Source organism: Paramisgurnus dabryanus, chromosome 1 (genome assembly GCF_030506205.2).
Source record: "Paramisgurnus dabryanus chromosome 1, PD_genome_1.1, whole genome shotgun sequence".
Lineage (NCBI taxonomy): Eukaryota > Metazoa > Chordata > Actinopteri > Cypriniformes > Cobitidae > Paramisgurnus > Paramisgurnus dabryanus.
In genome coordinates, this window is record NC_133337.1 from 11,709,761 (window position 1) to 11,781,849 (window position 72,089).

At 39.2% G+C, this 72,089-nt stretch overlaps 2 long non-coding RNA genes across 26 annotated transcripts; one reads left to right on the top strand and one right to left on the bottom strand.

The window, feature by feature from the left end:
- Positions 1-31,124: 31,124 nt before the first annotated feature.
- Positions 31,125-35,646, bottom strand: LOC135745087 (uncharacterized). Of its 2 annotated transcripts, none has more exons than XR_010530976.2 (3): positions 34,407-34,712; positions 33,004-34,032; positions 31,125-31,259 (listed from the first exon to the last, which is right to left on the bottom strand). It is a non-coding gene; the product is annotated as an uncharacterized lncRNA (long non-coding RNA). The 2 variants fall into 2 exon arrangements; XR_010530975.2 differs by lacking the exon at positions 31,125-31,259 and adding an exon at positions 35,567-35,646 and having other exon boundaries at positions 31,288-34,032; positions 34,407-34,545.
- Positions 31,154-41,620, top strand: LOC135747194 (uncharacterized). Of its 24 annotated transcripts, none has more exons than XR_012335104.1 (11): positions 34,950-35,097; positions 35,575-35,709; positions 36,306-36,337; positions 36,425-36,463; positions 36,543-36,626; positions 36,722-36,810; positions 39,307-39,368; positions 39,558-39,591; positions 39,726-39,839; positions 39,921-40,042; positions 41,426-41,620. It is a non-coding gene; the product is annotated as an uncharacterized lncRNA (long non-coding RNA). The 24 variants fall into 24 exon arrangements; XR_012335107.1 differs by having other exon boundaries at positions 36,574-36,626; positions 41,426-41,619; XR_010531747.2 differs by having other exon boundaries at positions 35,575-35,682; positions 41,426-41,619.
- Positions 41,621-72,089: the final 30,469 nt, after the last annotated feature.

Consider the following 72,089-nt stretch of genomic DNA (forward strand, 5'->3'; position numbering starts at 1 on the left):
CAAACTGGCTGCCTCTATTTTGTGGCATAGACTGGTGGTATTGGAGCCACCTGATGAGTTGATCTGCAGGATACAAAGGACTTTTGTGAACTTCTTCTGGAGTTGAGAACACTGGATTCGTGCAGCAGCAATTTATCTTACAGTTGAAGAAGGAGGCCAAGGTCTGGTGGACGTGAGGAGCAGAATCTGTGCTTTCAGAATCCAAGCAGCACAGAGATTTCTCTACCATAAGGACTTGGTTTGGTCTCAGACTGCAATGGCTTTTCTACAAAAAACTGGGGGTCTTGGATTGGATAAACATTTATTTTTAATGAACCTGGACAAGATAAACATGTCTGAGCTTTCACATTTTTACCGGACAATGTTGCATTCATGGAGAACGGAGGGGTTACTTGACTGTAACCTTGTTCCCTGAAAAAGCGGAACGAGATGCTGCGCTGCTAAGCGCTATGGGGAACGTCTTTATCGTTGACCAGCTGAATATAGTGTGCAAACACGTCAATGAAATTGACCCGGAGGTATATAGCCTCGGTTGATGACGACATCACAGCGCACCCGATGCGAAGCTATAAAATAGATGAGCAACAGCTGTGTCATCAGATCTTTTGTTTGAAGACCAGTCCTGGGACATCTACTGTACGGCAAGACAGCGCAGCATCTCGTTCCGCTTTTTCAGGGAACAAGGTTACAGTCAAGTAACCCCTCCGTTCCCTATCAAAAGCTTTACTCGATGCTGCGCTGCTAAGCGCTATGGGGAACGACAATACCCACGCTGCCGTGCTTGGAGATGTCTGGACCCCTTACGGATGTGTAAGTGTGTGCACAAGGACCGCAAAGAAATCTCAGACATAAACAACCAAGCTAAAAATAGTGGATGTGTGCGGAAAGGATGCTCATGTCGCCTCACAAACATCTATAAGAAGGCACCCCTTCCTAATAAATAGCAGTGGGGAATACCCCTTTATGGAAAAATGGTTTAGACAGCAGCTTGAGATGTTGACTCGAGGACATGAGACCCTGGAGTGACATGAGCATCCAAGCTATAAAATCTTATGAATGTATGCAGAGAGGACCAGCCCGCCGCATCACAAACGCTCTGTAAGGAGGCACCCCTTACTAAAAGTAGCAGTGGGGGATACCCCTTTTATGGACAAATGGCATAGACATCAGCTTGAGATGTTGACTCGAGGACAGGAGATCCTAGAGTGACATGAGCATCCAAGCTATAAAATCTTATGAATGTATGTGGAGAGGACCAGCATGCCGCATCACAAACGCTCTGCAAGGAAGCCTCTTTTACTAAAGCAGTAGAAGAGGCTACTCCCTTGGTGGAGTGAGCTCTCAGACCTGCTGGCGAGACTTGACAGCGCGCCTCAAAGGCAAGAGCAATGGCATCCCTAACCCAATGTGATTGCGGCCCCCAAAAACAGACAAACAACCGCTCTGACTTACGCCACTGGCTAGTGCGGTGGACATAAGTCTGAAGAGCACAGACTGGACACAATCTGTGGTATAACTCCTGCTCCGGCGTGGTGAACGGCGGAGGGCAGAAAGTCTCAAGAATGACCGGATGTGCAGTCGAAAAGGGAACCTTACGCAGGTAATCAAGATAAGGATGTAAAATCAACTTCACCATTCCTGGGGCAAAATCTAGACAGGATGGCGAGATCGCCAGAGCCTGCATATCCCCAATTCTTTTTAAAGAAGTTATCGCCATTAGAACAACCATCTTTAGCATCAGAAGTCTATCAGACGCTGACTCTAGAGGTTCAAAATGAGGTCTGAACCAGACCCTCAAGGACTATAGCTAGGTCCCACGAAGGAATCTTAGTTCTTGCTGTAGGCCTCAATCGTTGGATGCCTCCCGAGCGGCGCCCCGTCCACCAAAGCGTGGCAAGCCGAAAAAGCGGCCACATAAAACCTGAGAGTGGATGGGCATAAGCTGCTGACAGCTTTTCCTGCAGAAAACTCAGAACTGTAGCAAACTGGCAGTTAACAGGATCTGCATTATGTGTCATGCACCATGCTTCAAAGACACCCTATTTAAAGGCATAATTCTTTCTAGTGGAAGGAGCCCTAGCACTCAAAATAGTGTCAGTAACATCAGGCGACAAACCTGTGTCCCTCAGTTGGTACCCTTAGGAGCCAAACATGGAGATTCCACAGGTCGGGCCTGAGATGCATTATCATGAGACAGAACGCCCCTCCTCTCCGGATTTGCCCATGACGAGCCGTTGAGGAGAGATATTATCTCTAAAAAACCATACTCTGTTCAGCCAACGCGGTGCTATCAGAAAGAGGCAAGAGCCTTGCTGGCGAACTCTGGCTAGAACCTGCGGGAGCAGCGCCACTGGAGGAAACGCATAAAGGCGTTTGTCCGGCCATGTGTGCGCCATTGCGTCCAGACCCAGGGGGGCTGGGGAACTCAGAGAGAAGTAAAGGAGACATTGCGCTATCTGAAAAGAGGCCAAGAGTTCCACTTTCTCTCTGTAAAATCAGGTCCATATCTGAGACACTATGTCTGGGTGGGGTTTCCAATCCCCAGTCGATAATGTCTGCCTGGACAGTAAATCTGCTCCTACATATAGGTTTTCTGGGATGTACACTGTTCTGAGTGACAGGAACTTGTCCTGAGCCCAGAGAAAAATCTGCCTCGCTATCTTGTTCAGATTGCGCGAGCGCCGACCTCCCTGGTGACTTAAGTATGAGACTGTCGCTGTGTTGTCCACCCGCACTAGGACATGACAGCTTCTCATTTGGCGGAGAAAATATTTCAGGGCCAGAAATACAGCCGTCAGCTCTAGGCAATTGATGTGCCAACCGAGCTGATGACCCTCCCATTCCCCTTGAGCTGGACGACCATCTAAGGTCGCACCCCAGCCCGTCAGGGAGGCGTCTGTCATTAGCAGTTTGCGATGACAAGTCGCTCATAGCGTGGGACCCAAGGCAACAAACCGGGGTCTTATCCACATAGTTAGTGTATGAAGCCCGTGGCGCATCACTTTAATCAGCCTTTGAGGGTTGGCCCTTGGATGAAACCCTCCGGCTCTGAAACGGCGTCATATGCAACAGCCCCAAAGGAATCACCGTGGATGCTGATGCCATAAACCCTAATATCCTCTGATATTATTTCACAGTGAGATCCTGGCCTAGCCTGACTCTGCTCAGGGTATGCTGAATGGCCTCGATTTGTGCGGGAGACAAATGTGCCTGCATCGTAATCGAATCCCAGACTATCCCTAAATAAGTCATTCTCTGGGCATGAGAAAGAACGCTTTTCTTGGCGTTGAGTCTCAACCCTAGAAAAAGTAGATGTGCTAACACAATGTTTTTGTGTTGGAGCGCCACCTATCGCGATTTTGCTAGTATTAGCCAATCATCCATGTAATTTAAAATGCGGATGCCCCGGAGTCTCAATGGAGCCAGTGCTGCATCCATACATTTTGTGTGTGTGCGGGGTGATAAAGCTAGGCAGACTGTAAGAACCAGGAAGTATCTGCTGTAAAAGCCTGACCTTCTCTCTGGAAGGGGAACATGTTCTATGGCCCCTTTCATCAGTAGAGTTTGTATTTCTTGCAACAGTACGTGCGTTCGTTCCGGTCTCACGGAAGTGAATATCACGCCATTGAAGTGCGGAGGACGACGAATAAATTGGATTATGTATCCTAAGTGTACTGTGCTTATTACCCAAGCAGAAACGGCTGGCAGGAGTTTCCACGCTGCCAGACTCTCTGATAATGGTATTAATTTTATTATTTCCTCTTAGGGGAATGCTAAAAACCCTGCACGGGGGGCCTTTAACATTGAAGAAAGAGGGCCTTTAACATTATGCTGGAAACCGCCCCCCCCCCCCGCAAGCCCAGAGGCGGCGGAGGTGGAGAGGCTTCGTAAAGGCAACGGGACGGAGCGATCTGATGTAACATGATATGCCCCGCCCGCCGGCGAGCCCTACTGTAAAGAGTGGAATATTCCCTCATGCTTTTAACTTCAGTGAATTTCGTGACAACGGAGTCAACCGTGTCACCAAATAAACCCAATGGGGAAACAGGGGCATTTAAAAGAAAAGTTTTATTCTTCTGATTTATGCCTGACAGATTTAGCCATAAATGCCTCTCTGTGTTTACCAGAGCAGACATAGTACGGCCAATAGCGCGAGCCGTTTATTTAATGACACGAAGAGACAGATCTGTAGTCATACGCAACTCATCAAATGTCTCTTTGTCCATCGTCTCGCCTGCACTCAAATCCTTTAACAGATCAGCCTGGTATGCCTGTAATATTGCCATAGTATGCAGCGCAGCACCAGCCTGACCTGCGGCTTGATAAGCTTTGCCCACGAGAGTTGAAGTGATTTTACACGGTTTCGTGGGCAGGGTAGGCTTCTTTAATGAGGATGCCGAGCCAGGCGAGAGATAACTCGCGTGCGTCTCTTCCACCTGAGGCATTTCGGTATATCCGCACGTCTTCGTACCCACGATAGTCGTAAATTGACGCCGTGGGCATGAAGCACACAATGAGTATGGTCTTTCCCATGATTTATTTAATTCACCATGGAGATCCTCAAAGAAAGAGAGAGGCTCATGTTTCGTCCTCTCCCTTTGTCACTATAGAAACCTATCCGCTAGTTTGCTTTGTTTGGGGTTCTCTGGCTCGCGAGGCCAATCAATTTGCAGCCTGGCGCGTATTACCACCTCGAGAAGCTCCTCGACCGACTTTCATCGCGCGAGAAACGCTCGGAGGCTGGTTTATGAAACTCCGCAGAACCGAGAGAGATATCATCAACGTCATTATTATAATTACCCCCACATAACCCGAAGAAACACCGGAGCGCGCTTCGGAATCACGCGAAGAAATATAACTTAATTTAAGGTTGCGGTCAGAAATAATCACGGCGAGCACGAATCATTTATATTGTGAATGATTCACAATGCTCGCACTCATCAGACTGTACAAAGCCATGACCACATGCTCCTCCCCCAAACACACAAAACAGTTAAGTGTGTGTGTCGTCCTTCGCCATAAAGCGAAAACAAACACGACTTAGACTGCTCGTGACTCTTCTTACTCATATTTTCCTTTTAACTTAAACTCCTTTAAAATCGGAAAGAGAGAAAGTCTGCACTCTATCTTGTTGGAATCTAACTCCTAACAAAGATCTCAAGTGAAGTTCAAAAGGTAAGAGAGAGATTTGCATTTCAGTGTAGCACACACTCATTCAGTAGTTGGTCTGAAAATAAAAAGACCTGATGACACAGCTGTTGCTCATCTATTTTATAGCCTCGCATCGGGTGCGCTGTGATGTCGTCATCAACCGAGGCTATATACCTCCGGGTCAATTTCATTGACGTGTTTGCACACTATATTCAGCTGGTCAACGATAAAGACGTTCCCCATAGCGCTTAGCAGCGCAGCATCGAGTAAAGCTTTTGATAGGGAACTGTTTTTAAAGTTGAAAGAGAGGTTGATGAACCTGGGAACTGGGTTCTAGAGGAACCATTGTTTTTTAACCCAATGACTCAAACAAGACTTTTGTCCTCTGTAGCTGTAAGTGCATGCTTACAGAGGAATGGAATTGTAAAGCTGGGGCACCTCTTGAATAGAGATGGATGGAAATCGCTAGAGGAACTTAAAGAAATGACTGGCTTAAGATCTTCACGCCTGACAGAAAAGTTCATGGAGAAGATTGTAAATGCATTACCAAGTAGCTACAGAGAGTATGTTGGGAGAGGAACTGTGATGGGCATGACGAACGAGCAAGATTTTCCAGAAATTAAAATCTGTCATCTTATAAAGACGGAGTATGAAGATGAAAATGCGGGGTCAATTCTATCTTTTAGAACTCCGGAGCTGGAATACTTTGAGTTTGCATCAAAAAAAGCAATATATTACTCTACAGTCAAAGTTTTACACCAGAACTCTCTTAAAGGACAAAAAGTCTCAAGGTGGCCAGGTTTGTTGAAGCCAGACTTCCTTGTGAGGGACAGGTGGAGAGCCCTGTATAAGCCTCCTATAGAGAAGCGTACGGCTGATCTGCAGTGGAGGCTTATTCACGGGGCGATAGCTACGGACAGACATGTGGCGCACCTGAATCCAGCAGTGGGTGAACAGTGTAGGTTTTGTGGAATGGTAGAAAATTTGGAACATTTGTTTTTAAGATGTAATAGGTTGAGAGGTCTTTTTAATCTACTTGATGGATGGTTTCAAGCTTTTGATGAGGAATTCTTAGAGGAAGTGTTTATTGGGGGTGTGATGTACAAATTCTTAATCAGAAGGAAAGCGTGTCTGTTAAATTACTTGATTGGAACGTCAAAGTTAGCGATTTGGAAGACGAGAAAGAATAAAGGGCTGAATCTTCTTAGTACTGATGCTGAATTAATGTTCAAAAGCCTGGTTGCTGGAAGATTAAATATAGAGTTTGTATGTTATAAACTTACAAACAATGAGGAGTGTTTTGAGGATATTTGGTGTCTTGATGTTTTGTGTGCAATTGATGAAGGCCTTTTGGTTCTTAATTTTTAAACTTATTTATTTGATTGAGTTTTGATGAGGATGTGATTTTTGTCTTTATTCTGTAATTAACAAAGTCTTGTTAAACCTCTCTCTCTCTCTCTCTCTCTCTCTCTCTATCACTCATGTTGCTTGCAGCGCCTCGACCGCGCGCGCCTCTCTCTTGCGTGACAGTGAAAAGGTGGCAGTGTTTTTAATGTACTTTCTTTTTTGCGTAAACGTCAACATTCACAGATGTCTCTGACAAAGACGACTGATCGAGTTAACATGACTTGAAGAAAGATTAGCAGTAGTGTGAGTCTGTGTGCGAGCTTTCTCCCTCCCTATGATGCTGTATGCCGTGTTCTGTAGTCTATGTAACAACAACAGTGTATTCTCTTATATTTCTGAATTTGCACCGAATTGTCTGCGCTATATCACTCGCATTTAAAATCAAGAAATGGCTCAAAACACAACAACAATTATGAGAAGAGCAACAGCAGTAAAGCTACAATGTAAATGTATGGTGATTTTTGCATATCTATATCAGAATTTTAGCAGCAGTTAAAGAAACAGCTGGTTGGATAAAAACGAGGTGATGGGTCATGTTTAGTCACTATTTTATAGGCTACAACAGAACAGATAATATGTAAAATAGCATTCAGTTGTGTTAAAATGCAATATAAGATAAAAGAGTAGAAGTGAAACATTTCATATTTCTGTTAAGCATCTACTTTGCACTGGAAGTTTTTATTATTATTTATATTGTTTACATTGTAATTTTTTATTTGGTAACATTTAAGTTATTCATATTGTTTATGACACCGGTGGGTTCAAAATAAAATGGACACAATGAAATAACAAACACTTGAGTTTTTTTTAACTCTTTCCCCGCCATTGACGAGATATTTCGTCAATTAAGAGAAAACGCTTCCCCGCCAATGACAAGATTTTCCGTCTTTCCGCAATACCGCTATTACCTTCCGCAACTTTTTAAAACCGGAAGTAATGCCCTATGGCAAGCTGCTGCATGTCCGTGTCAGTTTTAAAGATCGCTCTGAATTGGATCTCTATGAAAGTCCGTCATAAAAATGGAATTATCTCTGCTTTTTGCTCAAAATATGGTGTTTTTGCAAAAACCTACCCATATTCAAAAGCTGATTACAAAAGAACCACTAAAGGTAGGATGAAACGTTTTTTTTTGTTTGAAAGCAGAGGGTCTGTTCTTTCATTTGGTATATTGTATGTTTATATATTTAAAGAAGAACATTTTCTGTAAGGCATTAAACTTTGGTGAAAATCATGAAAAACGCTGGCGCTGGCTGGCAACTTTTTTAAAAAATGCTGGCGGTGAAAGAGTTAATTAGTCGTTTAGAATAGTCGACTATTCGAAAAATTTGTCGAAAGATTAGTCGTTAGAAAATTAGTCGTTAGTGGCAGCACTAGTCTGCATCACTGATCTATATAAATGACTGGATTGCGCATAGAACGCTTGACGTAACTGCGTGAGGTGAAGCCAGCGCAGAGTTCGAGTCGCCATCTTGGCATACCCAACCGGCAGAGAGCGTCATTGACTCCAGTTCAAATTCATGATCAAAATGTACCCCCTTTACAGCGTATCAGTTACACAAGGTAAATTTTTAGGATATGTGTACGTTAATTATTTGTTAATTCTGGTGTTATTTGTAATGTTTATGTTTTAATCGGGCAGGATAATGGATTTATAAAAAAACGTTAAGGTGAGTGTGTCTGTTGCATTTGTTAATGACACGGGTATAAATAAAGTTTTTTTGAGATTCAGCTACACTGTGACGGTCAGCGTTATTTCTCTAAATACGTTTAGGTAACTTTTAAGTTTAGATAACATCAGTGTTTCCCATACATTGATTTACTCGTGGCGCACCGCCACGGAATCAACTCTGGCCGCCACAAATAGATTTTTCATGATCCCCATTTACATTTTACTGTTTAAAAACGTCTTAATTAATTGTTGCATGCACCCAGCGCGCCCCTCCCTTTCTCGTGTGCAGCGCGCACCTCTCTCTCTCTCTCTCTCTCTCATAACAGTGAAAAGGTGGCAGTGTTTTCAATGTCCGTTGACGCTGTTCCTCCGTATACTTTCTTTTTCGCGTAAACATCAACAGTCACAGATTTTACTGACAGAGAAGACGGCTCATGACTTGACGTAAGGTTAGCATTAGTGTTTCCCACACACACACACCCGTTCTCTCACTCTCTATATGATGCGGTATGCCAGCGCACATGTTTTGTAGTAACTTTGTGTAACAGTTACTGTGTATTCTCTCATATTTCTGAATTTGCACCCAATTGTCTGCGCTATACGCGACAATAAAACTCACATTTAAATAAAAAAGGGCTCATAACAAGACATTGATGAGAAGAGCAACAGCAGTAAGACTTCAATGTAAATGTATGGTGATTTATACCCCAGCTGTAAACATACATGTACATTTCGTAATTTCCTGTTATTTTTCGGGTTTCTTTCAAATATAAAAGCACTTAAGCATTAACTTGTGTTCTAGGCGAAAAAAAAACAAGTCAGTGGCAAGTCAGTTCCTGAATACCACGGCACAAACTTTAAAAAGTCAAATTCACTTCTCAGAGGCACAGAACTGTTCCTGAAACTGACGTTCTCCCCAAACTGAAATTAAACAGTGTTCCGAGTTTTTCTCGTCTGTAGCCGTTTCTCAATATCAAGTACCCCAAACTCGGACCTGTGTCCTTCGTAGTTCGAACTTGCAAGTTCAGACTTGGAAGAACGAACTCCTGACGCAAATGCATTCTGGGAAACTTCGCTGTCATAAGTCCACACAAGACTCCTCTGATGCATCCTCGATAAAATGGGCGGATCAAGAACACATCTGGGGATTTTATGTGAACTTGGGCTCGATGCGAACTTTGAATTGGAACAGTACTTGGTCCGCGACTGATGACGTTTCACAAGTCCACAAGAACGCAAGTACAGACAAGAACGCATATTGAGAAACGGCTTGTGTAATGTTGATATCAGAAAGCAAGGTAACGTGCACATGACGACGAGAGAGGTGCTGCGCAATCGAGTTACCCCTCCCACTTCAGAATGTTTTACTGAGATTTCTAATCCCGTCCGAATTGACCATCAATATTACAGACGTCCTGTGGTAAAATTACATTACACCATCTACAACCATAAAACTTTCCAAATAGGGCTATAGTCTACTCATTTTATGTCTGACAACGGAACTGATAATATGTAAATAGCAATCAGTTGTGTTAAAATGCAGTATAACGTGACAGATCAAAGAGAAGAAGTGAAACATATTTCAGGTGCCAACACTCGATCAAACGCAAACACGTGATGACGTCACATATATGCTAATTAGCGTGTGACGTCATCACCGCCACAAGTCTCTCAAAATCCTGTGGGAAACACTGTAACATAATTACAAAACTAGAAAATTATTGCATGCAAATACGGTACAAAGCACAATTATTTATTTAGATTTCAAAATGAGCACGTTTATTGACATTAATACTAAATATGCTGTGGTCTGTCTGCTGATCTGATACTGTAATAAAGATGAATGTTTAAACGCAAAATGTACAACTTTCAGTAAATAACTATTTACATGCTTTGGACGTTTGTGTTGTAATAATGTACAGGGTAACTTCCCATACAGTATAAAAACGAAGACGAGTAAAGTGATGTTTTATCATTAAAATCTGATAACGTTCATTGATTTAATAGAACGTTTGGGTATACCAACATGGCGGTGCGGTGGCTTCACAAGTGTGACGTCATGCGCAATCCAGTCATTTATATAGATCAGTGGTCTGCATCCCTCTCATCAGTACAAAACTATGATGTGGAAAAACACTTTTTGGACATAAAGTTATTTGGTAACATGAGCCACATGAAGTTTACAGTTCTGTTGTTTATCAGTTTCTTGTACAAGTTAAGTTTTTGAATAGAGTCTGTTTCCAAATAAACTCGAAATGTCCTAGTGACCTTAATTTTTAACTTAATAACTTAATAAACCTCAAACAAACATGCATACATTTATTTGTCCTCACATTCTTTACTGTAGTTTCCTCTCACATTCCTGCCTCATTATGCAGCTCTTTGTTTGCTAGCTGTCAATCAATCCTTCTCGCATACGGCCCCTCTAAACAAAAAGTGTCTTACAATTTCTAAATCAATATATTGTTTTATGTGAATGAGTAGGCAGGATGATTTTCACATCATTTTAAAGAAAAAACTCTAGACTATTAGATTCTGTTTAGAAAAGTTTTGTTAAAACATGTTTAGTATGGGTTTTGTGGCAGTGTTTTAAACATTTTGCTTTTTTAAAAACCACGCATAAACATTCTTCTCTCAAAAATACAAACATGTACATACATGTAGCTCATATAATATTTAAGCCCAGTTTGTGCTGAACACAGTGTTATGAGACACTTGCCATTATTATGTTTTAAAGCAACTGAAAAAAGACCAAATGTAAGAGCAAGTCAGAACCTCTGACAGTGTCCCAAAATGGTCGGACCCCAGAGGGTTAAAACCCGCACGGAGCGAAGTCTGAGTCAAATAGTTTCAAGTCGGTCGTTAGTACGAATTCAGTACTGTTTGATCTTACAGAAATTATTTTATACCAAATATAATACCCAAACCCAAGTGAAGTTTAAAGTTTGAGGACTTGACAAAGTACGCTATCATGTAAACAGACTCAAAGCACCAAGGAAGAACCCGGAGCGAATGAAAAAACATAGACTAACAGACTGCTTGGTCGCATTATGAATATCTTCTCTGTTTAGTTTGACATGTTTTTGTGAAGAAAGCCACCCTAATTTAGTGGCTTTTTAAATATCACTAAAATAAATGATTAAAGTAATAAAAAAATCTCTAAATGCCAGGTAATTATTTGAGTTGGACAAACCAAAATAAATGACAAAAAATTATAAAGATACAGGGACGTACATCACATAAAATAAGTATATAACTAATAGATTATTTCTAATAGATATCCTTAATAATTCTTGTAAATTTTGACACTTATACATTTAAGTTTTTTAAACTGTAATATTGCTTGTTTCAAATTAATATTTTAAGTATTTAACATGTATTTATTATAACATTAAGATTTATTAATATTTTTGGTGAAACATTTTTACATTGTATTATTTGAGTAAATGTAGGCAAAAAAGTAGATCACGTGTTAATTAAAAAATCACAAAGTAACGGTTTTTAATCAGCAGCAGAGGAAAGTGCGCTTCTTGTAGGAAGACAAAAACTTCAGAAACTCAAAAAAAAATTAAAGTAAGTGTTGAGTTTGTGACTACATACACTTGTTTTTTAATTAAAAAAAATTGGCTGTGTCCTTGTGTAAACAACTGAAGGTGTATTTATCTAAATACATATATAAATAAATCGAAATACTTCCGGAGCTATACTGTAATGTTAACTGGATACAGTAATAGCTTTCTGGGCACATACTGCTAGAATTATTGTCATTTTTATTTTCGGTATTTATTCAGGTGATCAAAGTGTTACTTGAAATGTGTGTAAAATAAACAATTTCTGATCGTCTTATTACTGTACAATGTGGCTGTATGGGTAGACAAACACATGTAAATCTGTAGTGGGGTGACAGGCGGTCCGAAGTCCAAACCTCCCCTTCGCTTTATCTGGACGTAATTGACATTTTAAATGAAAGCGTGTTTGTTTAGCTTAGATTTTTGATTACATATACTCAATTTTATGTGTGATAGAAAATAAATTTAATTATTAAAATATTCTAGTTCCCTTTCAGTCGGTCACTACGACGTCACGTCGTGACCGACGAATTGGGAACTCGCTTAGAGAGACCAATCTGCTTCGAATACTACTAAAACGCCAATGAACTTGGCATTGAGATATTTGCATAATGCTGGAGCGGCCCCGCCAGGTGCGTATATAAGCAGCAGGTGCAAATAGGGAAATTAGCTTTTTATCGCTTCGAAAGCCGGCAGTATCTGCTACTGAGAAGCTACTTTACTCTGTTGGGATTCGATTGCTGAAGTTGGTTGGACTGGCAGTACCACAGCGGACGCTTCACTTATTCCACGGCTCTACATCTGTTTGTTTGTTTTGAGTTTAGTGTGTGCGTTGTCTTTCCCTGTGCGCATCATCAACTGAGCATCTGAGTGAATTTCCCTAAAAGAGTGATACGAGAGAGCTTTTTGCCTTGTTAAAGGCAGCCACTCTCTCGTATATCCGGAGATCACCATTGTTTTCAGGATGGCTTTTCGTCCGTGCGATCTTGGGTGCGGCAAGTACATGGGTCCGAAGGACGGTCACGAGCGTTGTCTTTCGTGCTTGGGCATCGAGCACGCTGAGGCAGCGTTTGCTGGGGGTTAGTGTTCTCACTGCGAGAACATGTCCCTTGTGGATTTGCGGAGACGGTTGTCTTTCCTTCGGGAAAAACGCAACCCTCGTCATGCGAGTGCTGAGCGCCGCCACGGGGCGGCTGTGAAGCTCTCAAAAGACGACCTCCGCATCACTGTGCTGAGCCGGTCAGGGGATTCGTCCTCCTGCTCTCAGCCTCCTCATCCACAGCCGGTTGATGTGCCAATGGAGACTTCAGCGTCGTGTTCTACGATGTCTCTAGAATCTGTTGTGCCGCCCTCCGAATCCACAGAAGCCGCAGCATCCGAGGGTGGGCCTCCTCCCCCTGATGTGGACCCCAACGCCCTTCCTCCCTCTGGTCGGGTTGGGACGCCGGAGTTCGATCCAGAGATGGTGGCCGTGCTCGCTCGAGCGGCGGAGACTGTAGGGTTAGAGTGGGTTAACGCCCCTCAGCCCGAGCCGTCCCGCCTGGATGATTGGTTCTTTGGAGCTGCCCGGGTTTCACAACCCTCTCCGCCGGTACCATTCTTCCCAGAGGTGCACGAGGAGCTGACTAGAACCTGGAAGTCGCCGTTTTCTACCAGATTACGGCCGTTTTAGCCCTCCCCCCTCACCTCCCTCACCAGCGGAGCCGCTAAGGGTTATACGGGGATCCCCCCCGTGGAGCGTGCGGTCGCGATGCAACTGTGTCCGGCCACCGCTCCCTCCTGGAAGGACCGCCCAACCCTCCCCTCTCGTGCTTGCAGACAGTCGTCCGGTTTAACGGGCGCTGCCCACCAGGCATGTGGAGAGGCGGCTTCAGCCCTGCACGCAATTCTGACTTGCCTCAGTTCATTTCGAGGGAAGAATGTGGTCCCGCTGAAACAATTTCAGAAGCTCCTGGGGCATATGGCAGCAGCAGCGGCCGTGACACCGCTCGGACTGCTCCATATGAGACCGCTTCAGCGTTGGCTTCACGATCGAGTCCCGAGGAGAGCGTGGCGCGCCGGCATCCATCGTGTAGCTATTACACCTGCGTGTCGCCTAACATTCCCCCCATGGTCGGACCCCGCGTTTCTCAGGGCCGGTGTGTCCATGAGACAGGTCTCTCGGCATGCTGTTGTACACACAGATGTGTCCGACACGGGCCAGTTGCACTGGCATATCAATTGCCGAGAGTTGTGGGCAGTATATCTGGGACTTGTATGCTTCGCTACGGAGCTGCGAGGGAAGGATGTACTAGTACGCACCGACAACACTGCGACCGGTGCGTATATGCTCTCCCGTCACCTGTCGCATCTCGCTCGTCATCTCCTCCTTTGGAGTCAGAAGCATCTGAGGTCCCTTCGTGCCATTCACATTCCGGGCTCGCTCAATACAGCGGCAGACGCGCTTTCTCGAGCTGCGCGCCCCGGCGAATGGCGACTCCACCCCCAGACGGTCCAGCTAATTTAGAAGAAGTTTGGTCGTGCGCAGATAGATCTGTTTGCGTCGCCGGACGATACCCACTGTCGCCTATTTTATTCACTAACCGAGGGCAGCCTCGGCGTGGACGCATTGGCACACAGCTGGCCTCGGGGGATGTGCAAATACGCATTCCCCCCAGTGAGCTTAATCGCACAGACTCTGTGCAAAGTCAGGCAGGACGAGGAGAGCCTTTTACTGATCGCCCCATACTGGACGAGCAGGAATTGGTTTCCAGAACTAATGCTCCTTGCGACAGCCCCTCCCTGGCGGATTCCCCTGAGGAAGGACCTTCTTTCTCAAGGAGGGGGCACATTATGGCACCCGCGCCCCGACCTATGGGATCTCCATGTGTGGTCGTTGAGCGCGCGCAAGGTTTAGGTGATTTACCACAAGCGGTATCTAACACAATCGACGCGGCACGAGCTCCGTCCACGAGACGGGCTTACGCATTTAAATGGAACCTTTTCGTCACCTGGTGCTCTTCGCAACGCGAGGACCCCAGAGAATGCCCTATTAACATCGTGCTTTTATATCTTCAACATAGGTTAGACGGTAGGCTGTCACCCTCCACCATTAAAGTTGATATCGCTGCTATTTCTGCTCATCACTCACTTATCAACGGCAAATCAGTTGGCCAGCATGATTTGGTTATTAGATTTTTAAGAGGCGCTCGTAGGCTAAACCCCTCGCGCCCTCCTTCTATTCCTCCCTGGGACCTGTCCATGGTGCTGAAAGCCCTTCAGGCCCCCCCATTCGAGCCTTTGCAGTCTGCGAGTCTGAAGCTTTTGTCAATGAAAGCTCTGACCCTGCTAGCATTGGCCTCAGTGAAGAGAGTAGGGGATTTACATGCATTCTCTGTTGACGATTCGTGCCTTCAGTTTGGTCCTGCTGCCTCGAGTGTAACATTGAGGCCCAGATCAGGCTACGTGCCCAAAGTTCCCACCACTCCTTTAAGAGATCAGGTGGTGAGCTTGCAAGCGCTGCCCCCGGAGTAGGCAGACGCAACCATGGCTTACGCGCACTGCGATTCTACGTGGACCGCACGCAAAGCCTCAGGACCTCAGACCAGCTCTTTGTTTGTTATGGTGGCCAGCAGAAAGGGAAGGCTGTCACCAAGCAGAGGATGTCTCATTGGATAGTTGATACTATCGCCCTGGCTTATAATCTTCAGGGTATTCCTTGCCTTCCACACGGAGTGTTGCCTCATATTGGGCTCTCGCTCGTGGTTCCTCGCTAACAGACATCTGCAGAGCTGATGGTTGGGCGACGGCTAATACGTTCATTAGATTCTGCAGTGTTCGTATCGAGCCTGTATCCTCTCGTGTTCTTTCCTCACCAGGGGGAGCACGGAGAGCAGTCTCGCAGGTCGGCTTGCAGCCTCCAACTGATGCTTCATAACTGTGTCAGTATAGAAGGCCTTCAGAGCAAAAATGCGTAATGGTTTGAATTGTTCTTCCTCCGCTGCCTTGGCAGCCTTTGTTGCGGAGCATTGGCTGTCAGCGTTTCACTAGCTGTATCCTCGCGAACCTACGTGTCTGGCTCGGGCTCCACATTGTGTCCCACCGGGTTCCTTTGTGAGTATTTTTCCGTGGGGTTAATCCTACTAGCCCACGTTTCCCTTAGCAGAGCACTGCTTTGCTTACACAGCCACGGCTGTCTTTACTTTTATCGTCCACCATTAGCCCTTAAGTGGGGCTGTGGCTTCCGCAGCGTTTCTATCCCGCTCAGGTAGGGCGCTTCCCAGTCGCTGGCACTTCTGTGGGGTTAAAGGAACATCTAGTGCCTGGCCTTTCTGCCCTATCCTATTTCTCCATTCCCTAAGGGGAGTTGGAGGGTTTTTCTGCAGACACTGCAAGAGGTCAGCCCCTAGTGGCGTTTTGGTAGGGATTCCCAATTCGTCGGTCACGACGTGACGTCGTAGTGACCGACTGAAAGGGAACATCTCAGTTACGGATGTAACCCTCGTTCCCTGAAGGAGGGAACGGAGACGTCACGTCCCGTCGCCACAGGTGCTCCCACCTGCTGTTACGGCCGGTCACACTTTCCGGCTTTCTCAGCGAAAAAGAAGCTAATTTCCCTATTTGCACCTGCTGCTTATATACGCACCTGGCAGGGCGGCGCCAGCATTATGCAAATATCTCAATGCCAAGTTCATTGGGGTTTTAGTAGTATTCGAAGCAGATTGGTCTCTCTAAGCGAGTTCCCAATTCGTCGGTCACGACGTGACGTCTCCGTTCCCTCCTCCAGGGAATGAGGGTTACATCCGTAACCGAGACGATTTCCAGTTTTCAAATGTTTCAGTATTTTTGAGTGTAAAAAAATGTTTTACCAAAAAATTAAGTAGATCATAGTAAAAGTTTTTACAGTGTATATACGTCATTAAAAAAGCAACATTTTTCAAATAATATAATTCTTACAAAGAAAACATTTACAAAGTAAAGAAAACATTTACAACGTTTTTAGCCTACACAAGTGTAAAGATGGAAAGAGTAACCGTTTTGAAGACTTAAAATACTATGCATCTGATTTCTGAATTTTTTAATAATTTTTTTATAAGAAAGCTGTAAAACCTATAGAGGTGGAGCGATCATGACGAAGATTGAGCATGCAGAATTTTTTATCGCACAAACCTGCACGAATGACAATACCTATATTAAGGGAGAAATTGGAGCATATGGAGCCTATAGTGACGTTATCGCCTATAATTCAATTTCTAACATTTTAATATTTTAAGACCAGTACAAACAAAAACTTAACATCACCTTAATTCAATGTCAAAATATTACATGAAACCGAAGCAGCACAAACAAGATTTTTACCTGCATAAACGTAGCACAAACGTTTAAGACTATTTTGGGTGAATTTGGAGCATGTTGGGGGGCTGAGTGACATCTGTATGACCTATAAATGTTCTTTTAATATCTAAAAAACAAAAAATGCGCAAATAATTTTTTTACCTGCATAAACCAGCACAAACGAAGCACAATCAAACAAGAATAGTTTGGTGAACTTGAAGCGTGTGGGAGGCTGAGTGACGTCATCGACCTATTTCAGTGTCAAATTTTATAAAAACTGAAGCAGCACAAAAGAAAATTTTACCTGCACAAACCAGCACAAACGTTTAAGACTATTATGGGTGAATTTTGAGCATGTGGGGGGCTGAGTGACCTCTGTATGACCTATAAATGTTTTTTTTAATATCTAAAAAAGGAAAACTGCACAAACGAAATTTTTACCTGCACAAACCAGCAGAAACGAAGCACAATCAAACAGGAATAGTTTGGGTGAACTTGAAGCATGTGGGGGGGCTGAGTGACTTCATCGACTTATTTCAGTGTCAAATTTTATAAAAACCGAAGCAGCACAAACGAAAATTTTACCTGCACAAACCAGCACAAACGAAGCACAAACGTTTAAGACTATTTTGGGTGAATTTGGAGCATGTTGGGGGGCTACGTGACCTCAGTATGACCTATAAATGTTCGGTAACACTTTATTTTACAACCCGCAAAGTACCGCGTAATTAAACCGAATTTACAGCGTACCTATTTGTAACACAGAGTACCTCTACAGTACGTACTTGTAGTTATAAGGGAACAATATTTTAAGTTTGGGGTAATAAGGGGGTAAGAATATATGGAAAATTATTCTCTAAGTATTTCATAACTACAGGGTACCTATTGTAATATTACGTGGTATGTATGACTTACGTCTATGGGTAATATGGTCTATGTGTAATATGTTATATAGCCTACAGTTGATGTCTACAAGCCATGTCGGCAAATAAAATATAACACACAATAAAAATAATAGCAACTTGTACCTCTTTGATCTGTATATGTATACATAAGTTACCAGGTAACTCTTATATTTCCGGGCTGTAAATTAAAGTGGGGCTTATTCCCCGCTTGTTCTGTGTATGTACCAAGAAACTCTTATATTTGCGGGCTGTAAATTAAAGTGGGGCTTATTCCCCGATTGTTCTGTGTATGTACCAGGTAACTCTCATAATTGCGGGCTGTAAACTAAAGTGGTGCTTTGTTCACCTCTTGTTATAAATGTTATAGGGTAAATACCATAAACATATAGAATATTGTTATTTTTATTTTAAAACAACTTATTTCAAAACATCTTTACAACACTATAATTAAGCCAACACTTAATGTTTATTATCACATAACTTTTATTTAAAATAAAAAGTCATGACAACCTTAACATCTTTACAACACTATAATTAAGCCAACACTTAATGTTTATTATCACATAACTTTTATTTAAAATAAAAAGTCGACAATTTTTCATTGTTTTTGCGGCTTGGCTTCCTCTGTTGGTGTTCTTGTCCACTCGGATGATGAGTTGATGTCGTCACACAAATGCTGTTCTGCATTACATATAAAAAACATAAATGAAAGCCTTCAGTAAATGTTTATTCACTGTCCCTTGACAGAAACAGAGTTTTCTGAGCCAGTTACGTTAATAACTTAGGCTAACTTATGTGCTAGCTAACCTGCTACCATTAGCTGGCAACTTTCTTGAAAAAACATTGCTTGAATTGCGTGAGTCATGTATTAACAAAACCAGTCACCTTATCCAGCATGCGGATCCTGCTAACATCACTCGCAGCCGTACTCCACAGTGTAGAAAGTTTTTAAAACCTCTTAAATAAATTTCACCTCAGGATCACGTTCCAGCAAACCTCCTGCAGACGGCTGCGCGCTCTACACCTGCGCAGTAGCCTACGCATGTAGTCGTCTTTTGCTTTAGCAGGAGGTGATATCTGCTGTTGTTTCATTCTGGTTTGCAATTGCATAAATTATATTTGGCTAAAATACTTGTGTTTACAGTAAATAAATTGCAAAGCACCACTTCAAATATGTCCGCAAATGTAGGAGTTTTCTGGTAAATAGGGAATAAGTTGCTATTTTTATTGTACTTACCTTAAAAAAAAGATAAGCAAATTAAATGGACTTTTGTTATTAAAAGCAAGTAATATAGGCTACTAAAATAAAAGTGATGTGCTGTTATATTTATTTGCCGATGTGGCTCGTAGACATTGACTGTATACAACATTCAGTAGTCAATATGAAAAATTCACAATAAAAAAAAAAAACATAATTTCCCCATAGACTTGACTAAGTCATACATACCACGTAATATTACAATAGGTACCCTGTTGTTATAAAAAACTTAGAGTATAAATAATTTATAATTCTTCATATTCTTATCCCCTTATTACCCCAAGCTTAAAATATTATTCCCTTATACCTACAAGTACGTACTGTGGAGGTACTGTTGTGATGCAAGGCAGAGGCGAGGATCCAAATGCAGTTACACATAAGTTTATTTAATAAAATAACAAACAAGCAGGCAGACAACAGGTTTGACATGGAGTAAAAATACAAAACTATACAAGACGACCAGCGATGGGTAAGTGAACAAACAGTGAATATGTGGAAAACAATGACCAATCACAATACAGAGACAATAAGTAACTAACGACACACAAGAGGAAATTAATGAGTATAATCAGTGTCCATGGTAACAAATAAGTGGGCGGAACAATCAATAGACAGGAGGGCAAACAAACTCAAGGAAAGACAGACAGAGTCATTACAGAGCCCCCCCCCCTAAGAGCGGGTTCCAAACGCTCCCATGGTGTTATCACAGTTCCGGTGGGTGGTGGAGCAGAGGCGGAACAGGGGGAGGGACGGTGGGCCAGGACCGTGAGGAGGTTTGGACCAGGAGCCGGCAGAGCAGGAGGCCATGGCGGAGCCGGCAGAGCAGGGGGCCAGGGTAACACAGTCTCACCCCATGTCGTCAATATTTGACGACACTTGACCATTCGTCAATATGTGACGCGGAGGGTATACCTTTCGCGTCATTTTTTGACGAACTGGGGACTTCAATACTATTACGTCCGTTGCATTCTCTTCTCCTATTTTCTTACCATTTTCGCGTCGGTTTAGGGTTAGATTACGCAAAATTAAACAGTGTACGCGAAATTAAACAGTGTACGCGAAATTAAACAGTTGTCACCTGGCGTTGGGGTTAGAGTTAGGTTTGGGTAGGGATGTCATTATGTAAATCTAACCCTAAACCGACGCGAAATTGGTAAGAAAATAGGAGAAGAGAATGCAACGGACGTAATAGTATTGAAGTCCCCAGTTCGTCAAAAAATGACGCGAAAGGTATACCCTCCGCGTCACATATTGACGAATGGTCAAGTGTCGTCAAATATTGACGACATGGGGTGAGACTGGGTTGGCCAGGGCGGTGCAGGCAGAGCCGGTGGCCAAAGCTGGGTTTGCTGCCAGAGTGATGAGGCGAGCATGACCAGGAACCGGTGCAAGGCTTCAGCTCTAGATTGGGCCCAGGACGCCTTCGTAGGTGAAGTATGAGATTTGACCCGCATCGTAACCCATGGTGGTGCTGGAGGTCCTCGAAGTCTGCAAACAGGAAATGAAATGAGAGAGGCTGGCAAAGCTGGTGAAATTAATGACAGGACAGATAAAACAGAGAAACTAGTTAAATTCAATACTGCCCTCTTAATCCAGACAAGGAGTTTGTAGGGCTCCAACACGGCCATCTCGGACAGGACAGAGATCTCATCGTTAGCTGACTTCAGCAGAATAGAGTGTTCTGTGTCAGCCATTTATGATAGGGAGAACAATTCAAGGTTGACCCCTTTAAACCAGACAGAAAGTTCAATGTTGACGACTCTAGTTTGGGCAGAAAGTTCTTGAGAGGCATCCAAGAGCATTGTGGCAGGATCAGAGAGTCCTGGTAGCTTGGGAGAAACCATATTAACTGTATTATGGGTTACAGCAACCTCAAGAAAGTCAAAAACAGGTTTGAGGGTAGGCACAACAGTCATTTTACATTTTGTTTCAGCCAACTTGGGCAGAACAGAGCGCTCGGGAACCTCAAATAGGAGTTCTTTAATCATAACAAAAAGAGCTGAGGACTCACATGACCATGACTGTTCAGGTGATTCGGGCTCAAGCGTCTGAGAGATCTCCTGGAAAACAGAGGAGCACAAAACAGACCCACCACAACACAATGCCAGTTCAGACACAGATTCAAAGTATTCAAGTGACTTAAATGGCTCAGTAAACTCAAATGGCTTAGATGATTCAGCCGGCACAGTGGGCTCAGGAGATTCACTCGGCTCAGGAGATTCACTCGGCTCAGGAGATTCACTCGGCTCAGGAGATTCAGAAGACTCAAGGGACTCACTTGGAGATTCGGTTGAGGATTCGATCGGCAGAGATTCAGTCAACGAAACGAGCGGTCCAGAGACTCCGGCCGCTCGAACGTTCATCAATGGGTTATCCACCAAACTGGAGATCATACGGTCGACCCGGATCTTCACCGGACAAAATGGTTGCTCTATTAACTCAGGCTTATGCTCTGGCACGGCGGCTGTCATCACATGAACAGACGTAACCACAGAGAGAACGGGATGAGACAGAGTAGCTTCTGTAGTGACAGCGGGTTGCTCAGGCATAGAAACATCCTCGGGAAGGATTTCGTAATTGGACACAGAAAGAACAGGGTGAAACAAAGTGAAACTCTTATCAACCGCGGCTTGCTTGGAGATGTCCTCCGAGTCTCGAGGAGCGACAGACACTGACTTTTTCCTCCTCTTTCGGTGACGTGGGCAGCGCGGTGGTTTCACAATCACCGGTTCGAGGGGAGCTACAGGAATAGATGACTCCTCATTCGGGATTTCCCATAAGTTCCACCACGTACGGCTTTGCAGATGACTGATAAATCCCCAAAAATCCAAAACTTGTAAGCCCTGCATTTCCGCCCGAGACAGAGGTTCAACCAGGCAGTCATTTAAAAGATACTTTAATTCTGAATCACTGAGGTTCAAACCACTCGCACATGTCCAAAACAATTGGGCGAAACAACTCACAGATCGCTCTTCTTGGCGCAGAGAAGTCAAATCCGAAAGCCTGTCCCACCATTCCTCTTCTGTGGAGGGAGACAAAACTTGAACTTGTAAGCCACTGTAACGGAGCATGTCGGCGTTCAGGAACACACACCGTAATGGAAAAAAAAACGCTGCTGGATCCTACAATGGCTGGTCGTTCTGTTGTGATGCAAGGCAGAGGCGAGGATCCAAATGCAGTTACACATAAGTTTATTTAATAAAATAACAAACAGACAAGCAGGCAGACAACAGGTATGACATGGAGTAAACATACACAACTATACACGACGACCAGCGATGGGTAAGTGAACAAACAGTGAAAATATGGAAAACAATGACCAATCACAATACAGAGACAATAAGTAACTAACGACACACAAGAGGAAATGAATGAGTATAATCAGTGTTCATGGTAACAAATAAGTGGGCGGAACAATCAATAGACAGGAGGGCAAACAAACTCAAAGAAAGACAGACAGAGTCATTACAGGTACCCTGTTGTTACAAATAGGTACGCTGTAAATTCGGTTTAATTATGCTGTACTTTGCGGGTCGTAAAATAAAGTGTTACCAAATGTTCTTTTAATATCTAAAAAACCAAAGCAGCACAAACGAAAATTTTTGCAGCACAAACGAAGCACAAACGATTGAGCATATTTTGCCGACGTTTTGTGTTGGGTGGGGGGCCAACTTCACGCACGTCAGACGGGTCTAACAAGAATATCTGAATTTAACATTATTTTACAAATAACGTAAGCTGGCTCGATACCTTATTGCTGACTGTGCAAAGTTACAAGCTTAATTTAACAACACAAAGACGGGATATTATTATCTGCTTTTAAACAGCCATGTGCAGTTATCCGTTTCATATTCGAAAGAGCACCACATATAATAAATATTCCCCGTTTCATTTCGTTCTCTGAGTCTGTCTCGTTATTAACAAAATAAAGTAGACTATATAGCAGGAAGCTTACAAATCTCTCATGATGCGCTGATGCGGGTGGCGAAGAAGCACGTCTACATAACACGTGAGCGGGTGGCCAAAAACTGACAACCCGGAGTTAAAACTAAATACTTAAATTCGTCTGCAATCTGAATTGCCAAACAATCAGAAATACATACAAATAAATGTACAATTATATTTTACATTAAAGTCTGTAAAAGACAGTACAGATGAAGGGAAAAAGTATTAAATAAGTCGTAACCCTTCGGTGGCACATTAAAAACAAAGATTCGAATAGCATTTTTTAAATTCGAATTATTATTGCAGATTGAATATTCGTGCCCATCCCTATTTTGTATCACCCTAATTTGAGTTTAAACTGAAAAATGTGTATTTTAAATTAAATTATTAACTTTACTTTCATGTAATAAGTGAAACAGGTGTTATGTTAAACTTAGTCTTGTCAACATTTCTGACAATTATTTTGAGATATTGATTAAAATGTTAGTTTTTAAAGGGGATTACTCATTTACGCTGAGAAATGTATATAGGGGCAAGAGACCAAAGGGTCCAGAACTGAGCTTCCGTTGTTATTGTCTTGGAATAAGTTATATAGTGGTATATGGGTTAGGAATCGTTCTGTCTAACGATTCCGGTTCCGATTCCGGTTCCATATAATAAAAAATTATGCACAATACTTATTCGATTTGTGTTTATTAATCACTGATAAAATATTTTAAATGTAAAGTGATTAATATTTTCACTTCTTCAGGCACTAGGCCTACATCATTTATTCCTGTTGTAGTCCTCGTAAGATCCTACATGGTGAAGTAAACATGTTAGCAGCAGTAGTTCTCAAACATATGATTTGAGATTTATATGCTGGAGCAAGTGTTTTGTCATATATCCTGAAAAGGCTGCTGTACCAGTAATAATTTTTGTATGTGCATGCGTGCATTGATGCATATAAGCTTATATATAATGCATACATATATTTTGAAATATAAAAATGTAAATGAGGATCAGATATATGTTTCTTAACAAACATGCATGTTCATATGTGGCAACTTCTTTTCCGCCGGAGGCTGCTCGTCACAACGTCAATCAATGCTTATGGTACTTAGCAACGACAAACGATTTGGAGCGTCCACGCGCTTTGGAGGAAAGCGGCGCATTCACGTTTTCTGCGTGGTTTTAGATGCTCAATGTGAAGCATTTGGCCATTTGTGAGCCGTCACGGAAACCAGGGGCACAAGTCGGCAGCACAAGTTTCGAGAAAATGAGAAACAAAGTTTTTTTTTCAAAATTTGTGATTTTCGTTTTATTGCAGAATCTGTTAGTTGAGATCACGAAGAAGCCTCTCCATGTTTGAGATAGCAGTTTTTGTATATTTAAAAGCGTACATTTTGCGGTTAAAATAGGCTTGTTTTTCCGGAGATTCTAGCGTGCAGCGGGGGGCGTCATTGTCTCTGTGTATATTTACATACTGTATAAGCTTTTGTTTTCGCCTCCGCCCCCAAAGGGAACAGCGTGACTACTAAATAAGGATAGTTCGCCCAAAAATGAAAATAATGTAATTAATGACTCACCCTTATGTCGTTCTAAACTCGGAAGACCTCCGTTCTTCTTCGGAACACAGTTTAAGATGTTTTATCGTTAGATTTAGTCCGAGAGGTTTCTATCCCCTTCATTGAAAATCTATGTATGGTTTCCATGTCCAGAAAGGTAATAAAACATCATCAAAGTAGTCCATGTGACATCAGTGGGTCAGTAAGATTGTGTTGATGCATCGAAAATACAGGTTGGTCCAAAAATAGCAGAATTACGACTTTATTCAGCATTGTCTTCTCTTCCGGCTCGAGCGTGAAGTCACGTGACTGTAGTGCCCTGTTCCTCAGACATCTTTGCTAAGTTTTTTTTTTTTTAACTTATATCGTGCGTCTCCCCAGACTGTAAAGCTCGGGCGCACAAAACAAAAGAAAAATACAAGAAGCTGGGGCGGAACAAATAACAGTCAGCCGCATCATACGTCAGCCGCGTCACTGACTTTATGCGGCGCCGCAGTGGGCGTCAAAGTACCGCGAGAGCTCTTCAAGAAATCTTACGCAGTAGTTTAATTTCGACTCGCTCTCGCGGTACTTTGACGTCATCTCTATGTCAGTTCTTGCAGCGCAGCATGAGTCCAGACACACAGAAGTTACACAGATATCGTTGTATTCTTCATATAATTGGCTACATGTTTTGTCTATCAATATTTTCCATGAAGTCATTGGCTGATGGAGGAACGAGCGAGCCATTGGTAACATCTCTAAAGGATGTCACGTTTTCGACGGCGCTGTTTGGATGATCTATTATACTACTTCCCTATTTTAAATACAAACTTTGAAGGCGGGTTCATGTGTTTAACGGAGTGTAAGCTCATATACCCTTACATGTTACGATTTAGTCTTCAGATTATATTTTATATTGTATTACCAGACATTCATGCGAAATCTGATGTAATCTATATTTCTGATGTAATCTATATTCATGCGAAATCTATATTTCACGGATTATACGCATTTGTGGACAAATATGGTCATTGGATAATCTGAAACAGACTGGATTCGACTTGTGATCCCCACAAAGGTAAAAAGAGTCATGTTTATTTTTGCGGTTTGTCATTTGGTCATAAAATACTACATATGATGCTAGAACATCTCAAAAAGGGTTTTACAGGGGGTATGGCTTAGCTAAATGAGATGTAAATGAGCCCTATTGTCTCCCCCAGCTGAAAAGAAGAGTCCCTTTCGTCTCGATTTTCTCGGTTTGAGTATTTCTGAGTTCCTATATTCAAATGGCCACAACTTTTCCAAATCTTATCAGATTTCCATGTGTTACACATCGTTGGAAAGCTTAGAAACTGCACTTTCAGAATCTGTGAATAACTCAAAATGCCCAGATCCGACTTGTGTCCCTACTATCCGTACTGGTCACATTTCGTTGGGTGCTGCTCGAGGCCCGGAACAACCACGGGATCGGCGCGGCTATGTGCGTGTTTCACGGTTCAAGTGAGGAACCTTTTTGGGGTTATAATGTCTGCACAGTGCTGAAAACGCATGTTGCTATACTGGTAGTGCAGATTGATACTTTTTCGCAACCTTGACCAAGAGAGAATATCTTACCTCATTGTTCCGCCCCCAAGCATCACTGATATTGGTTAATCCAGTAGCGCACTAACTCTTGAGTCTTATGTCCGTTTGCTTTCACGCAAACTTGAAGATATCTCGCGGGGTGAGACTGTACTTTATATTTTTCATAGTTTGTGAAGTGCACGGCAATGCGGGTCGCACTGTACCGTCAACAGCCCTAGAATCCAAACTTTTGACTTTTAGACATGTTTAACATGAAGTATACAAAGCTTACTTCAGCAGCTCGAGTGTTTTCTGTGATAAGCTGCGTTAATTTGGTTGCGCAGGTGACTATTAACAGTGGCTCAATGTAATTAATATTCATGAGGTAAGACATGAAACGCTTTGCACGGGCATCGCATCAGAAACGTTTTTTTGGACCGAAACTTAAGAATTAAGTGCGGTTCTGGTTCCTTTTAAAAAACGGAACAGAACCGGTTATCGGTTCCCAACCCTAGTGGTATATACTGTATTATACACTCAAAACATTTATTGCATTCTCCTATGATTAATTAGATGGTCTTTATGTCAATAACACATTAATGTCATTTTTAATGTGTAGATAAGCAATCAAATAAAGGTGAAGTAAATAATAAAACCCATTCTGTGTTGTATTAGCACACATAAATATTCAGTAAAAGTAGTTTGCATTTGCCCAGTAAGGGGATCTTGCCAAATCCAGTCAAATCTACAGTACAAAAAAAACTGTGAAAACTCATTTAGTTGACCTTTTCAAAAAAAAAAAAATGCAAAGGATTGTTTTATTAAAAAAATCCAATCCAGGTGTATTAATTTAAGATTAAGTGATACTGGTTACAGAATGTGCACCTTGAAATTTCTGGGCAACTGTTCTTTAAAAAGACATTAATCTAGAACAATACATTAGCAAAAAACCATTAGTTAGCCTAAGGAGGTTAGTTATACATTTAACCTGTAGTTTGTCAACGCGGTATTATGTGAAGTACAGTATAGGATTAAAATGAGAATCGCTGTGAGCATATTAAAGTCCCCTTTATACCGCTTCGGACACATAATACTAATGTTACACAAGACTATAACTGTTGAAACAACAAATCAGTAAATAAAGATTTACCTTTATACAATCACTGTTTGTTAAATAATCCATCGTTTCTCGGCAGATTCTTCTTGATATACCAAAGCACGTGCGATTGTTCCCCAACAACAACACAACACTGCGCATGCGTGTAACATTGTATTCACTGCGCATGCATATTTTGAACATCCACTGCGTAGTGGATTAATCCACTACGTCATCGCGCTGCAAGCTGCAGCGAGGGGTGTCTCCCTCTGTTGCTCGGTTGCAGTTGGTTCAAAACGCTGCAGCACGTCTGTGTACTGGAACATGCAAAAACAAGCATATTGCCCCTATTTTAGCCTCACTTCACTAGTTGCCCATACATTTCAGGATCCATTTTAAAATTATCTTCTTTGTTTTTAAATCTTTACAGGTTCTTGCCCCTATTTACATTTCTGTATGAGATGTTACACCCGTATACACCTGCCCATTCTCTCAGGTCAGCTGATCAACTGCTCCTGGATGTTTCTTCAAAAAAAAAAAAGAGTAAGGGGACCGGGCTTTTGCTGTGGCAGCTCCTAAACTAATTAGGCAGGGTCCTAAACCCATTAGGCAGGCCTCTTCATTATCTTCTTTTAAGTGGCTTTTTTAAAACCCACCTCTTCTTCTTGGCCTTTGACACTAGACACGTGTTTTAAACTTGTTTTTTTTTATTTCAATTTGTTTTATATGTCTTGCATGACTTGCGTTTTTATGTTTAGATATTTTCTCTACAGCACTTTGGTTAACTGTGGTTGTTTTAAAATGCTTTATAAATAAAGTTGAATTTGATTTGATAATGCATTTTATTTAATAAGCAAATACTGTTTGTAAAATGTACATTTTGTGAATATTCATTTTTTATAGTTAACCTTTAAAAAACTATTTGCATTATCCTTGAAAAACAGACTGTCAAGAAAGTAATTTGTTATACTTTTGATTCTTCAAAACACTTTGTAAGCTTTTTCAAAACCATTTATGCAATTTATTTAGCTTTTTATTTACCTTTCAAAGGGGCTTCTGTATAATATTCCCTGCATCTCATTCTGTAGTGTCTTTTTTTGTAAAATTTGACAGTTATTCCTTAAATGCAGTAATTTCTATTTTAATTTGCAATTTAACAGTTGGGGCCCTATTTTAATGATCTGAAACGCAAGTGCGAAGTGGGTGGATCTTGGGCGCTGTTGCTATTTTCCCGGCGGGAGAAATAACTCTTGCGCCGGGGCAAATCAATAAGGGGTTGGTCTGAAGTAGGTTCATTATTCATAGGTGTGGTTTGGGCGTAACGTCAAATAAACCAATCAGAACGTCATCCAACATTCCCTTTAAACGCAAGTGCGCAAGTTCCATGGCGGGTTGCTATTATTATGACGGATTTACCAGGCGCACGCCAGGAGCGGTTCATAGCTGAGGAGACCGACGTTCTTGTAAGAGCAGTCAAAGACAGAGAAGTTGTTTTGTATGGGGATGGGAGAAACCCGCCCAAATCAGCGTCGGTTAAACAGGCGTGGGAGGAAATAGCCAAAATTGATTTCCCTTATCTCATGTGTTAATATATTTTATTGTAACAATTTATGATTTGCAAAAATAACTGTTGCATCTGTGTAGATTAGATAAGCAAAGTGTGTGCGCGTTGTGCACGCTATACATTAAAATAGCATAATGAACAACGTGCAACACGCCTCCTTCTTTGCGCTGAACTGCCCAGGTAGCGCAAATTCATTCCCTAGTTTGCCGACATGCATCTGTGGAGGTATAAACCCGCTGTGTGCTGGTGCAAAATACGAATGATACATGCGTCACTGACAAAGTCAATTGCGCTGGGTGCAAGATAGGGCCCATGATGTGTTTCTATTACCCTGACGTTGCCCCTACGAGATGGATTAATTCATGTAGAACAGCACTGAAGGCCTAGGTGATAAAAGCACAGCCCACCTCTGCTTTGATGGTATATGTTTTTTTTACCATTAGGAACAGGCCTTTGTTTGTATTTGTATTTCTAAAAATAACTGAAACCTGATTTTTTTTTACATTTATTTGAATAAATTTGAGATGATATGATGACATATTGGTTTTTCTGCAGGACCTTGAAAAATAAAGATTTATTTATATGTTAGACTTCACATAGTAATTGAATTAATAACTTAACTTAAAATCAATGGGTTAAGTTTTCAGACACTGTATAGTTTGAATGTTGTTTTGGATAAGCCTATCTGCTAAATGCATTAATGTCTGCTGAGTCATTAGAGAGGTGGAGCATCCAAATAAAAGTCTCTGCACATCTTGACTTTATTTCATCCTGAAGACAAAGAAACTGCAGAACAGGAGTGACATTTTATCAGGTTAAAGTAGAAATCTAATAATTGGTGATGGACTTAATTTGACTGTTTTTTAAATATATACTGACAATATGTCTGTAATTAATTCCAATGTACTTTTTTTGTTTTCAACATGATATACCTTAGAATTCTAAATTTGTTTTGCTTCAGATAAATTGCAGAAATTATTTTTGAAAGTCAAACAAGGATATTAACTCTGATCCCTGCTTTATTTTGACACAAACAGATCAAACTAAATATTTTTGTTTCTTTGCAGGCATCATGTTATTTTTCTTGTGCCTTGTTCTCTTACTTGGTAAGAAGAAACATATTTTCATATGCTGTCATGATTACACTCTTTCAATAACATTCTGATATTTACTGTACATGTCATTGAGTCCCTGCTCACTGCTCCTGTAATCTATACCCAGCAAACAGGGGACGTCCTCCGGACGTTGCGAACGTCCTCTTAGGTCCGCATAAGGTCCGCATTGTAACGTTCGCTGGCGGACCTTCCGGGGACGTCCGCATATGATCCGCTAAATAACGTTCGCTGGCGGACCTTCCGGGGACGTCCGCATATGGTCCGCTAAATAACGTTCGCTGGCGGACCTTCCGGGGACGTCCGCATATGGTCCGCTAAATAACGTTCGCTGGCGGACCTTCCGAGGACGTTAGCATATGGTCCGCTAGACAACGTTCACAGGCGGACCTTCCGGGGACGTGAAACCACTCAGTTTTAATATAAACCCATACTACACATTTAACCATAAGGCAGGGTTACCCTTTCATGCAGACATCAAAGTAAAAATGCTGTTTTTGCTATTACTTTACTAATGAAAATCGTAGTTTATAGTATCTAATGTTATTTTATAATTATTATTATTTTTTTCTTAATTTTTAAACTAGTATGCTAAAACATGGCCTTTATATCAACCCTTTACTGATTTTATTACATAGATCCCATTAAAGCAACTTACAATTTTACAATAATTTTACATTTAACGTGAATAAAAAGATCTGGCACCATGTCTTTTTTAGTTAATGATTTTCCATACTATTCCTAAGACATAACTATTGTCAATAAATCGAAATCACAATGCACATATTCATGTAATAGTTAAAGAATCCACCATTGTGAAGTTACACATCACCCAATTAAATATAAATGAAGTGCAAGTACTTGTTTATTCTGATTAATATGATACGGTGTTGTGTGGTTCAAGCGTTGTCTTTCTCATATATGAAACACTGCATGATATATAATTGTCACACAGCAAAAATCTATACAAATACATTATATCAAGGAAAAACAAACTTGAATCTACAACTACAGCTCAAATGTAAAACTTTTATTATTGCAAAGGATTCAAATGCAAGCAAAGCAATGCAAACAGAAATGCAGAATGACATTCACTCAATCTGTTGCAAGCAATGACTTTCAAACAGCAAGTGTTAAAGAGGCCAAACACGCGGAACACAAGTCCAACGCTGAAAATTCTGGAAAAGAACAATTGAAAAAAGATACAGGTAAGACATACATCCTCATATAAACTTGAACTATATCTCAAATTCTACACCCATCATTTAAACTGTCAGAAAGTGTTGATTAGACTGCAAAATAAGGTGTACTTTGTAATTTCATAATTTTCCTTTTTTTCTATTATTTTTCTTTTTTCTATACGGTTTCTTACTAAAATGTCTTTAGTGTTGCCAGCTCTCGTGAGACAAAAAAGCAACCGCAGCTTCAAAAACAAGCCCAATATTATTATATTGTTTACTGTCAACAAATGAGCTCAAAACATTTTAACCTTCAACCCCTCTGAAATTACACATTTTTAAGTTTAGTATTAAATTGCAAAGATAACACTTTACAATAAGCTTGTATTTGTTAGCATTTGCCACCATGAACTAACAATAAACAATACTTCTACAATATTTATTAATCTTAGTTCATGTTAATTTCAGCATTTGGTAAACCATATTTCAAAGTTATATCTGTTACAGGTGTATTATATTTTGTTGTGGCATCTAGCAGTGAAATTGCGAATAGCAATCAACCTAAATTTCGAAGCGCAATGTGATTCTATGGTAGCTGCCACAGGACAAAAATGTCATTGTCACTCTGAAGCCCATGTTATAGTTGTGCGTAAGGTCTACACCGTAGGTTATCCATAGCCTGAGCGTAGCCTGATTTTTAACAGCGTGTCAGTTCTACGTGGACCACAAGCGCTGTTATTGGTTCACTAGAACCCCTCCCATCAGGTAAAAAACTGCGTCATAGCCATTTCCATTTGTGACGGTGAGAACAAAAATAGGCCAAGTTGAGGAATGACTTAACTCAAACTGCTGCAACGAGTCGCTGTTTATTTACTTCGATCACTGCTGGTCAGTGGCGCTCGTGACTCCTCATTCGAGGGGCGCTAATTCAAAATAAGTGTTCGGAGTATCATGTGTGTGGTCCCCTTTTCCAAAATATGTGTCCTGCGTGTCGAGAGATCCTATGTGCATCACATATTTTGTCAAAATAAGTGCCTGCTGCACATGCGTCAAAACCGTTTATGATAAAAGAGACGCTCACGTTCACAAAATACACACAAGACACTCCCTTAACACTAAACTCTGATTACACATGGGATTATGCGAGTATCTGGCAAAAGCGAGCGTCTCTTTTATCATAAACCCTTTAGACGCATCTGCAGCAGGCACTTACAGGATCTCTCATAGCGCAGAACACATATTTTGAAAAAAGGAACCACACACATGACAAGCTACATACATGTTGTGATGAACTTTGCATCGAGCGCCCTCAAAAAAAGAAGTCACCGGCCGCCACTGCTGCTGGTCTTCTCAAAACACACGCAACAATCTGCTGTTTCTTCATTTGTGAGTTAAACTGACCAAGCTGCTTCTGTGGTTACATGCGTGGATACTGCCTATCAGCGGTCTACATGTATGTTTGCTATATTGAGCCCTTGAGACAACGTATGGACGAAACACGCTCTGTAGAACAGTTTGTCCATTTAGGGCTACTGTAGAAACATGATGGTGACTTTCATGTATGCTGGCCCGCAGTGTATGGACATAAAAACGGCTCACTTAAATGTATGTCTTCATCTGTAAAAGATAAAAATCTCCATATCTCATTAAATGTGAATAAATATCAAGATCAAAATGCCGTGTTAACACTGCAAGAAAGAATTAAAACGTTTTAGGTTTTGGTGTATCAGATAAATTTGCTTACCTAAATCATTCAAGCCAGGAAGTAGGACACTTTTGGCGCTTTTCCATTGCATAGTATGACCCAGTTCAGCACAGCTCACTTTTGGGGAAGGGGTAATGGGTTTCGGATGCGAAGCCATGTGCAAAGTTACAAAAATGCAGAGCACACCACCGCGCCCATGTCTGGATGGCAGTTTTGTAACTTTGCGCATGGCTCCGCATTCAAAACGCACCAAAAGTATAGGCGTAAATGTTCTGTCAGCGGAGTACAGGTACTGATGACACGGGTGTTTGTATAGAACCTGTCATGTGAGAGAGGTAGTGGAAAATCTACTTGTGGCTGTCAATTTTGATTTTGTGGCTGCATTCCATTAATATGCTCTGTTGCTCCATGTTGTGTGTGTGTGTGTTTGTATCACATTTACGATGATGTTACGGCAGTAGAGAGGACGCAACTTTAACAATAAGGCTATAATCAGGGGTGCACATAACTTTTTTTGTCCTGGTTCTCAAAGAAGTACCTGGAGATGTTACTTGGTACTCACACTATTCATAGCACAGACATCCTACATGCTGACATCATCACTTTTCTCCTGACTACTCTCTTCGCCATATCGCTTTTGTTTAAACATGGTAGACAATGATGTACATAAAATAACCCTGGTTATTGTTTTTTACTTATCTAATCTTTATAAATAACTACTAGCCTAACTCATATAAATGTATACTTGTACTAGCAAGCTGTCTGAAGCATTGAGATGCGGATCACTGCTAACAACACACATTAATTATCTTACCACTGATGCACGGAGAAATCTCTTATGTCAAAGTAAATAAGCTAACTACGTAACAAAATTCCAGCAACGTTGGTACACTAGAATTGTTTCTATTTGAGCATACGCACCAGTTATGTGCACCCCTGCCTATAATCTCACCCACTCTGAAGCGACACTAAACTGTACTGGAAAAGCAACCAAAGCGAGCTGAGCTGCATCGTGCCGAGCCAAGTTGTACCCTACATTGGAAAAGCGCCATATCATGACATCGGACCCTGGAACACAGAAAAGCATGAGACAGTAAAAAGCATCAGATGTTAGGTTGTGTTTGAATGCTTCCTATGAACAATTTCCCCCTGAACTATGCATGTAAATGAAATTAAACTACCTATTCTTTCTTTCCCCTTCTTAAACATCCTTTAAAACCATAGCCAAAAAACTCAAGATCTTAGCTTGTTATTAACAATATCCTTATTTGTTCCAACAAATATAACTATATAACTTGCTATACAAGTTAATTATAGAAATATAACTCATTAATAATCTTATTAACAAATATTACCAAATTTAATTATTTTAGCCAGGAAAACTTAAATGTCACTACATTGAAATGTCATATATGGTTATAAAAGTATATATTTTGACTCACATCTCAATATGGTGGCCTCCAGGTCTTCATTCTTGATGGGATTCAGAAACTGTGAACTGTCTTCACAGACAAATAATACAAAGTCAGCCTAAGAGTGTGGAGTAAACAGCATCAAGCCTTTCTTTAATAAGGAACTCATCTACAAAAAACAAACAAATACTTGTTATACTTTTATGAATTGTCAAGTTGTACAACACACAGCAATTAAGATTAAGACAAACAAAAAAATCACTGATATTATTAATTCCATTGTTGTGTCTAATAGATAGAAACAACTTGTGTTGTAAAAGGAAAGATGACAGCCAGATGACGTCAAAGTATCGCGGGAGCGAGACGAAATTTGATTTCTTAAATCATTCTCGCGGTACTCTGACGTCATCCGGCTGTCAGTCTTGCGGCGCCGCATGAAGTCAAATAAGCCTCCTGACTGCGTGCGAGAACATTTTGAATTATCTGGCACGAGGCATCACACGTCAAACGTCAACTGACACAACGGTCTCGGTGAAGGGAATAAGCAAAAGCTCCATTAAATTTCGTCATTTTTTATACACATCCCGTTTATTTTGTAGTTAATTGTTAGATAAGTAAGTAATTTCGTCAAGTTTTCGTTACAGAGTAAGATTTCGTTATCATCGTTACCATATACAGTATTTATATTGGTTCAAGAGCGCAGTTTGATAACTCATTCAAGGTTTGTAGCCATATTTAAGTTACTCGCTTACTTTGTTTAAGTGTTAGAGTAAATGTATATGGTTTTAAAGTAGTATTAATATAAGTAACTGCGCCTCAATCCGAAGGCTAACCACTGGAAGTAGCATTTGTAACTTAGGCTGTATACCTTTTACGTCATCAAGACTGTCATATTTAAGAATATTAACAATTATAAAGTTAACTATTATTCCCAGTTAATCGTAAATTGTTGTAATATGCTTATGACTTGCGAATGTAATGTTTATTTAACTGAAATAAACCAGGCTTGATGACGTATGCAGCCTGCATATTCGACCTCCGGAGGATGTAGCCTTCCGTTTGAGAAACGGCCTACAAGTTGAGCGTGCGCGAGATTCTGCCGAATTGATTCTTCAATAATGGCAAAGCAAAAAGTAACTGTCGTGATGATAACCCTCATTTTAAGGTTTAAATTAAAACTCCTACCTTACCTTTCCAGGGGGTTCTGTTCCTGCAGTCTTCCAGCAATACTGGCGCGTATGACGATGCGGACACGAACTGCACACTACAGTATACCGCCGCCTACTGTACTGTAGTAAAATAACGTGTAGGATTGAATACTGTGGCAAACGCAGTAAAAAAAGCCATTTAATTCATTGTAAAAACAATGGGCATGCCAGTTTAAGTAACTTGTGGGCTAAATCACCAAAATAAGTTTGTAGATGTGGTTCAATTATTTTTTAAATGTGTAGCATAATGGACCAGCCTGAATGTATGTAGCCTATAAATATATTGTTTAGACTTTATTTTTAAACCTTTATTTGGTGGTATATGGTTAAACCTTTTTAATGGTAGCAATAGGCTTTATACCCAGCTGCACTACTTCCTGAACTTCAGCCAGCTCCTTGTTTCCTGTCTGCCATTATTGGTCAAACTGATTAATCCAGGTGTGCCTGACCTCAGTAGTCACAACAACAATAATCAGACAGACCTGGATTTATCAGTTTGTCCAATAATGGCAGACAGGAAACAATGGGCTGGCTGAAGTTCAGGAAGTAGTGCAGCTGGGCATAAAGCCTATTAAATAAAAATCTTAAATTGAATCAAATCTCTTTTAATAATACATAAAAGCTCTGGGAGGGTTGGGGGTACATCTGGGTAACATTTTAACATTTAATATATTTTGATGTGTGTGTATATATATTAACTTTCTTTATTTTGTTTTCTCAGCCTTTAAACATCTAAACATGTCCTCCAAAAAGGTAAGTTCAGCAGATCAGCTTATCTTATTCTGTAATATTGATACTGGTTTGAGAAAAACTAAGATTAAACAACGTACATGTTTCCAGGAAAAAGGGAAAAACACTGGAAAACAATTTCAGCCTAAGGTTTGAGATGGCTAACTGTGTACATTGCCTTTGTGTACTGCAAGCTGAACTTACAGATTTATATGGACTTTACTTACAGGTTTCCTGTGCTGTTTTGCTCCATTTTACAGAACAAAATAAGGCTGAGGTAGCACCATCCTTGTGGTTAGAGTGAAAGAATGTGGTAAGATTTGGTTAATGTTTTATAAAATACAAATGATAAACATGAAGGTCAGCTACATATAAAAAATAATCAAACATGCTTGTTTCCATCTGAAGGGTATTGAGACCAAAATAAATAATGTGCCATTCTGGACAAACAGCTGTGGACAATACAAGCAGTCAGAGTAGCCCATTTTCTCACACAGGTAAAGTATGCAAAGTAATACCAAACTTCTTTTTAACCTTAACAAATACTGGCAATCCAAATATACAATGTTTATGTGAGGTACTGTGCAAATGTCTTAGGCCACCATGCTACCATTAGATTTGTTATTTTTGCAATTGTATAGTGATCATATATAATTATTTCTCAGTCTCTTTATTAGAATACAACCAGAAAATACAGGAAATGTGTATGTAGTATTAAAAACAATATACCGGTAAACGTATAAGCTGAGGTGTCAAGTGTTTAGGGTAAACTCTCCTTCCACTTGAGCAATAGCAGGCAACTGCAGGATCTCTTAAACCTAAATGAAATTAAATCCTAATTTCTAATTCTAATCGAATGACTTCAGGACTTCAGTCTCCTCAAAAAAGCTCAAGATGTGTTTAGTGCCAAGAGAGGTCACACTAAATACTGACTGATGTCTGAAGAAGACATTTAGTTCTGAAAATGGATTTGTTTTTAATTTTGTGTACATTTTTCCTGTATTTACAGTTGGTATCTTAAAGGATAATTCCGGTATTTAACACTTTGAGTCTCATTTCTGGTTTGTTTTGGACGAACTACAGTGATGGACACAGAAATTTTGACAATGGGTCGTGTCTTGAGTTTTTGACTCGTTTAGAAGCGTCTCTTGACTGCTTCAGAATGGAAGTCAATGGCCATGCACAAACATGTCATTAAAACAACACTTAACGTTCATTTTCAAAACTGTGCTACTCACCGAGCAGTTCATGGTGTTCGTTGATGATTAAAAACAAATATATTGGCGCAATGTATGATTTCAATCCGTGTTATTTGCTATAGTGGAACTATTTTTTCAGATACCTCACAACCGCATATATACTTCCGCTCTATATTTGAGTCTGAAGCGTTAGCACACTCGGCATGCCTGTCACGCGCCCTGCGAGAACAGCATTAGTGAAACAAAACACGAGCACTTTTAATAAGGTAGCCTTACATTTTTTTCTAACAAACAAACACTCCCGTATCAGAAATTAACAGCACAGTAATTACTGACAATGTAAAGGGTAGGCTATTTAAATAAAACAACGAAAATAAATGGACGAAGTTCAACAAACTGTAATAAAACGGTAGCATACTTTCCAAATTAAGTTTATTTATAACACTTACACCATCCAATATGTTTTTTCATCAGCAGAACAATAAAGAAGATATTTGCAGAAACCCCAGTGCTCCGTCATGCAAGTCAACCGATCCGCACCCTTTAAGAGCTAAAGCATATATATCCAATACAACAGTAATCCCCTATAACTCCGTGTGACATATTGACGTCTTGTGAAGCAATTCAATCAGTTTTTGCAAGAAACTGGACGTTATTTACAACACTATTAGCATGAATGCCAAAGCAGGAAGCCGTTCGAGGCGATCTCTTCCACTGGTGGCGTTTGGTGGCTGTTGGCTATGGATGTTGGTCTCTCTGCGCCACCTATAGAGCGGGAGCGTGAAGCGCACTTCCTGCTTGGCAAAAGCTCTGCATTAACGCTGTGAAATATTAATATATATATATTCGAATCTCAAAACTGAAACTCGAATGTCAACCCACGGAACAAATATTCTGGTCCAGCCCTACAAATATGGGAAAATTTTCTTCTGAGAGAAACCGAGCGAAAAAACTACAACCACATGTAAACTGACCCTTTTCTGTTTCCCAGTGGCGGAGTGATATATCAGCGAGCAATGAGTCTTACAAGAGAGATCAATGGAATTTTACAAAATGCCAAATAAAACACGACAGAAACTGTATTTCGTTTCACAACTTGTTTTTAATCATCAACGAACACCACGAACCACTCGGTGAGTAGCACAGTTTTAAAAATGAACGTTAAGTGTTGTTTTAATGACATGTTTGTGCATGGCCATTGACTTCCATTCTGAAGCAGTCAAGAGACGCTTCTAAACAAGTCAAAAACTCAAGACACGACCCATTGTCAAAATTTCTGTGTCCATCACTGTAGTTCATCCAAAACAAACCAGAAATGAGACCCAAAGTGTTAAATACCGGAATTATCCTTTAATAAAAAGAGTGAAAAATAAATATGGATGGACATTAAAACTTTGCTAAAACAACAAAGCTGGTGATAGTGTCCCAAGACTTTTGCACAGTAATGTATATTGACCAAGAGTTGTAATGATCAAAACAAATGCATGTCGTCTATTATTTTCTTTAAATGGGACAGTAAATTATCTGAAAGTGAAATCATTATTGAAGGTGATATCATTGTCACTGCATTCATTGTTACATGATTTTAAACAGTGGGAATCATTGTGTAAGTTTCTTAATAATATCAAATACTACTTTTTTGTCTTGTTGTTTCTAGACCTGAGGATAAGATTTCCAGTTTGAAAGTGAAGAAAATGAATCATTATTAACAGCAATTAGTAGTTTTTCAGCTGAGAAGCCAGGTGAAACTATAAGGACACTATGATTTACTTTCATATTATCATTCTTTTATAGATGAGGAGCAACCAGTAAGAAAAAGCAAAAAGATGTTTTGATGTTGCCTGAGGCACCTTATTGTGAGTACATTTTAATGCCATGTACAGTATTTGTATTATAATGATGATTACTTGATTTATATTTATTAATTTAGCATATGCCTTGAGTGACTTACAAATGATAGAGCATTCAACATTTTACAACAGTTACTACAATACTTACATCATTAATTTTTAAATCTAATTAATTGTTTTTTATCACAAATGCAGCACATCAGTCAATTTCTTCCAATAATGAATCAAGGTACAGTATTTTGTTATTTTTTATCTTAAATTATTGATATTGATAGGCATTTTCTTCCACACAGACTTATTGTTCATTTATTTTACTGGTGTAGTTAGTAATGTTATTAATGTTTCAAAACTCATTCTTGGAAGAAATCCTGGAGTGGAGAATCATTCTGAAAGTAGACCAAATACAGGACAACACCACAGCAGTGGTTGGAAAAATGCAGCAGACAATGAGCAAACCAAGCTGACTTTCAAAAGATGGTATGTGCCATAACACATGCAACATTACTAGTCACTGCTGACGTTTTACCCATGTTTATTACGGATTGTTTTTGTTTGTAGATTCGTTATCTGTTTCTTCAAAGGGGAGGCAGTTTGGGAGATGGGAAATAGGAGGATGCTTCAGCTACACAGGGCGAATTTCAGCAGCTCAGTTTCACACTTGCAACTAACAATGAATTATAGTGAGTCTGTGTGAATCCCAAACATTTCAAAATTATTTTTGTATATATATTGTATGTAAATTGTAATGTTGTAAATAAGAATGTACATTGTAAATGTTAATAGCACATAAACATTAATAGCAATTAATAGTCTATTTTTAAAACAAAAATAATGTTTGATGCTTTGGATACATATAGTATCATATACCCTACATAGTATACTTCTAGATGCCTTTAACACAAAAACCTACAATAATATCAAAGATCAATGTATAAGACAACTTACATTATTTTATGTCATAGTAAACTATTTTTATACTCTGTGTGACCTATGCTCTCTCTGAGATGTGTATGTTCATTTTGTAGCTGGTCAGGGTAGAAGCATGCTACCATTAGATTAGTTGTTTTTGCAATTGTGTAGTGATCATATATAATTATTTCTCAGTGTCTTTATTAGAATACAACCAGCAAATACAGGAAATGTGTATGTGGTATTAAAAACAGTATAAAGTATAAGCTGAGGTGTCAAGTATTTAGGGTAAACTCCCCTTAAACTTGAGCAATAGCAGGCAACTGCAGGATCTCTTAAACCTAAATAAAATGAAATTCTAATTCTAATCATCAAATGACTTAAGGCTTTTTCGAGGAGAATGAAGTCCTGAAGATGTGTTTCGTGCCAAGAGAGGTCACACTAAATACTGACTGATGCCTGAAAAAGACATTTACTTCTGAAAATTGTTTTGTTTTTAATTGTGTGTAAATTTTTCCTGTATTTTCTGTTTGTATCTTAAAAAAAGAGTGAAAAATAAATATGGATGGACATTAAAACTTTGCTAAAACAACAAAGCTAATGATGGTGGCCTTAGACTTTTGCACAGTAATGTTTGTTACCCATTTTATGTGTAAATGCAAATCAATATGAATATGAATTCTCCCAGTATGGTTTCCGCTGGTCAGGCTGGTGTAGCAGGATTGTTTTAGAGGGACTTTTGCACAGTACTGTATGTCCACATTTACCCACCTTTACTTTGAGTGAACTGTAACAGCAACAATAATGCCATAAGCATGAAATACTAGGTAAAAGTGAGTTGTGCATGCTTTCTAGTTTTAGCACAGAATTCTGTCTCTCTTATCTTTTAAATGTTTGCTACAGATATTTTGCAAGACATTTTAAACATATCGGGGCGGTTTCCCAGACAGGGAAATCTTAAATACATCAGTGCCCTTTGTTTAACATCATAATGCACACAAGTAATGTTTTTAGTAAGGCATGTTTGTTAAAACTAGTTATATTTCAAAATTAAACTGAGGCATAGTCCTGGTTTAAGCTAATCCTTGTCTGGGAAACCACCCCAATAAATAATAACTACTTATCTTTTAAATGTGTTCATTTCGTTGTTTTAGGTTAGAAGACAACGGAAATATTTGACATGGGAGTCCAGCAGACAGCCAGAGACACGCACACACACGGAGCTGAAGCGCGTTTGACTGACGCGTACGGGAGATCAGGCACGCGCACGGGAGATCAGGCACGCGCACGGGAGCTCGCTCGCGCACGCACACACAAACACGGAGCACAGGAAAATTACACCTGTTCAATTAAAATAAAAGAACTTTGTGGTAAACAATGTTTAGCGTGTCTGATTTCATTGGTTGTAATGAAATAAAACGATGTGCTGAGGACTTCAGGCGAACGTCCCCTAAAAGTCCCGAAAGTCCGCTGACCGTCCTGCAAACGTCCTTGTGAAAGTCCGGAGGACGTCTTCGCGGACGTCCGCTCGACGTAACAGGGGACCCTACACGATAACGTCCAGGGGACGTTCGCAGAGGACATTTAGGGGACGTCCAGGGGACCTTTTTTTGTTAGCTGGGTAACAATAACAATTGGTATACTAAAAAAATATGTGAAGTGTATGCATGACTGTGTTTGACACAATGTCCTGTAAATACACACAGATTTTAGAAATGGACCTCAGGCTGAAGCTTCTGTGAGGTTGGTGAATGGCGATAACTCATGTTCAGGACGAGTGGAGGTTCTTCATAATGATATATGGGGAACAGTGTGTTCAGATTACTGGGATTTATTAGATGCTGCAGTGGCGTGTAGAAATCTGGGCTGTGGAGATGCTATTGAGGTACATTTTAATGCAACTTTTGGAATGGGTTCAGGACAAATATGGCTAGATGATTTAGCTTGTGATGGCACTGAGTCCTCATTTTCATACTGTGGAGGACTGCCATGGGGAGAAAACAACTGTGGACATAGCCAAGATGCTGGAGTCATTTGTCAAGGTAAATTAAAGCTAAGTACAAACTTCATACTGAATCGAACCAAAGAGATGACACAAAATGCTAAACATTTCTAATTACTGACTCTGTTTGTAGCCTCTGTTAGGTTAGTCAATGGCTTCAGCTCTTGTTCTGGACGAGTGGAGGTTCTTCATGATGGTCAATGGGGAACAGTGTGTTCAGATTACTGGGATCTATCAGATGCTGAAGTGGCATGTCGAGTACTGGGGTGTGGAGATGCTACTGAGGTAAAGACTGATGCAAATTTTGGGGAAGGTTCAGGACAGATATGGCTGGATGATTTAGCTTGTGATGGCAATGAGTCCACATATTCATACTGTGGAGGACCACCATGGGGATCAAATGACTGTGGACATAGTCAAGATGCTGGAGTCATTTGTCAAAGTAATTGTAAGTGTTAATCTAATGTAAGATCAACCAAAATGCTTGCACAAAATGCCAACCATCTTGACCCTGACTGTGTTTTTTTTTTGGAACAGCATCTGTTAGGTTGGTGAATGGTGAGAACTCATGTTCTGGACGAGTGGAGGTTCTTTATAATGAGACATGGGGAACAGTGTGTAAAGATTCCTGGGACTCTACTGATTCTACAGTGGTGTGCAAAGAGTTGGGATGTCCAATTGGTGCTGAAGCAAAAATATATACTTACTTTGGACCTGGTGTGGGACCAATATGGATGGATGATGTTCAGTGCACCGGGACTGAATTATCACTGAAGGAGTGCAGCTTTCATGGATGGGACTCACACACTTGTGATCATTCAGGTGATGCTGGAGTCATCTGTCGAGGTATGATAAATAGTTTAATAAATAATTTAATAAGATAGATGCTAATATTGCATTAGAAATAAATAATAAATAAATATAAGTGGAAATAAAGTGTGTTGTCTGTATCTTGTCTGTATTTAACATTATGTAAGAGCATTAAGCCAAACAGAGATACAAGATTTAACACTGACTTCTACTTATGGTTTTCATTCACTCTCCTTTAGATATTAGGCTGGTAAATGGATCTAATCTGTGTTCTGGAAGAGTGGAGGTTTTCTATAATAATCAATGGGGAACCGTCTGTGATGCTGGCTGGGATTTAACAGATGCTGCAGTGGTGTGTAATAGCATGAGTTGTGGGACTCCTGTAGCAGCAAAGACCAGAGCTTTCTTTGGGCAGGGTTCAGGACCTGTGTGGCTGGATGGTGTGAGTTGTTCTGGGTATGAGCCAAAAGTGAGAAATTGTCTATCAAATGCAATAGGAGTAAGCACCTAGCCATGGACAAGATGCTGGGGTCATCTGTAGAAGTAAGTTGAAATCATCATTTATGACTAAAGGTCTCATAATACAATGCCTGATAGGTTGATACTGTATCTTAAACCAATATTTCCTGCAGTTGTGAAACTGGTTGATGGTCCTAATCCATGTGATGGCAGAGTTCAGGTTCTTTATGATAATCACTGGGGTGGAGTTTGTAACACAGGCTGGGGTCTGGAAGAAGCTGCAGTTTTATGTAAAGCTCTGGACTGTGGTGACACTGGAGAGCCACAGTCATTTGTGGGTCCATTTCTTGGGCCAATATGGATGGATAATCTTGCATGTACAGGAAATGAGTTGTTTCTTCAGGACTGTCCATTTACTGGGTATGGTGTTAACAGTTGTGCAGATGGATTGTATGCTGGAGTTATTTGCAACAGTATGATATATTTTTTTAATTCCTCACTAAATCATAGCTAACGCTGAATATGTATTGTGTTTTCTGATAAGCCATTCTTGCTCTATTTTTTTTTATTTAACAGGTTTTGTGAGAAAAGGTGTGGTGAGAATTGTGGTTAAGGCTGAGACTGGCTTTAATGTCAATGACCTTAATATCATGAAAAACTTTATGGACAAGGTGAGGTTTCAACATCTGTTCCCTATATGTCACTCAATCTGTGTTGTTTTGGTGTAGTGACCCTAGGGTTTGAGATTGGGAGACTCTTTGCATGGTGATCTGTTATTGCAATTTTATATTTGTGTGTGGTATCATTTTAAAGGTAAAGGTGCGATAGGTAAAAAAATTCTAAGGTAAAGGGTACACTTAGTGCAACTTATGTTAAAAGTTCCTAAACTTTGGTACCTTTTACCTTAGACTTATAGAAATGAGACCTTTTTACCCATTGCACAATGACCTTAAAATTATATATTTTTTATTGCTTTACAGACCTTTCCATAAACAAACTCCATGATGATTATTTGACCAGCTGTCTTAGCTGTCAAATGTGCAGAGTTTGTGTAATCAGTAATCAAATTGTGTAATCTGCTAGATGTGATTTCATGCTTTTCAATTCATCTGTAATATTTTCAATTTTACAGACTAACAATTTAATTAAAATTAAAGGAGATTATTTTGTAAACTGGAAAACACAGGCTGATGGGAAAGTATTCCAAGAAATAAAAACTTTACAGGTTCGTAAACGGAAAGCTTTTGCTTTCTCGTTCTCTTCTTTATATATATATATATATATATATATATATATATATATATATACACAACAGTTCTTTCTGGTTTTCAAATCTGATTGGCTAAGAGCTCATCCCAGGCGTGCGATTTTGTATTGATAAAGTAACAGTAACCGCTTCACCGTTTGTATCATTCCGCCACCTACTGGTCATTTTAGTATTAGTTATTGGGGCTTCTTTAAACGCCCATGAGTCATTTGCTAATCTCTGACTGGAAAAGCTGCAGCACACAAGGACACACACAGACATGTTGTTTTTAAACACTCTCCGTGTGTCTCAATCAGTTCCCTAGCTCGTGAATCAGTCTGTGAATCCCAATCGGAAGTGATTATCCCGTTGAAGATCAGCACTCTTGGATGTAAACTTAAGTGCAATGATGTCACATCATGTGGATGAGTAACTTACACTTGAAATGAACTATGAAAACAATAATTTTCTCTGAAGCGATCTCTCTCCTCCTATTAGTAGTACGCGAAACCACTATGGAACTGCAGGTAAGAACTGCAGCTTTTACATTTGGACACTTGATAATTTATTTTCATGTGACGTCACGTTGTGAGATATCGCCACTGATATATTTATAAGCAGCATGCAAAAAAAAATGATCTTTTATGTAGTACTGACAAGAACGAAGTCCAGTATTAAAGCGAGTGCTCATACCGCGAGATTAAATGGTTAAAGCAATATTATATAAATATAGTTTTATTAACTTTTACCTCGTGCCAAAACAATAATAACACAAAAGACACTAAATATAAATAAGAAAACAAGTAATAGTTTCATAATACCAAATACTGCTGGTTTTATCTCGTTTTTGACCTACGTCAGAGCCAGGGAATCCTGTCAGAGATGTAGCCCAGATCAGGCTGTGGTCAGCGGGGTGAGTGAACACTGATGTCCGCTGGTGTGACTGGTCCGAATCTTTCTAAGCAAATGTTCAAATAGGCACTGTCTTTACTAATCAACTGCAGATTTGGATATTATACATATATTCTCGACTGAACTAATCTAAAAACTACACTTTGTTGTGACCGACGAATTAGGAACCGCCCTGTGGAGACCAATCTACTTTGAGAAACTAACAAAACGTCAATGAATTTGGCATGCAGGTATTTGCATCTGTTGGCACCGCCCCGCAGGGATTCAATGTGGATCAGGAGCATTACCAAATCAGCTTTTATTTGCTTTGAAAGCCGGCAGATCATCTGCTCACAAGAAACTCTCTTCTGCTCTGAATTTTAAGGCTTACCTGAAGTTGGTCGGACGAATACCAAACTGCAGCGAAGGCTCTCGGTTTTACCACCTCTTTACTTTCTCAATTTTGAACTTGAGTTTGAGTGTGTGCGTTGCCTCTCCTCTCCGTGCCTCATCAACTCAGCACAAGCACAAAGAGCCTGCAGATTCTCATCAGCCCTGGCACGGTCTGCTTACTGGGCTTGTGGGGGGGCAGCTTCTGCCCTGCTGGCTAATGGGAGCCTGATGAATCTGCGTTGCCGCAGGTTCATTAGGCTAAGGCTCTGAAACACCTGCACGAGGTACCTCACGACCCGGCGGCCTTTTCTGACCTCCACGCAGCAACTGACCTGGCGCTCCGTGTGACCAAAGTCACCACACAAGCTGTTTGTCGTGTTATGTCTACCCTGGTGGTCCTGGCTCTATCTCGTGGACATGAAGGAGATCGACAAGGATCGTCTCCTGAATGCTCCTGAATGGTCTTTCCCAGATCGGCCTTTTCAGTGACCGAAAAGCAGACTGAGCCCATCTTGCTGCGTCGGAATCCAGCTGCCCCTTCAGGTTTGTTGGCGCCTCAGCCTGCTACCTGCCGGGGGGGCCTTGCTACAGCTACCATCATTCCTTTATCCAGGCAGCGTATAGGAATAGGCCGTAAGCTGCCCGTCATACCTGCTTCCTGAGGTGGAAAAAAAGTCTGGTGACCTGAAGATCGTAGGAGGGTCGGGTGGGGAACCCTTGGAATCCTTCTCTTCCTCCTTCGCCAGTGGGTGCACAACGGAGTCTCACCTGTTCAGCCACCCATCTGCGGACTCAGGTGAGTGTTACCTTTCACAATACTTATGTCAGTGTGGGCAAGACGCACACATTGGCAATCACCTCTGCTTTGCTCGCCCCCCTGCGGACTTAGGTGAGTGTTACTACACACAACACTTCTGTCGGTGTGGCCGAAATGCACACACTGGCCTTCACCTCTTTTCCGCTCACCGTGGGTATACCGGTCATGCTTTGAGTCACTCTCACGTGGTTTCTGTGGCCATGGAAACAGCTTTCCAGCGTGTCACGATTCGTCTTAGCTATGTGATCCAATTTTGCGGTGTGAGCTGTTGATGCGCACATACTTCGTGCAGAGATTGTTGTCCTTTTGGCGCAGTCTCTACAGCCGAGATGAGGTCAACGAGAAAACCCCCTAGAATGCCCAATCAGTGTCATGCTTTTATATCTCCAAGATCGTTTAAAGAGGTGCCAGTCACCTTACACTATTAAAGGCGGTATTGGTGCCACAACCGCTCACCACACATCTGTAAACGGTAGATCTGTGGGTCAGCATGACCTGATCAAAAGATTTCTCAGAGGTGCACAAAGGCTAAATCTTTTGCACCCTCCCTCTATTCCTCCTTTGGACCTGTCCGTGGTGCTAAAAGCCCTTCAGGACGCCCCCTTCAAGCCTCTGCATTCTGTGAGTATTAATTTCTTACATTGAACACTTCTCGCATTGACCTCCTTTAGGAGGATAGGAGACCTTCATGCATCTTCGGTCAACAATTCGTGCCTTCAGTTCGGGCTCGCTGAATCCAGCATAACGCTAAGACCCTGGCCTGGCTACGTGCCATCAGTTCCAACCACTCCTTTCAGAGTTCAGGTGGTGAACTTGCCTTTGGAGGAGGCAGACCCAGCTATGGCTTTGTGATGTTTTGACTCAAGCTTTAGAACCTCAGACCAGCTTTTTGTCTGTTATGGTGGTCAGCAGAAAGGGAAAGTTGTCAACAAGTAGCGGATGTCCCATTGGATTGTGGATACAATAGCCCTTGCATACCAAAAGCAAGACATTCCATGCCCGTTTAATTTACGTGCTTACTCTACAAGAAGTGTGGCATCATCTTGGGCATTGGCTCGCAGTTCCTCACTAACAGACATTTGTAGAGCTGCGGGCTGGGCGAAACCTAACACGTTCACAAAATTTTATAGTGTTCATATCAAGCCGGCATCCTCTCGGGTTCTTTCTTCAAACCAGTAGAACACTGAAGGTCGGCTTGTGTGTCGGCTTGCAGCCTCCGTTTTGGTGCTACACGATTGCACCATTATGGAATGCCATTAGTGCAAAAACTGTTATGTACTCCTCCACCACCTTAATGGCTGATGTTGCGGAGCATCGGCTGTCAGCCTCTCACTAGATGTATTCCCTGTAATCTTGTGTTAGGCTAGGTGCCCGCATTGTGTCCCCTACGTGGGGTTTCTATGTGTGTATAGTCCTTGGTGTTTACACTAGCCCATGTTTTCCCTTAGCAGATCCTACTCTGCGTCTCTGTTATACCATGTACTGTTCGGAGAAGTCTATATGGACAACCTGATGGTTGTTCCATATCTTATATGTTATCCAGTTCCGCAGCGTTCTTAGTTCCTCCCAGAATAGGTCACTTCTGCAGTTCGCTGGTTCACTATTGTGAGTTAAGAAACAGGTACTGACCGGGCTTACTGGCGTAAGCTTTAGGTTCTGCCCCTTACAAGGAGGACGGAAGGTTTATGCAGGCACTGGAAGGGACCAGTTCGGTTACAGATGTAATCCTCGTTCCCTGAAGGAAGGTAATGGAGACTTCATGTCCCGTTGACACAGTTTGCTGTTCAATCAATCAACAAAATTTATTTCGGTCCTCACACATAATTTCCAAAACAAACAAAATGTATACATACATATCAACCGAAAAAGGTGCAGGCTGAAGCTTATGCTTATTTTGCTTACTCTTTATACATAAAGGGTATGTATGACTGTTCCATTGCTGTTATCAGGCCAGGTACTGATGCTTGGCTTTCTCAGCAAATAATAAAGCTGATTTGGTAATGCACTTGTTCCGTATTAAATACCCGCAGGGAAGCGCCAGCAGATGCAAATACCTGCATGCCAAGTTCAGTGTCGTTTTATTTGTTTCTTGAGGTAGATTTGCCTCCGTGGAGCTGTTCCCAAATTGTCGGTAATGAATAAAAATGAACTGTAATTAGGGAACATATTTGGTTATTTACACTGTGTTCTGCAGTTATCTAATGGATGCGTATTTATTGCTGTGCTATATTCCATGCAGTCGGGCCATCTCGCGCTCCCGTAGTGGACAATATGACCATGAGACAGCACTGATTTTTGAGTCAAGAGTGAGTTTTACAAGATGAATATGGAACAATTATTACTAATTACAAGTGCAAATAACACTGCTGGATTTCATCGTCATGATAACATGGATCTAACGTACGACTAACAGACAATTAAATGTGTGTGTTATCAAAACTTATAATTGTTCTTGTCATATTTAAGTAGTTCAATCTGATTTCAGTTCACTTTCTCGCCATCTATGTCGCCAGTTCACATTAATTGTCTCCAGAATGTGCGTATGCATGGGTCAGAGTTTGCTTACAGGTGCGCACATTCTGCCGTCAAGTTTTTCTTTTATAGATCACAACCTTTGCATGATAAGTGGCCTACGCACGTTTTCAGCCCTGTTTTGCACGCTTTATAAATGAGGCCCCAAATACAATACTGATTTTGGTGGTAACTAATAAAAAAATGCCGTTTATCGTGTTTTGGAACCAAACACTCTCTTTCTCTCTCTCTCTCTCTCTCTCTCTCTCTCTCTCTCTCTCTCTATATATATATATATATATATATATATATATATATAATTGATTTTATATATTTATTTATTATTAATCCAATATTTCTAATTGTAAATACATGTTGTTTTCACAGGTCTTAACGGAATGCAAAAGAGAAAACCCATAGCTTTTTACAATAATATGATGGTAATCTTTTTAGGTTTACTTTTGCTTTACTATAATCCATTCAGATATATTTTTCTTAGTAAATATTGTATATCATGAAATTGAATGAACTGTACCAATGCAGAATCAGGAAGAAAGTAAACTTTTTATTTCCACTAGAAATACAAAAAAACATATTTGCCTTACAAACAGCTGCAATAAGCTTATGTGTTCTGGTTTCATAACTATGCTGACATGTTAAAGGGTGCTCTGTTTTTTTATTTAAATCTAGACATGCAAATCTCTTACAAAAGCACCTGCCAATCATCAAAACTGAAAAAAATAAGCTACTGCCTTTTATCCAAGAAATCTTTTGATTAGTTAATTTTGTTTTGGTTAAAAATATTTGTTTACCAAATCTCACTATGATCACTTTTAGAAGTCTAGATTAATATAATGTTTCATTTGACCCAATAAAGTTCATGGGAAAACCCTCACAACATTTCTAATTCATGTCCTGTTTATGAAATCGCATACTTGTCGCTTTTTTGGAAACAATGAATTCAGACATACTTGCCTTGCCGACTGGTTTGCGCCTACTAGTATGGAAGTAGGCGATTTCAGATTAAATTCTTCGGGGAATAATAATCTTGCCCATATTTCTGCCATATGCAAATATTGTGAGAATCATCTATACTGGTATAATTATATGAATAAAGGTTAAAGTAAAATAAGAACACATAAACCTTGATGGAATTACATATAATGTAATGAAATGTGACTGTTATAATTTTAAACATTGCTTTTAATTAAACGTCATGTTGATGACTATAAAGAAACTAACAAAGAGCCAATGAACGTTTCATGCAGTTGCATCTGCTAGCATTGTCCCGCAAGTATTAAACAAAATTTTTTCAATTCGAAAGCCAAGAAGCAAGCTGCTTATCGAGAAGATTCTCTGGTAACAACGTATGTTGGAGATAGTTGGCGGAAAGGCACTGCAGCGGAGGCACTGCAGCATTTTCTGCTTTTTATGTTGAATGTGTGCGGTGCCGTTTCCCTGCATGTTTCATCCAACTCAGCACTAAAGAGCTGCAAAATTGATTTGTGTCTTTTTAACCCTCTGGGGTCTTGGCTGATTTTGCATCCTTGAGCAGTTTTGACCGGCACTGACATTTGTGCTTTTTTCAGTTGGTTAAAAACATAATAATGGCAAAAGTCTTATAACACTGTGTTCAGCACAAACTGGGCTAAAATATTATGTGGGCAAGATGTTTGTATTTTTGAAAGAAAAATGTTTATGTGTGGTTTTTGAAAAAGCTAAATTTTGCTTATATAAGTCCATAAAACACATTCTAAACATGTTTTCACAAAAAAAGGATATAGCTGTGTTGAGTTTTTTTTACTTAAAATGATTCTGCCTAAGACACGTTTGCTGAAAGAGGCCATGCGGCCTGAAAGGCCTGAAAGCTCCTGAATAATCTGTGATTGACACCTGAGGAAACAAAGACTTGCATAATAAACCGCATAATGAGCCTTTTAGGCAGTGAGAGGAAAGTTATTTTTCTGTTGTAAAACCATGGTTTCTATAAGGTATACTTGTGAATTTATAACTGAATATTTCAATAGAATGTACACACATTATTGTATATACACACACATTATTGTGTATATACAATAATGTATATACACACATTAAACTATTATGGTACAAACACAACAAGGGATGAGCGTAGTCAACTTATCAAAAACTTCGTGTTTGTTTACAGATGTCGTTCCGATGTGTTTCTGGATGTGGCAAACACATGGGACCCTTTGATGGTCACGATTACTGTGTTACATTCCTGGGCACACTGAGGCGGCGTTCATGAAGGAGTCATTTTCCCACTGGGAGAAACTGACCCTTGCGGCCTCTGCATTATGTCTGTGGTGCCTTTAGTTCCCCTTGCACGGTCCCTGGGAGCACGGGAACAACTTCCCTTAACAAGATGCCATTCAAGATGTTGACGCATCATTTTTTTTCAATGCATCCGTCACTGAGATGGGTTTGCAGCCATAGACCTGAAGGCTGCATACTTTCTCGATTCTTCCCCAACACAGGCCATTTCTCCGCTTTCCGTTCGAGGGACGAGCATATCAAAACAGAGTTTTACTGTTTACAGAGTCTTTGTCTCCCTGTGTCTTCACAAAAGTCACAGAGGGGGCCCTGACTCCCCTGAAAGAGTGCGGCATTTGCATCCTTGCATATTTTGATGATTGGCTTATCGTAGCTCAATCCCGATAGATGCTTTGCGAACACAAAGACCTGTGGTCTCATTTATTAAGCGTGTGTATGCACAAAACGGGGTCGGAAATGTGCGTACGCCAGTTCCCACACGAAGATTGTGATCTATAAAAAACAAACTTGACAGGAGAATGAGCTTGCAGGGTGAGATCTGAGGGAACATTGCTTTGTTTTATAAGCCTTAATATTTTTGGTATATGCTATTTTTGGCTTTTGTGCGTGCATAGACTTTTAGTAAAGATCCTACTCACAGTTTTATAAATGAGACCCCTGGTGCTGCTCAGGCCCCACACGCGTTTGGGTCTTCAGGTCAACTGGGAGAAGAGAAAGCTCAGCCCATGCAGAAGATCTCTTTTCTCAGAATGAAACTGAACTTGGCCGAGCTTGGCACGCCTGACACAAGAACGTGTACAGTCAGTTCTGAATTGCTTGAATTCATTTAAGAGCAAGAAGCCGGTCCCACTGAAACTACTGTTTGAGACATTCAAGTATACAGGGCTGCTATCTCCGCTTACCATGACCCAATAGAAGGTCATGAGGTTCCTTAGTGGGGCCAAGGAGATTAAATACACCTCATTCGCCCTTTATAACCACATGGGATTTGTCCATATTGCTAATTATCTCTAGTGTGCTTCCTTCGAACCTTTGCAGTCAGTGTATCAAGTTTCTATCAATGCAAACTTTGATGCTGACTGCACTGGCTTCAGTAAAGAGGGTAGGGGACCTACACATATTTTTAGTTGACAATTCCTGCTAACAGTTCAGGGCCGTTGACTCCAATGTAACACTGAGACCCCGGCCCGGCTACATGCCTGAGGATCCCACCACTCAGAGATCAGGTGGTGAGCCTGCAAATGCTGCCCCTGGAGGAAGCAGACCCAGCCTTAGCTTTGCTATGTCCCGTACACACTATCGACTGTATGTGGACCGGACCCAAAGCCTCAGGACCTCAGAACAACTCTTCATCTGTTATGGAGGACAGCAGAAGGGAAAAGCTGTCTCCAAGAGGAGTATGTCACACTGAAGAGTGGACACTATTGCCCTCGCCTATCAAAAGCAGGGCGTGTCATGTCCGCTCAAGCTAATTTTGCACTCCACTAGAAGTATTGCGTCCTCTTAGGCATTTACTCACGGTGCCCGCTGACAGACAACTGTAGAGTTACAGGTTGGATGACACCTAACACATTTACTAGGTTTTATAGTGTTCATGTCAAGCCGGTTTCCTCCCATGTTCTCACATCAAACTGGTAGAAACATGTGTCGTGTGTCAGCTTGAAGCGACATTGGTGCTACATAAGTGCCAAAAATAATTTGTTGTAGAATTTGGTACTTCCTCCAACACCCTTGGCATAAATTATATATATTAATAATTTAAAAATAAATAATAAAAATATTTTAACATATTTAATAAATGGTGACATTATTGCTTTTTCAGTATACACATAGAGGGAACAGACCGAAGACCGGATATCTTCTCTAATTATTTTCTACTCTAATTTTACTCTAGGTTTTCAGATGATTTCATCACTCCAGTCTGTCTGTTTAAGGGCTTATTGCATCCATAAAGATCTACGTTTAACTTCAAATGGTGTTTCGACAGTGGTATTATAAAAAATGAAGGCCATCTTTTTTGGCATCCCAGGTCAAAAAGACGTAGTATTTAATGTATTAAAAATATACTTAAAATACAAATAGTATGTTTATAATACATTTGTATTTCCAACATACTTATTTGAAGTGTATTAAAAATACGTTAAATTGCATTTAAACGTATTTTTTAAAAGTATACTAGAAGTACACTGGTAATAAATATATACTTAATTACATTTTTAAGAAATATGCTAAACTTAAGAATATTTTTAATGTATTTATATTAAGTCTACTAGAAGTACATTGGTAATAAATATATACTTAATTACATTTTAAAGAAATATGCTAAACTTAAGAATATTTTTAATGTATTTGTATTAAGTGTACTAGAAGTACATTGGTAATAAATATATGCTTTATTACATTTTTAAGAACTATGCTAAACTTAAGAATATTTTTAATGTATTTATATTAAGTGTACTAGAAGTATGCTGGTAATAAATATATGCATAATTACACTTTTAAGAAATATGCTAAACACAAATGTACTTCTAGTGAAGTTTTAGTATATTTGGATAAAACATACTTTTTTCAAAACATGATTCATTAATTGTAATAAGCCTACATTGAACTTTCCTCAAGCATTTCAACATTATATCATTCCGATTGCATAATAAACTATTTTTTCAAAGATTTGCTTAAAATCTTACGTTTGCTAGTGTTTATTTACAATCAACTAGTGATGGGTCGTTCGCGAACGAGCCGCTCTAAGAGCTGATTCTTTGTAGCGAACGTGCAGAGCCGAATCTTCAGACGCAGGCAGGGGTAGGACCGTAAGAGCCGGCTCTAATAACGGAGCCGAGCCAAAAGAGCCGAATCTATTGAAAGAGCCGGACTGCCATCACTAAAATGTATGAATATGCTATTGTTTCTAATGCTATTCCCTCTGGTGTATTTTTGTTAATGCAAGGATCTTCATTTCCATGGCCATGTTTTAATTTTATTTTCATTTCCATGGCCAATTGTTTTAATTTAACTGACACAACTATTGGAGGTATATGCTTCTCAGTAGAGCAGCAAAAAAAGAATTATAAAGAGCTCTCTTTCAGAAAGAATTAACTACAATTCCTTATGTAATACCCTTTTGGAATAATGTTGTGGAAGGTATACCATGGGAGAAAGTATGGTCTTTGCCTCACAAGTATCTGCTTACCAATAAAGTTAAAGAAGTAACATTTAAATTAGTTCACAAATGTTACCCGTCTAAATCCTTTCTTAGAAGATATAAGCCAGACATTGAAGTTTCCTGCTGTTTTTGTCACTCGTCCGAAGAAGATGTTATACATTTATTTTGGCAATGTACACCCCCCTAGAAATTGTACGTTCCCATAACATTCTCAGAACAACCCCGCTGGTGTTAAGGACGTTGCCCAGTAAAGTTCCCAGAACGTTATGAGACGGACGTGTTGTGGAGTTCCCTAAAGGGTTGGAGGACGTTATTTGGCAGACCTCCACGGAACATTCAGGACGTTCTGGAAATGTTAAGGGGACCATATTTTATGTACACTTTACATTCCCATAATGTTTTTAGAACGACCCCACTGGTGTTAAGGACGTTGCCCAGTTAAGTTCCCAGAACGTTATGAGGCGGACGTGTTGTGGAGTTCCCTAAAGGGCTGGAGGACGTTATTTGGCAGACCTCCACAGAACATTCAGGACGTTCTGGAAATGTTAAGGGGACCAAATTTTATGTACACTTTACGTTCCCATAATGTTCTTAGAACGACCCTGCTGGTGTTAAGGACGTTGCCCAGTAAAGTTCCCAGAACGTTATGAGACGGACGTGTTGTGGAGTTCCCTAAAGGGCTGGAGGACGTTATTTGGCAGACCTCCACGGAACATTCAGGACGTTCTGGAAATGTTAAGGGGACCATATTTTATGTACACTTTACGTTCCCATAATGTTCTTAGAACGACCCCACTGGTGTTAAGGACGTTGCCCAGTAAAGTTTCCAGAACATTCCGAGATGGACGTGATGTGGAGTTCTTTAAAAGGTTGAAGGACGTTATTTGGCAGACCTTCACTGAACATTTAGGACGTTCAGAAAATGTTAAGGGAACCATATTTTATGTAGAAATTTTATGTTCCCGGAACGACCCCACTGGTGTTAAGGACATTGCCTAGTAAAGTTCCCAGAACATTTAAGACCGAAAATAGCCATAACTCAAACAATATATAATTATACTGTGAAATTGATACGGTTGGTGTGGTGGAAGATAAAGGAGGAGATGGAGATCATGATGAATCCAAATGATAATCTTTAATTAATATAAAACAAGGAACATGGAAACTGGTACAGCAAAACACACAACACATCACTATAAACAAGAACTGACCTAGACAAACGGAAAAGTGGGGTATTTAGACAATGGAGTGATGAGGGGGATGACTGTCAGGTGAGGATAATAACAAACACAGTTCAGGTGAGAGAGTGAAAAGGATTATGGGAAATGAAGTCCAAATGGATGATGAACGGGGAAACATGGAGAAACAAGCAGGAACAAATTGGGACTGTGACAAAAATGTATCATTGAAAAAAACAGAAAATAATTGAAGTGAGATTACAGGAAAAACAAATAGAAGGTCAAAATCTGGCAAATTAACAGAAGGATAATAAAAACAAATAAATAGCCAAAAAATACAAGAATAACATAAAAGCTAACAAAAACCCACATTAATTAAATTGCTTAAAACAATAAAGATGCAATTAAAACAAAACATTTACAGTTGGAGTGCATAACATGTAATAACAGATTTCAATATACAACAACTGGTTAAATAAAATTTAAAAATAACCCACAAAATATTAAATTTATGTTTACAGATGTGCAAATGTGTATTAGATATATAAATGTAAAAAAATAACACCATGCAATAAGGTCACAAGCTTGATAAACATCAACCTTTAGGAACTTCAATCTCTAGGTCTGGAGCCTGCAGAATAAGAGCATACAAATACAAATCCAGTTAAAAATACATTTACATAAAATGCATAAGTAAGGGCAAAAACACATATTAGAAAACATCACAAATCCAAGAACTAAGATTTTTAACATTCAAATCAAGATAAGATAAAATATGTTGAAAGATGTCAGACTTCCAAAAAGATTTTCAAATTACCAACTTAAAGAAAAAAGCAATTACAAACTACAAAAATGTTAAGCTCCAAAACTTGTTGGTCAAGTATTTTTTATTGCCTGCTTCATTATTTGCCATTATTCTTTACTACTTCAAACAATGCAAGCTCCAGTACCTGAAACATTTTTATAACATGCTGTCACTTTTAAACCAAAACACTTGTGCTTTTGTATCTAATACTAATATTAGGCAAATTAACCCATACAAGAAATTACCTCATACAAAATTTAACAAATTCAATACATTCAATATTGTAATTTAAATCAAATTACACAAAGATAAATAATGAACATGACTGTTATGTTTTTAAATAGTGTATTAAAGTTACACCTTCTTTACCCAGATTGCAGGAAGATACACTTCTTCAGGTTTGACAATGTGTGGTACATGACTTCTGCAAACAAAGCACAATAATCATTACAATTTTTTGTAAAAAAAGTAAAATAAATGGGTAAGACAAACACTAATTTATGATTCTTAGGTATTAAATTCCTTTACAAAAGTATTTCCAAAAAGTGTCGATTTTTTGTTTTGTACACAAAACATTTGATCTTCGGTTGGCTTCTTTATGGGCTGAGCATTAATTGATTTTGTAAAGATCGAACATCTTAAAGATTTTTTTAACATCCTCTTTATTAAAATTGTTTAGCTCACTGTAAGCCTGCATGTTTATCGTTATACTTTAAATGGCAAATAAGAATATAGCCTAACATAGAAATAAAAAACATCACAGAAAAGAATAGCAAATAAACAGAAAAAACATTCATGTAACTCGCTGTAGAACAACGAGGGAAATCTATGTAGGTTTAAAAAGAAAAGTATCTTAACTTACCTTACAGTATTATATAAAGACAAAACAAAGATCACGCGTCGTCAAGTGTGGCAGTTTGAATTTCATGCGACTTCTGGGTCCTCTTGTAAGCTGTAGCATTATGGGTAAGGTAGTCCTTTTCATAAAGCGGATTGAACGCTGTTGCTGGTAACTGACTACTGTTTCCAAGATGCATTGCATTCTACATCATCATGTTCAGAGAGTACAACATAATACATATTAGTATAGTATTACTTACTAGTATTTTTGTGCTTGTTAACACAATTTAATTTAAAGTCTTATTTAATTGCTATTTGTCTTTGTCTGATGTAGGATAGTGCAGACTGAATCACTTATTTATTTTTCTTCATTCTGAAATCATTTATTTATTACTTTGTTTGTATGGTCCACTGCACATTGACACATCCTTTGTATTAACTGCCTATAAAAATAAAATGCTCTAACTGTAATTTTTTCATATTTTGTCCTCCTAGTGATATCAGGAACATTATTAAATGACCAACAGAGGACCATGTGAGAACATTCTATTAATGTTCCAAATGTCCTCTTTGTAACGTTGCCATGTGACCACAGAATAACCAATATGGGACGTCCCCCTAAAGTCATATCTGGAACATTATTATATGACCAACAGAGGACCATGTAGGATGGTTCTCTAAATGTTCCAAATGTCCTCTCTGTAACGTTCTTATGTGACCACAGGATAACCAATATGGGACGTCTTCCTACAGTCATTTCGGGAACGTTTTTATCTGACGAACATAGTACCATGTGGGAGTGTTCTGTAAATGTTTCAGGTGTCCTCTCTGTAACGTTCTTATGTGACCACAGGATAACCAATATGGAATGTCTTCCTACAGTCATATCGGGAACGTTTTTATCTGACCAAAATAGTACCATGTGGGAATGTTCTGTTAATGTTCCAAATGTCCTTTCTAAAACGTTCTTATGTGACCACAGCATAACCAATATGGAATGTCCCGCTACAGTCACATCAGGAACGTTATGATATGACCAAAATAGTACCATGTGGGAATGTTCTGTTAATGTTCCAAATGTCCTCTCTGTAATGTTCTTATGTGACCACAGCATAACCAATATGGAACGTCCAGCTACAGTCATATTGGGAACGTTATGATATGACCAAAATAGTACCATGTGGGAATGTTCTGTTAATGTTCCAAATGTCCTCTCTGTAATGTTCTTATGTGACCACAGGATAACCAATATGGGACATCTTCCTACAGTCATATGAGGAACGTTTTTATCTGACCAAAATAGTACCATGTGGGAATGTTCTGTTAATGTTCCAAATGTCCTCTCTGTAACATTCTTATGTGACCACAGGATAACCAATATGGAACGTCTTCCTACAGTCATATCGGGAACGTTTTTATCTGACCAACATAGTACCATGTGGGAATGTTCTGTAAATGTTTCAGGTGTCCTCTCTGTAACGTTCTTATGTGACCACAGGATAACCAATATGGAACGTCTTCCTACAGTCATATCAGGAACGTTATGATATGACCAAAATAGTATCATGTGGGAATGTTCTGTTGAGGTTCCAAATGTCCTCTCTGTAACGTTCTTATGTGACCACAGGATAACCAATATGGAACGTCTTCCTACAGTCATATCCGGAACGTTTTTATCTGACCAAAATAGTACCATATGGGAATGTTCTGTTAATGTCTCAGGCGTCCCCCTAAAGTCACATAAGGAACCTTGAACTGCAAGACTTTTATTACCAACAAAGGACGTTTTAGGAATGTACCTAATGTTCTCTAAAGGTTCAGGTCTTTTCACCCCCTTTAGAGAACTTTTAGGGAACGTTGCGAAAGGTCACGAGAACGTCACCTTCTACGTGGGCATATACTGAGAAATTCTGGACAGAAGTCTTATTGTTTATTCAATCTTCTTTCATTAGTGATTTCTCCTTTTGTCTTAAAGATGTCTTTTTTGGATTATTTGATTGCTTGAAAGAAAATACAGGCAAATTTTATATAATTAATTTATGTTTCCTACTAGCCAAATTTCACATACATAAGCAAAGATGTATTGGATCCAAACCTCTGTTTTCTTTATTTAAAGATGATCTGGACAGGTGGAAACTATTCAGAACTCTATTAATCCTAAAGCACTGAAAACTATATCTCTCTATTCTTCCTTTGTGTCCTTTTAATTTGTATACTTGCATTATTGTCCTCTATGTATTCCTGGCATTGTTTTTTTTTTCTTTTCTTTCTTTTTGTTGTTTAATAACTGTATCATTACTGCTGTAATGTGCTGTTTTGTTGAATAAAAAAAAAAGCCATCACTAAAATGTAGAGCCGGAGCTTGAGCCGAAAGGGTAGAATCAATGGAAAGAGCCGGACTGCCCATACTACAAACAACGCACGTGACACACGTGACTAAACCTGATTGGTTGTTGTCATAGTAACACGTCACGGTGCTATTTGAAACTTGTTCAGTTCAGTTCAGTTGTTCACGAGGTGCATGCGGTTGCTTGCATTAAACGTATAAACTGTTAAATTAGATGGCGACTCTGCATTAAACGTATTTATTTAATTAATCGGCGATCATATTTCACCAGAGGACTAAGATAAAACAACTCGATTTAAAATGTGGGCAGTTTTAGTGGATCTGACGTCGAGGGAAAAAGTATTTCGCTTTTTGTTTGGAGATGATTGAGACAACACACGGGTAAGTGATGGCAGATTTTCGCATTTCTTTATTTAGTTAACTATTAAATAAGTAAAACATTACATTACATTTAACCTAGCTTCTTTATGTAACGTTATGTCTGTGTTGCGTGTGGTAATTTAAACATCTTTATTTTCTGACTAACGTCATTAAATCATTAAAACCTTTCTTTTTTTTAGCACAGTGACATAAATATGACCAACCAGATCCCAAGTAGACGGGAACAAATGAAGATACAGCGCATAGAAAGATTCTTGGTGGTAAGTTTGTTGTTGCTATTTGTTCCCGTATAAAGTTCACGTTTAAGTTTTTCTAATGTTTCTCTTGCAACGCTAACGTTAGTTTAAAATGAATGTTTGAGCTGTCTTACCTGAAAATACCATGATATGACCATATGGTTATTATAACTCCAGTAATGTTCAATGTCTCATGTTTATATCAGTTCAATCTTGACAACCTTATTGTCTTTTTGTTCATTTTTAAATGTATTTCTAATTACATTTGGACACAAAAATGACATTGTAAGAGATATGAGAGATTGTAAAACTGCCGAGGCTGGGTTTGATTATATTATATTGTCTTAATATATTGTACTCGGGGTAAGTAATTCTTAAAAAGAAAACCAAATCATTAATCATCATTTACCTGCCTGTTGTTTTTCAGATCAACTGCTATTGACATTTTTGAATCGGGACAAATGTGGAGTGAAGAAAAACGTTTGCAACACATCCATTCCAGGTGGCTTATTTCTGTCCTTTTGAATTATTCTTGTAAAAACAGTTTTTTTTATTGTAAAGCTGTAAGGGACTTGGCCTAGTCATCCTTGCATATACCATTTGGCAGGGCACCAGACTAACTTTTTTTACTAGGAGCACAGTGGCCCGCAACTGAAAATTTTAGGGGCGCAACCAGAAAATTTAGGGGCACACACGGTAAAACAACATGCTAACCAAATATTCACATGTCTACTAATTTATACTGTATTACTAATAAATACTTTAATTATAGATTCAGAAACTACAATGTGCTGTTTCAAATTCAGTGTCATATCACAAAAAAAAGGTCAAATTTGCTGGTCGCACATGTGCGACCGGATGTAAAATTCAGTGGCACACTCTCAAATTTAGGTGGCAAAATGCCACCATTTGATAGCAGTCTGGAGCCCTGTTTGGCATCATTTCTGATTTCCTTAAATCTCCTTAAACAGAGGTGAACCTTAAGTTTGCAAGACCACAATAGACAAACAATGGAAAATGATCTAGGTTCAAATAAAACACAATTATCAATGTAAAACATATCCTGTAATACACACAGGTTGCTTTATTTCATGAGCCTGCTCTAATCCTATCTTCATTCCCACTTGTAGAGTGCTCTGACAGATAAAACTGACACGCTTGATGAGGATACAGTCAAAGCTTTAAAAGGTAAACTGAGAAGTTAACAAAACTTCCATACATGCATATCTATGCCAATTTATTTTAAACATGGATAGCCAAATGTTCATTCATTATTGGTTAATTGGTATATTCTGTTTCCTTTTCACAGACAATGTGATAAAGCAGTCTTCAATTACTACGGTGTCTGATTTGCAAGAAGAAGTGACCCTCCACTTAAACATGTGACATCTAAACTGTTTTGTGTTTTAGTTCAGCTTTTTATAGGTTTATCTTAAGTTGGTTAAAGGCGGAGTGCACTATTTTTGAAAGCCAATGTTAACATTTGAAATTACCTAAACAAACATGTCTCTACCCCAATAGAATCTGGACCTTCTTTTGATAGAGCCACCACACACATACGCAACCCCGGCAAGGATGTCGGTTAGTAGACACGCCCCTTACTGCTGGTTGGCTACAAGTGTGTTTTGGTACACTCTAAAAAACGTTGGGTTGTTTTTTCAACCCAACTGCTGGGTTAAGCCAGTTGGGTTATTTTGTTGGGTTGTTTTATCAGTGTTGGGTAGTTTTTGTGTAACCCAACTTGTTGGGTTAAATGTTGGGTAATTTTGAAGCAGAGCCACCTTAATAGATACATATAGCTGTTTCTCAATGTTACTTTCTCTAGTCCACAAAATGTATTTTAAAGATAAGTTCAGGCGAGAATATATATGTATAATGTTCAAATTTGCAGTCAGTTTGTAAAGTTAACGCCAATTGTAAAATTTAATTACACAAAGTCGGAATGTTCCCGGCGCGACCACCTGGTGTCAGTGTTGTTCTTCCCCAGAGAGAACTCCTCCCATCCCCCCACACAGACTCGGCTCAGCTGAACTCCTGGCTCTCACTGCAACGATACGCGGGAGTTTTACCTCAGGATTCATGAACAGTTTTTCATCGACTTATTTCTGATTTATTTGAAGGAAAAGGTTTGTATCATTGTTTTTAATCATTTAAACTATTTCTGAATGCAGAAGTATGCAAAATGATGGTTCACATGACATAACTCTTATTAAAAGTGTTATTAGCTTCCGTTGGCTAGTCTGTAATGCCCAGTAAATCTAAACTATGTTTATGCTTGCTTTTAAATGATTTAAATATTTCGTTTGATCAAACGTTTTATGAAATATGTCTAAAACACGGCTTGTTTTGATAATTTTAGAAACGTCATTTAAATAACGTTAGAATGTAACGTATTCTAATGGTTTAGAAATCCAGTTTGAAATATATAACGTTAATATGAGGAAGAAACGTGTACGTTTTAAATAAAAAATCGTTTGTTGTAAAAGTTGAAATCAAAGTGATGCTTTTAATATCATGTTTAGATCATGAAACTTTAGCCTTGAGTTCACAGACAGGGTCACACATTGTGAACTCTCATTTGGTCTGTGTAAGTTACAGACATTTTTGTATTTTTCAAATGTTTTTATTTCTGAGAAATGATGCCCACTTAAATCACAGTTTTGGCTCTTTTTCCTCAGACCCTGACGGATAAAAGATGGATAATTTTTTTCCCGGAGAAGCTAAAACAATGGTACTTTGAGGTTCTGATACCAGCTTTTACAGGTAAAGTTATTTACAGGTAACATGAAAATGCACTTGTTTTTTATAATTTAAAGTTATATGTTGATATTACAATGAGGCATATCAAAGCATTTCTTTATTAAGAATTCCTGCTTATTTTGCTGTGAGTATGTCATTTTCAAAAGTGGTATGTAAGGTTGCACGATTAAAGGAATAGTTCACCCAAAAATTATATTAAACTCATGATTTACTCCCCCAAGCCATCCGAGATGCATATGTCCATCATTTTTTAGACGAACACATTTTGAGATATTTTAGAAAATGTTTTAGATCTTTCAGTTAATCAAATGTATAGTTACAGGGTCCACTCCTTCACGTCCAAAAAATGTGCATCTATCCTTCACAAAAGAAATCCAAACGGCTCCAGGATGTTAAACAAAGGTCTTCTGAGGGTAATCCACGCCGTTTTGTTGTAGAAATATCCATATTTAAAACTTTATAAACAAAAATAACTAGCTTCCGGTAATACCGCCATCTTAGACTCCTCTGTATTCAGCACAGCTCTCATCTTGATTGTGGACGCAACCAAGATGGCGGCATTAGCAGAAGCTAGTTATTTTTGTTATGTTTCTACAACAACACTGCATGGATTACCCTCAAAATGTATTTGTTTATCATCGCTGAGCCATATGGATTTATTTTGTGAAGGATGGATGCACATTTTTTTGGACTTGAAGGAGTGGACCCCATAACTTTACATTTGATTAACTGAAAGATCTAAAACATTTTCTAAAATAACTGAAAATGTGTTAGTCTGAAAAATGATGGACATATGCATCTCGGATGGCTTGGGGGTGAGTAAATCATAAGTTTAATATCATTTTTGGCCGAACTATTTCTTTAATTTAAACTTGGGCATTTCATTTTACAGACAGAATCCTGCAACTTCACAGCCAAGAACCAGGAGCACCAACAAATAACCTCCAGGTACACTTGGTAATACAATAGTTGTTTGCTGAGTATTATGACAATAAAGTTACTAATTTAAACTAAACATTACTCTCTACAGAACCCCATGATGATATTCCAACTCCTGTCTACAAAAGTGGGAAGAAAATCTTAAGTCTATGTAAGTAATGGAAGTATTGCACACTTTGCTTTGCAAGCAACCTAAAATATTTAATATTTTGTTTGTGAACTAGCAAGAAGACATGTTTACAATTAGGAATAGAAAAAAACTCGGACAAGAAAAATTGTCTTTCACTCGCAATTCTAAAACATTAACTTAAGGGACAAACGTTAATGTCCAGCCCTGTATTCGTTACATAATATAGGCTAATAAAGTGTTGGCTATATTAAGTAATAAAGGAAAGTATGCAGGTTGTTGCAAAATCTAAAAAATTGGGCTTACTGCCAGGTAAAGTGACGTGGCAGAATCTGAAATTACTGTGAATCTGAGTTCATTGTAAGGTTATTGAAGTAAAACAGAAATGTATACATTTCATGACAATAAAACAAGATGGTACATTTGTGTGTATGAAATATGAATTGTTTAGTTTTGTATAATAATATAATAAATAATGCAAGTGTTTTGTCTGTTTCAACAGGTTGGGACCAACATGGTTGCATTCTTCTGAGAGGCTGATGTGACAAAACCATTCCCATTTGTCCTTGGATTGGAAGATGGCGATCTCTGCCATCAAGCCTTCGTTGTTTTTGACAGACAGTCACTCCAGCAATACACCCTCCTTGGTGATGTTGACATGTTTTAAACTTTTTTTTATGTTTTGGACATTAATTTTACCAAGCAGTGCACATCAGTGTGGGTGTTTTTGAAGACAGAACAGAATCCCTTTCTAAGGTGATAATTCATGTTGATCATATATTGACTGTTTGTGCAACTTTGTGTTGATCTTATGTGTTACATTAACCATTTCTTATTACACGGTTCTCTAAAATGCTAGATTCTGATTGGCCAGTTGAGACATTCTACTACTGCTCAAAACTAAAAACTCTGATGCTGCAAATAATTTTGACAGGTACTGTTTAATATTACACAAAAATTAAATATCAATGACTATTAATTACATATCCGACATTAAATTTACAAATGATTAAATGTGTTCGTGACATTTGTCCTGAAGAAACTGTTGGGGCTTTTTTCTGTGATGACATGCTGCCAATACATTATCCCTTACTTGTACAACTTTTTACTTGATCTAACTGTAATGTTAACTGGGTATCTGTCATTTTAGATTATGATATATAAAACTAATATATTTTTTTATCAGAAAGTTGATTGTTTGTATAGGGCTATGTACTCTTGTATTGTTCATGTGCAATAAATATTCTTTTTCAATTAAATCTATGCTTTGTTATTTATAGACACCACAATGAAAGGTATGAAAGCAATTTAAACCACAAAATTTCAGCTTTAAACACATTAACCAAACATTGGGTTGTTTCAACCCAACAAAAAGTTATTTCTACCCAACAGATGGGTTAAAAAATCAACCCAACTTGTTGGGTTAAAATAACCCAGCGTTGGGTTGGTCCATATTTAACCCAGCGTTGGGTTGAAAAACAACCCAAGTTGGGTTAATTTTAACCCAACGTTTTTTAGAGTGTAGTCTGTCCAATTTCCTTTTCCAAAGCGTTTTTCAAACATTGTGCACTCCGTCTTTAAATTGCACTTAAACATTTTTTTTTCAGTAACTTTTTATGCAGAGAATTACATTATGATTATTATATAATCATTGCTTATGAATATTTAGTGATTGCATATTCATAGTGTACTTTTCATTAATACATTTAATGTAAATGTTGTTCAATTTGATAGAAGTAGCTCTGTAATTGCATTTCTCTGATATTTGTTTTATATTGTTTCTCTTTGGTCAAGAGATTATGTATGTCTCTGTGCTTGATTAATTTACTTTAGATATTTTTGTAATGTACACAACACAATATGAAGTATATTAAATTGTTCTGTATTCAAAATCTGTGTATGTGTCTTAATATTTAATGATTTTAATATAACATTTTAAATATTAAAAACAGCTTTATAATAAAATAGTAGTGTAATGCTAATACATTTCTATTAATGTAATGCTAGTATATTTCTAATATGCTGAAGTACTATTAAAGTGTTCTTAAAGCACAGTTAAATTAAGCTTTAAATGTATTCTAACTGTATTTTTAAGTGTATGAGAAGTGCATTTCAAATGAATTTTAAAGAAGTACACTTAAATTGCACTAAATATATTTGAAGTTGTTCCAATTTAACACAATTTCAATATATTAAATATAATGCAAATAGATTAAAATTGACTTTAAATATATCTTGAAATGCATTTAATATATTTGAAGTGGGTTCAATATAATACATTTAATATGCATTTAGTATAGTAGCTTTTAAATATATTAAGTATGTCCCAAAAAATACTATTTAAATATATTTCTTTTTCACCTGGGATTCCTATTCTGATACTCAAGAGCACCACAAAATATTTGTTTGTAAGTTTAGTAAACAGCGTCCAACAAAGCATTCCAGACCCCTCCCCTATTGCTACATTTGGACTGGATTTTGGTGGGTTAACATTAGCAAGTGTCCAGTCAATCTGATAAGGCTTCTTGGACAACTCTTTTATGGCTGACCTGTGTGTCAACCACTGATCTATGTAAATGACTGGATTGCGCATGACGTCACAATTGTGAAGCCACCGCGCCGCCATGTTAGTATGCCCAAACATTCTATTAAATCATTGGAGGTTAGCAGATTTAAATGATAAAACTTTACTAGTCTTCGTTTTTATATCTGAAGTAACCCTGTACATTATTACAACGCAAACGTCCTAAGCATGTACATAGTTATTTACAGAAAGTTTTACATTTTGCTTTTTAATCAGTTATTATACATTCATCTTTATTACAGTACCAGATCAGCAGACAGACCGCAGCATATAATGACAAACGTGCTCATTCTGAAATCTAAATAAATAATCATGCTTTGTACAGTATGTGCATGCAATAATTTGCTGTTTTTGTAATTATGTTATCTAAACTTACAAATTACGTAAACTTATTCAGAGAAATAACGCTGACCGTGTAGCTGAATGTCAAAAAACTTTATTTATACCCGTGTCATTAACATAATGCAGCAGACACACTTATCTTAACGGTTTTTTTTATAAATCCATTATCCTGCCCGATTGAAAACACAAACATTGCAAAAAACACCAGAATTAACAATTAATTTACGTACACATATCCCAAAAATTAATCTTGTGTGACTGATACACTGTAAAGCGGGTGAATTAAGATAATGATTTTGAATGGAAGTCAATGACGCCCTCTGCCAGTTGGGTATACCAAGGTGGCCGCTCGAACTCTACGCTGGCTTCACCTCAAGATGTTACATTAAAGGTGACATAGAATGAGTGAACGAAGTATTTATCCTTGTTTTGTGATGTGACATATAGACAAAAATGTTTTTGTTTGGGTCTGTAATGCCTTAGAAGCTTTCTAAAAACCTCTCTCAGATAGCTCTATTAGGGTGGGGGATTTTAAACAAGTGGTTTTGCACCTATTTGGCTCCCCCTACTAGCTTAACTTGCAATCTCATTACTGATTGGCTGACTTTGCTGCCACTCAAAAAATGTAGCCAATTATTTTAAAGTGGAGGGGCAGTGAGATGCCTGTGATGTCATAAGCATCAGTTTTTCAGATTGGGCCGTTTTCTGGCTGACATTTCTAAAAGAGGAATTTCTATGAGGCTGAGATGTTTAGCACTTTTTGTATGTTTGTAAATGTGGGTAGACTACCATTATTCAACAAAGACAAGGTAAAAATGGTTTTTCATTCTCTGTCCCCTTTAAGCATTCTATGTGCAATCCAGTCATTTATATAGATCAGTGGTGCCAACGCGGAGAAGAAGAGGACATTTTAAGGACATTTTGATTGAACCATTTCTGCTTATCATCATTACAAACCCCCGTTTTCAACATCATCTGAAGGCAGGATGATCGTAAACATTACTTAAGGAACAACATGCGTGGTTACAATTTTAGCTCACTGTGACCCACACATTGTGACAACATTTTGAGGATCTTGTAAGCTCATGGTGACTTCACTGAGAGATCAAAGTGTTGACTGGGCGGTCAAGCGTATAATTCCCAAAATAACCATCTGCACACTAAAGTCGTTTTGCGCAATTAAGGAAAATATATTTAGCATATTTATTTGATCAAACATGCCTACTACATGTTCTCCTAAACCAGTGGTTCTCAACTCCAGTCCTCGGGACCCACTGCTCTGCATATTGTGCATGTCTCCCTTATTTAACACACCTGTTTCAGATCATCAGTTCGTTAGGATAGATTCCATGAACTGAACTGAGTGTGTCAGATATGAGAGACATCCAAAATGTGCAGAGTAGTGGGTCCCGAGGACTGGAGTTGAGAACCACTGTGCTAAACCCTGCCATGATTAATTATTAATGTTCTTGTAACTTGTAAATCATTTTAAATTATTGTTTTTTTAAATGTAAAATTATACTAAATGTAGCAGAAAGCACTTTACACATTTAACAATTTTATTATTAATTCAACAATGGTATCGGATTGGTATCGGGTATCGACAGATATACAAAGCCCAGGCATCGGTATTGGGACTGAAAAAGTCGGATCGGTGCATCCCTAGTCTAGTGGAGTCCATGCCTCGATGTGTCAGGGGTGTTTTTGGCAAAAGGGGGACCTACACAATATTAGGCAGGTGGTCATAAAGATTTGACTGATCTATTTGAACCTATTTTTTTTTAAATAACTCGGGTACAAATATCTGTAGAACAAGTTTAAATGAAATACGCAAAAAAAAAATGCAAACACTGGCCGTTTAGAAGGCTATGTTATTTCATTGATTTTAGGAGTTAACCGTTAAAATTATTAAGCACTTTATTTTACAGTAGTGTACTTACCTTGAACATATACAGTATGGTAAATATGTTGTACCTACAGACAAATATGTGGTACTTAGTTTTGATACACAAGATACACTACTGTACTTACAGATGAATGTACAAAATACGTATTTAGTACTTACAGGCAAGTGGGGTTTAATGGCAGGCAATTATAGTGTACATAAATTATATCTAATAACAAACACTACTTTTTAAATAACTCGGGTACAAATATCTGTAGAACAAGTTTAAATGAAATAAGCAAAAAATGCAAACACTGGCGATTCAGAAGGCTATGTTATTTCATTCATTTTAGGAGTTAACCGTTAAAATTATTTAGCACTTTATTTTACAGTATGTGTACTTGTACATATACAGTATGGTAAATATGTTGTACTTACAGACAAATATGTAGTACTTACCTTTGATACACAAGATACACTACTGTACTTACAGATGAATGTACAAAATAAGTATTTAGTACTTACAGGCAAGTGTGGTTTAATGGCAGGCAATTATAGTGTACATAAATGATATCTAATAACAAACACTACTTAACTTACAAATTGTATATAAATTGTATGTGTGTGTTACTTGCAAGCCAGTGTAAGTTAATGACAGGCACATATAGTATACGACGTATATATTAACTAATAACAAACACTAATATACTTACAAATTGTATGTACATGGTAAGTACCGGCACATATAGTGTATGTATACTGTAACTAACAAGATAAAATACTCTACTTACAAATTGTATATACAGGGTAAGTGTGTGGTACATTCAAGCAAGTGTAAGTTAATGACAGGCACATATAGTGTACGTATATTACAGAGGTGGGGACTCGAGTCACATGATTTTACTCGAGTCACAATTTTCAGGACTTGCGACTTGCTTGATTAAAGTATGAAAATGACTTGACTTTGACTTGAGAACAAGTTACTTGAGACTTGACTTGAAGGGGAAGACTCGACAATGACTTGAACTTATAATAAACAAACAGCAATAAAATGCATTAAAATAAAAATGTATTATTGTGACATCAGCACCACTAATCAGCGTCTGTGCCTTTAATGCTGCACAATTCAAATGCTGTGCCAAACATGGCAGACAACGTTAGTCAAGCTCCACAAATAGTCTTGTTTGGCTATAAAGACTTTGAATTGGACCGTGCCAATGAAAAAGATTTGCCAGATGCAAAATATGCAACGCAAGAATATCCGGCAGGACAACCACAACGTCAAGAACCATAAGGTAATAAAGTCATCTCTTTATAGTCAGTTTCACTCTATAATGATAACTAATGTAATAAATGACTCTTTCCTGTTTGTCATAAATTGGCCTTGGTGCATTATGCTTTTTCTTATTAGAAATAAGATCATTATCCTTACTGATACATCTCGTAAATGTATTGGGGAATTTGGCTATAACAGTGGCGTAGCCTGAATTTTTATGTTGAAGGGCATCTTAAAATGAGCGGGCCGCTCTATATTACATGTAGGCTATAATGTCTGTATTAAATGTGCAAATTTTCATGTGTTTTTGTGGACTGCGTGTAGAAAATAAAAAGCATTGCGCTTGCAGTGCTCACGAGTCAACGACCCATGGTTCATCTCGCATGTAATTTGATTTGCGGATTGAAACGAAAATTTAAAAAGGAAAAGTTTATTTGCACGTGTTTCAAAGGCTTGCAAATGTTAACATTCAAGTGATATTAAACAATTTAACCGCAAAAAGGCGCTAAAGTGAGCAGCTTTCTGTAACTAAGCGTAGACGCACATGCGGTTGAATGTGTCTGGTCCAGCTCCTGTCAGACGTGATCATCCCTACACATTCAAAGATCCGAACTCTTGATGTGAAGACTATAGAGAGAGTTACACTACTGTCTCTCACACTGTAGTACATTAAAATACATTTGGCGAACAGAATACTGAAAAACAACAAAGTTTTTATGTGGAGCAATTTCAAAAAACAAGCTTCAAGAACTATAATAGTATGTAGTTTTATGAAAATATAATAATTAATATGCATTCCTATGGGGGGGTCATGTATGATGAGTTCCCTGAGTTTCCTGTAAAGGTCAGCATGGTTACTCCTGAGTTTCCTGTGTCCTGTAGGTCAGCAAACGTGGTCACTCCAAAGCTCCATTGACTCTCTGCCCTTGCCAAAATGGCCATTCCTGAGTTCACAAGTCTCTCTGGCCGTTTCTTAATACCAAGTAAGCCAAGTCCGGACTTCGTAGTTGGGACTTGCAAGTTCAGACTCGGTAGAACGAACTCCCGAGGACGCGAGGTCCGGTCAAAGTCCGGTTATATTGCAAATGGAACAGCAGAGTACTTGAGGTCATCATTCAGTCTAACCAATACGTGCATTCCTGGCTATTCTTATTTTAATGTATTTTTAACAAAATATATCAAATGCAAAAACCCTCATATGTGGTCTAGGCATATTCCTGCCCTCGCCCACCTTCCCTCCCCCGTTTCCGCCTCGACTCCACTACCCTCCTGGACTCTTGTTTTGTTGTTTTTCATGTGGAGCCTCTGGAAGCAGCTCCTTTGAGGGAGGGCTACGTTACGGTCATGTCTTGTGTTCCCCTGTCTCGTGCTCTTATTTTGAAGTCCTGTCGTTGTTTGCAATGTTTGTAGTCTATTGTAGTTCTTTTGTTCATTGGTTCTTGAGTTGATTGCTTCCCAGGTGTGTCTTGTCTGTCTTGATTACTCAGTGTATATATACCCCAGTGTTTCAGTTGTCTGGTGTCAATCTTGT